The sequence below is a fragment of the Nicotiana tabacum genome, chromosome 21 (assembly GCF_000715075.1).
Source record: "Nicotiana tabacum cultivar K326 chromosome 21, ASM71507v2, whole genome shotgun sequence".
NCBI lineage: Eukaryota > Viridiplantae > Streptophyta > Magnoliopsida > Solanales > Solanaceae > Nicotiana > Nicotiana tabacum.
Window position 1 is genome coordinate 69025402 of NC_134100.1, and position 72089 is coordinate 69097490.

General features: G+C 38.7%; 1 protein-coding gene across 3 annotated transcripts; it reads right to left on the reverse strand.

The window, feature by feature from the left end:
- Nucleotides 1-2647: 2647 nt before the first annotated feature.
- On the reverse strand, nt 2648-5842 carry LOC107773059 (uncharacterized). 3 transcript variants are annotated; one of them, XR_012704613.1, is made up of 5 exons: nt 5631-5842; nt 5121-5336; nt 4725-4841; nt 4207-4623; nt 2648-2859 (listed from the first exon to the last, which is right to left on the reverse strand). XR_012704613.1 is itself a non-coding variant. In XM_075242415.1 (4 exons), the coding sequence occupies exons 3-4, from the start codon at nt 4567-4569 to the stop codon at nt 2842-2844; spliced, it is 378 nt and encodes a 125-aa protein (XP_075098516.1). In that variant the 5' UTR covers nt 4570-4623; nt 4725-4841; nt 5631-5842; the 3' UTR covers nt 2648-2841. The 3 variants fall into 3 exon arrangements, 1 of the variants encoding a protein (XP_075098516.1); XR_001645227.2 differs by lacking the exon at nt 5121-5336; XM_075242415.1 differs by lacking the exon at nt 5121-5336 and having other exon boundaries at nt 2648-2856.
- Nucleotides 5843-72089: the final 66247 nt, after the last annotated feature.

The following is a 72089-nucleotide window of genomic DNA, read 5'->3' on the forward strand; positions in this document are numbered from 1 at the left end:
CCCGGCCTCTACCACGGCCCCGGCCTCTCGCGGCCCTAACTGGTGGCACTGGTGGCTGACCATTCGATCCAATAATACGTGTCATCACCATCTGTGAGAGAATAGAATAACAGAAATTTAGTCTCTGAAATCAACAAATTCGCACGACAGAATACAAGAAAGTGATTTTTTTCCTAAGGGTTCGGCAGCCTCTCGAAGATAAGTACAGACGTCTCCGTACCGATCCGCAAAACTCTACTAAACCTGCTCAAGACTCGTGAGACCTATGTAACCTAGGATCTGATACCAACTTGTCACGACCCGAAATCTCACCCGTCGTGATGGCGTCTATCTCAAAACTAGGCAAGCCGACAACATCAATAATTTATAATTTCTTTTAAATATGAAAAACACAATAATTAAGTTTAAGAGAAAATCCCACAAATACTGGATATAAATACACTCCCAAAATTCGGTCTCACTGAGTACATGAGCATCTATATATCACTAGTCTGGAAAATAAGGTCTATAATAATCTGAGACCAAATACAGTAAACAAAAGATAAGGAAGGAGAAACAAGGTCTGCGAAACACGGCAGCTACCTTGGAATCTCCGAAAAATCAACTGTGCAAAGGAATCAACACTCACTGTGTCCGGGAACACCTGGATCTGCACACGAAGTGCAGGGTGTAGTATGAATACAACCAGTGCTACAGTGGGAATTCTTAGTTTTTTTCATTTTCGTTCCCCTTAATTTGTTTTTTTTGGAAAAATATTAAGGTGAAAAGAAAATGAAAAACATTTAAAGAAAAACAAAGAAAATAGAAACACATACCTGGGATAGCTTCATCTTACTTAGTCCAAGGAAAATGTGAATATAATATCATTACTAACTCTAAATAATTTTGTTCTCAATATTCCTCCAACAGATTCCGTATATCACCCGGAATCCAGGTTCTCACCGCAGCGTATAAAACTGTTTTTAGTACCAGATTTTCTTTTCCGTTTGTTTAATTTTGTCAATTCAATTCCCGGATTACCACAGGAAAATAGGGAATGAGTGGAAGAAAATACGGATTATTGGTTTGCTATACTAAATTATAAACTTATTTATTCCTAGTAGAGATGTTATCACACAAATTACATTTTTTATACAAATTCCCAATTTTATACAAATTATATTAAATGAGTATCCCTTAGTCATAGGCAATTAAATGAGTAATAATTGATACCCCCATTAGTTTTTCCTTCTCTCTCTGTATGTGTGTTCTTTTCTCTGCGCTATTTTTCTTCCTTTGATCTTCACAACTAATTTTCTCTTTTCTGATCTCCTTTCTCCATTCTTCTTCAAAGATTTCAACAATAAATTTCAATCGTTGGAGTTTTAAATTAGCAATTTTCTATAATGTTATACAATTATTGTTCGAATTAAAATTGCCAATCAATAAAATTTGAAGGCGTTTGACTCTCCACCATTAACAACCATTAAGAAGTTTTGAAATTTTAAATTCGAATTTGAGTTTTCTAAAAAGATTCTTTGTTGGATTGTGTGTTGTTGCAAACAGTTGTGAATATCCTTTGGAATTTATATCTCAATTTTGAGGGTGTTTGGTGAATATTAGAGTTAGTTTTGGCTAATTTTTCAGAGTGAAACTCGAAAGAAAAAAGAATACATAACATACAAAATACATACAAACGACATATAAAATACATTTGAAGATTGTATTATAATTGTATGAAAATTGTATATAAATTGTATGCTATTGCAATTGTATTATTTTTATCTGAATATTGTATGTAAGTTATAAAGAACTTGTAAATAAGGTATATACTGTATGTAGGGGTGTACATGAACCAGGTTGGTTCGGTTTTTATCAAAACCAAACCAAACCAACTATATCGGTTTGGATTGGTTCGGTTTTATCGATTTTTTCGATTTTTTTTACATGAATATTATTTCAATCTTACTTTGTTAAAGTTATAGATAAAGTTTTGATAAGTGAATATATGTTTAGTAAAAATTGAAAAAACTGATAAACATATGATCTATTCACTACAAGAAAACAACCTTATAGCGGCGACAAAAGCCGCTACAAAATCCCTCAAAGTCGCTGTTACATGTTATCAGTGGCGACATTTGTATTGCTACAAGCAAAATCGAAAATGAAAGGCATTTGTGGCGACATCAAAGGTCGCTGCTAAAAGCGCATATTTTGCGGCGACATAGTTGCCACAAAAGGTAAAAAAAACTCGCTACAAAAGTGGTTCCACAAGAATAAAAATTTAGCTGGGTCGCCACTGCTATTCATCTTTAGCAGCGACTAAGATCGCTGCTAAAATATTTTTATAGTGGCAAGTTAATGTCGCCACTATAAATGACTATTAGTAGCGACTCGTGTCGCTACAATATAATAAATTATGAAAGACATAATAACTTTTTGTAGAGACTAAAGTCGCTGCAAAAGAAATAAACCAACAGTGGCAAATTTAACATTGCAACAATTACTAATATTTTGTGACAAAATAATGTCGCCACTAAAACCTATCTTCTCAAAAACTATATAATGACCAAAATTATATATATTTTCGGTAGGAACCGAATTCTCTAAATTTAATGACTGTATATTCACATCAATTGACTACCAATATTAAAAGCAACCAATAATATTTAAAAAATACCAAAAGAATTTCTCAAACTGAATATTATAAATATTTTCATTACTAAAAAGTCAATTACATAATAATACACAACACTTCATTGTGCATTGTAATTGTACGCATATGCATATCCCAAAAAGACAAAATATTAAGTGCCTTGTAATTGCTCCTTGGTCGACACCATCCTTGAACGATACCATTGTTTATGTGCCTTGTCCCTGCTAAGAAATGTAGCAGTCGATCATCCTCTAAAAAAAATGTATGTCACGTAAATGAGGAACATATATAATGAGATTTTTTATATCAAAAAACATGCATAGAAAAACTTCAAGGATAACAAAAGGGGGTCTAAACGCTGTAGCCTGTAGGTATTGTCTAAATGCATATAATGAGAATCTTATTATGCATATCAATTTCAATATTAACCTTCTCCATGCCTGCCTTTTGCAGTTTTGCTAGATCAGCTCCGTGTTTTCCCTTTTAAACTTCTATTTTAGTCGTTGATAGAGGAAGGAAGGGGGGAGGTGAGGTAGGAGGCTGGTGGAGAGAAATGGACAGGTATAAGCGTTGTAGCCTGTAGGTATTGGAGGAGATTGAGTATAAAAGGGAGACCACTAAATTAGGCTCAATTTTCACCTGGTGGCAGGAATGCAAAAGGTGGTCACAATCGATCACTACTAACAAAATAAAAGTTGAAACTTTTCATCTATCCATAAGAACCAGATGTGCAGAGAACCATCTCAAAGGTAAGAATCTCTGGTCTAATATTTTAGTAGTCCAACTTGGTGGCACTACCAGATAGCATAGGACCCAAAACAGGGCAGAGTTATCCTTCTCCACCAGTACATTGTTCATGAAAGCGATTCAAACGACATGAATGAACCAACTATTTTTAAGGTGGCCTACTGAACAGGTATTGGTTTTGGTTCAAAATGGTAAAGCCATTGCGCAGCAATCCAGAGAAAACAACCTAAAAGACACATGGTATGTATTCATTTACTTAATGTGAATACTAAGTTAGGATAAGAAGGGGTCTTTTGCACATCTGTACTGAAACACTTCACTAGTGTGAATTTTTAGTCCGAGTCACTGAAATTTGATCTCTTTTTAATCCTAAATGTAGTAATAATTGTGTAAGAGACTCATTAACTAGTATAAATTGTCACGAATCAACACCAGGAGAAACCACACAAGTACTAACTAAACAGCAGCAGTAGCCCACACAACTAAGGTTTGCAAAGAAACAGCAGCAGCAACCCCTGAAGCAGCTAAGGTACATATTTCACATAAACTTCGGTTTGAAAAAATTCAGATTTCACATAAACAAAAAACAACCCAATAGTCTACTATCAACTAAGCCCCTGAAGCCCACACAACTAAGGTTTGCAAAAATCCAGATTTCACATAAATAAAAAACAGCCCAATAGTCTATTATCAAGAGGATGAAAGTTAAAGAAGGAGAAGTTGATAAGAAGATAGGGAGCAAGTGATAGAAGAATTGTCCAGAATGAAGGAAGAAGAAATGCCGAGAAGGAAGAAGAATTGTTAAGAAGCAGCGGAGTAAGTACCTGTTGTAGCATTCTGGTCATCAAACTAGCAAATTGTTCATGCATCCTCTTGTCCACTTTTAGATGGATCCTCTTGTCTACTTCTTCATTTGTGTGTTCACGCTCCTCTGCCAACTTCCTTTGCAACTCAAGTTCCATATTTCTTTGTAACTGAGAAGCCATTCGTTCATGTTCTTCTTGCAACTTTCTATCCATCTTGGCTTGCATCTCTTGACGCATAATTTCCATAGCAGAAGATACGTTGGACTTTATGTTTGCATGCTGCATGTTACTCTTTTTAGGAGGCTTTTTTTCGTATCCTTTTCCGCGAACATATCTTGTTCTCTCACCAAGAACGGTGGATAAAATCTCATCTTTAGTCATTGAATGCTCGATTTTTTTAGATTGTTGCTGAGCGACAATTTCTTGGAGTTGTCCCTGCATTTATGCATAATCATTTACATCAAAACATAATAAAACACATTGAATGTAACTTGCAGAAATAGAAAGATAATAAGTCTATGATTTTAGATAATTACATTAATTTATTGAGATTGTGAATCCATCCACACCAGTTCTCCTCTATTATCCTTGCGTGTATACTGGATCTCCCAAACTTTATCTGGTGTGTCTATTTCTCTAGTAATAGCATTTCTCTGCAATATAATTTCGGAAAAAAAATATATAAGCAAATACAGAAATATGTAAATAACGAAGAAACATATGTGATAGTAGGGGACTAAATATATTTTTTCCGTAGATTCCTCTACTTCTGCAAAAGATCTGGTACCACAAGTATGCTTAGTTATTTGCTTTTCTCTATTTCTTTTGTTACTCTCACTTACAACCTGTAAGTAAACAGATTAATAAATCACCTTTCAAAGATATGAATGGTGCCCTTTGGTTGGCAGAATCATCAGGTATTAAGTTAGTACCTTAAAATTCTGACGTCCGAAATATTATATTAGGTGTTTTCATTCCTCAAGTTCAACATCTTTAGGTTGACGAGACAATCTTTCTTCACTAGTTTTGTACTTAGAGTACATCTTGCTGAGTCGAGCTTTCCATGCTCTAAAAAGCCTTTGCATAGTGCTAATTGCAAAGGCTTGAAACCTATGCTCTTGCAGCCCACTGTAAACTTTAAATTTATCCTGACAATAAATGTAATATTATATTCGATATCCTAACCACATAAATAAACAACAAAAAGCCAAAAAATTTAACAAGAATCCCATGGAATGACAAGTTTAACAAGGGCACAACCCAAACAAGGACATTATTGCTAGCTGCATGTTAAAAATTTTGCCTTCTAGAATCATTATAAAGAACCCCAAATATAAAATTTTTCCTTCATTCTTGTTGTATTTGGAAAATCCTAAGAAAACCCAACAAACTTTCGTATAACCCAAAAGAAAAATGAAAGTATTAGGTATTTGAACACATACATGATTTGAGCTTTTGGGTCAGTAACTAGATGCAGAGAAATGGAGCAGCCAGCATAGTTTTTCCTTTAATTAGGATTTGAGAAATGGAGCATCTATATGAGATTCACATTTTTTGATTTTAGGGATTTTGAGCATAGGGGAATTTTGAGCAGAGAGAGCATTTCTAGTGAGAGGGGCAACAATTTTGGTCATTTAGGCCTTCTGTTCTTTTAATGATATGCGCCTCAATTCTTTGTTTCTTTTAAAAAAAATAACTAAGTAATAGAGGCGACCCTGTCGCTCCAAAATATAATTAGCGGCAATATTTTTAAAGTCGCCACAAAATCCGTGGAGCCAAAATTTTGTTCTCGCGAGAATAAAATATTTCAACCTTTAGTTGCACATATCAGAAGCGACCTAATAATGTCGCTACTAAATATTGTCATTTTGTAGCAACATTTAAAGTCGCTGCTAAAACTATAACTTTTGTTGCAACCAAATGGATTGCCACAATATGTCGCCACAATAAGTCCAGTTTCTTGTAGTGATTAAAATATTCTTATGGGAGAATTCACATGATAGTTATTTTCTCATTTGTCTAACAATAATTTTTCGTTGATGTACGATTTCAAGGTTAACCTAATTTAATAATTAAGCGTAAAATCAATTTGAAACCTAAATAATTATATGTTCTTAAACTTATTGAACTACCATTTCAAATTCGAAAAGGTATTAGAATTTAACAGATTTTGACATATGAATAAAGAGATTGACGCATTTCAATAACACTTGATAAGAAAGTGATGATACAACTCATTATTTAACGTAAATAAATATAAATGCACTTTATAGTTCTAGTAAATATTACATCCCATGAGAAAATAACGAATATTTCTAGACATTTTCTAAAGAAAATTCTATATAAAATCTTAAAAGTATATATAAAAATTATATATTTATATGTCGGGTTGGTTCAGATTTTTTACTCAATACCAAACCAAATTAAATCAAACCAAATCGGTTTTCTTTAATCGGTTTGGTTTGATTTTTTGATTTGGTGCGATTTTTCGGTTCGGTTTGAATACCTCTAACTGTATGGATAGTTGTATGAATTTTGTATTTAAATTGTATACAAATTTAATAAAAATTATATTTGAATTGTACACATACAAATCACATACAATATTAAAAAGTTCGAGCATCTCACACATTTGTCACCTTTATTATTGATTATGTTAAAGAACTATGACTTGTTTCTTTAATTTTAAACTACTAAAAAGTAGGAATTAACGACAGATAAATTCTGCAGTTAACAGAAAAATTTATTGATAATCCTATTTAGCAACGAAAAATGATAAATTAATTATGTTAGGTACCAACGATTTAGCGACAAATTAACGATGAAATTCGTAGGTTATTCCAGTTTTTTTTAGTGTTGCACACTTTCTCATAATCTTACTCTCCACTTGTTTTGGAGAATAAATTCGTCATAGTTCCAAGATAAATATGCTACCTAATACTGACAAAATTTGCAAAACCTCACAAGGTTTTTGCCTAAAAATTAGAATTATGTTGGCTATCTAACTTTTTGAATGATAAACAAGCCTCTGTCAGTTCTAGGGGAAAGAGGCATTTTTAAAACATTTTTTTGTTGCAGAACCCTGGGCTATGTGAGCCAATTATCCTTGCAAATGTGAAATAATTAGAGGTTGTAATTATGTAGTATTTGGGAAGAGTATTCCCGTATAAGTCGAAATTATGTAATATATAAAGGAGAGATAACAATAGAAGAGGGAGAGATGATGGTAGAAAAGGAGGGAGGGGGAGAGTGTTGGAATTGGACTTACCTTAATTGGTTATAGCCTGAAAGGATAGTGAAGTAGCCCAAGTGATGGATAAATAAAATGCCTAATACTAAGGACCCGTTTGGCCATGAGTTTTGCCAAAATAAATTTGGGATTTATTTGGCAAACACATGTTTGGCCATAGATTTTACCCACATTTTGGCAAAATCTCAAATCTTAAATCCAAAATCCCAAAATCACCTCAATTGCTGATTTTGGGCCAAAACTTGACCTTTACATTTTTAAATTTTTTTAAATATTATCCCAAACTTTTATAATTTATAAAAGAGCCCACATATTTTACGACCAACTAAATATTTGATGAATATGCTCCCTTATCAGTTCAATCCTTTGTGCATCTTACTTTTGCTTCTGATTTATAGGCTAAATGGCTTTCTGAACACTCATATCAGTTAACTTTTTCTTCTTAATTAGGAGTCGTAATTCTCTAATGGGATTTCACTATAATTAATGATTTATATAGTTCATTATAAAAATAATAATTTTGTACCAAACTTATTTATGTTCAGGACTATGATTGTGATAATGATACTATTGGGTATTTGTGATAGTTTTTAGAACTTGTGGGTATAAGTCATGTTTCATATTTTTTCAAATAAAAAGTGAAATATGTTTTGAAAAATCATGTCCAAACACATTTTCATCTTCAAACCAAACTTCACCCAAATCAGATTTTCAAAACAAATTTGGGAATCTATGGCCAAACGATAGCTTATTCTCCGAGTAACGAGGGGATTATCTATATACGAACGAAATCGAACCCATGGTAAATAGAGGCCAACCCCCCTTTCCCTAGCTATCAAAAAAAAAAAAACCCTAGCGTATTCTGTCTCTTGAATACGTGGTAACGGTAGACGTCTCATCAGTCAAGTTCTCCGGGCTGTGAGAGCGCGTAGCTAGTGGATTGTGGAAGTTGGTCTCAGGCTTAATCGCCGTTTGTTGTCGCTGATAAATCCATGGAGTTTAACGGTACGTTTCCTTATACTCTAACTCAAGATTATGATTCTATATCTGTATAATTGTGTCTTAATCTCTGCTATAACTGCGATTTAATAATCTAAAAATTGGTATCAGAGCCACCTTTGTTTGGGATTAAAATGACGAATTAATCTTGGGTTTCAAAAAAAAAAAATAAATAAAAATAAAATAAAAAAAATATATATATATATATATATATATATATATATATATATATATATATATATATATATATATATATATATATTGTCTATTTCGAACAGTGGTTTGGTTTGAGAACTTGCTGTCAGTGGCGTCGAAGGAGTGCGACGTTGCCTGATGAAACGATTTTAGATTTCACTGTTTGGAATTGTATGCGCGGTGGTGCTAATGGGGCTTTCATTGAAGCATTGCTTTAACGTAGTGCTTTTAAAGATGGACTTATATTTGTCCTTTAATTATAACTGATTGTCCCTTTTATTATGTGGAATCCTTAACTCACAAATCTATGCATTAAATTATAAAATTTTAAAGTTACTACCACTTTAAGGAAAAACAGAACGTGGAGTGCTTAGTCAGAATTAATCTGACGTGTTTATGAGATTCCTCAATTTCCATTTATTAGTTGATCAAATACTTTGGTTTATCTTTGATCATTATAATGGTTATGCTTGTTTATGGGCATACTGTAATATATTAATACAATAAACTATTGTTGAGACCTATTTAATTATAGTTAGAGAGTGGAATAAATTAATATTCAAAAGGTTTAAATGTATGGGCTTATAATTTATTTCACATGTTATATGATATTGTTTAAATATGAATTTATGATTAATAAATAGTTTCCATCAAAATGGTTTATTTATTTGGAGTCATTGAAAATTCTTAGAACTTTATACATGTGAAAAATATTATACATGGATTGAGATCTATGATTAATAGATAGTTTCCACCAAAGTGGTCTGTTTATTTGAGTCATTGAAATATTCTCAATGCACCATGTCTAAATTATCCTTTATAAGTGTACACTAGTGTTGGAGATTTTCCTTTTGATACTAGTGACGCTAAATTAATGCAAAGGATAAGTTGTTGTAAGAGGAGGTTTTGTGTCTCTTACTTAAAGGAAGGACACAATGTATGCCTTGTACTCTTGGATAATAAGGGGGAGGTTTTGTATCTCTTGCCTAAAGGTGACGATGCAATGAATGCCTTGGACTCCTTGATTTTTAAAAGGGGAGACAGCTGCATCTTCTACCCAAAGGAGAGGTGTAATTGTCACGACCCGAAATTTCCCACCGACGGGACCGTGATGGCGCCTAACATTTCACTTGCCAGGCAAGCCAACGTTAGAGAATTATTAAACCAATTCCTTATTTCCATTTAGTAAATAACAATAATTAACTAAGATGAAATATAATAAGTGCGAAATATCATAAAACTGTATTAATTACTATCACCCGAGATCTGAAGTCACAATTCACGAGCATTCTAGAATTTGCTACAAGTAATAGTGAGAAAGAAATACAAATGTCTGAATGAAAGAAACAGTAGAACAGAAAAGATAGACGGGGACTTCAAGGTCCGTGAGCCGACAGATCTACCTTGAATCTCCGGACAACGGACCAATAGCAAAATCTCGATCAACCCGAGCCGGTATCAAAATCTGCACAGAAAGTGCAGAGTGTAGTATCAGTACAACCGATCCCATATACTGGTAAGTGTCGAGCCTAACCTCGACGAAGTAGTGACGAGGCTAAGGCAAGACACCTACAAATCAACTTGTACAATTTAACAGTATATATGCAAATAATAGAAATGAAGAACTACACAGAAAATGTCGGGAGGGGAACATACTGAGGGAAATACAAGATAAAGAACTACAACAGAATGATCACCGGAGCAGTCAATATACCATGAATCAACAAGAATAATGAATACAGTAAGAAAAAATGCACGGCATCACCCTTCGTGCTTTTACTCTCAATCTCACCATAAAATTAATAGAAACGGTACGGCATCACCCTTCGTACATTAACTCTCATATCATGGCACATCATCACCCTTCGTGTATTAACACTCACAATATAGCACGACATCACCCTTCGTGCATTAACACTCATAATATGGCACGACATCACCCTTCGTGCATTAACACTCACAATATGGCACGGTATCACCCTTCGTGCATTAACACTCACAATATGGCACGACATCACCCTTCGTGCATTAACACTCTCCCTTACCATAATGCAATGCATAAATAATACTAGGGAAATAGAATAACAAGTACAAACCTTACTTCAACATTTGGTTCCATAATATCAATCTTAACTTTGAAATAAAAACTCAATTATCACCAGAAAATTCGTAAACATGATAAGAACGATAAATTGAACAACACTAGTATAACACGTAGCAATTTGGCATAGGGATGAGACAACGTAAGAAAAACAGAGAAATATGAAAAACAGGTAAATTGGCGGCGCATAAATACTCGTCACCTCACATATACGCCGCTCACATGGATTTTACTTATCAAATAATCTAAGGTTCCTAATTCCCTCAAGTCAGGGTTAGACACAACACTTACCTCGCTCCGAAGGCCACTTAATTCTCAATCACAGCTTTTCTTTTGGAATTCACCTCCAAACCACTCGTATCTATTCAAAAATGACTCAATAATATCAAATATTGCTAAAGGAATCAATTATATTGCATAAATTAAATTTCTCAAATTTTCCTCCAAAAAGTCGAAAAATCGACCCCGGGTCCGCTTGGTCAAAACCCGAGGTTCGGACCAAAATGAACTTACCCATTCACCCCCGAGCCCGAATATATAATTAGTTTTGGAATCCGACCTCAAATTAAGGTCTAAATCCTCAAATTCCCAAAATCCCTAATTTCTACCCTAACCCCTAATTCCACCATGAAAACTCTAGATATTTGGTTGAATTCTTGTAAAATGAAGTAAAAGATTGAAAGAAACAAGTTAAGGAAAACTTATCTATCATTTGGGGAAGAAAATATCTTTGAAAAATCGCCTTAGGCCTCCTATCCTTTTGAAACGAGAAGAAAAATGGCTGGAGTCCGAATTAAATGAACTCACTGCCCAGCGACCTTCGCACCTGCGGTGCTTTGGTCGCACCTGCGCATTCGCACGTGCGGACAGGACGCGCGCTTATGCAGAAAAGGACTGGGCCAACTGGGGCCGCACCTGCGGACAGGGTTCCGCTTATGCGGTCCCGCTCCTGCGGAGAGAAGTCCGCATCTGCGAAAAAAATGAAGTCCAGGCCTGGGTCGCACCTGCGGGGCTATCGCTCGCACCTGCGACCAAAGGCTCGCAGGTGTGGGCACACCAGATTTGGTGCACCAGCAGCCTTGTTAAGGTTTGAACTCAACTCGCGCATCGCCCGAATGGCACCCGAGCCCTCGGGGCTCCAAACCAAATATTCACGCAAGTCTAAAAACATCATACGGACTTGCTCGCGCGATCAAATCGCCAAAATAACGCCTAGAACTACGAATTTAGCACCAAATCAAATGGAATTCTCAAGAACACTTTAAAATTTTTATTTTCTCAACTGGACGTCCGAATCACGTCAAATGAACACACCAAATTTCACAGACAGGTCTTAAATATCATAATGAACCTGTACCGGGCTCCGGAATCAAAATACAGACCCAGTACTAACAATGCCAAACATCAATCAATTCTTAAAAACAATTAATTTTCAGTCTTTTAATTTTCATCAAAAATTTATAACTTGAGCTAGGGACCTCCGAATTCGATTTCGGGCATACGCCCAGGTCCCATAATTCGATACGGACCTATCGGGACCGTCAAAATATGGATCCAGGCCCGTTTACTAAAATTGTTGACCGAAGTCAACTAAAATCAACTTTTAAGACAAAAATTCTTATTTTTATTAGTTTTCAACATAAAAGCTTTCCGGAAACCTACCCGGACTGCGCACGTAAATCGAGGAGGGTAAAAAAGAGTTTTTTAAGGCTTAAGAGTACAGATTTGAGTTCTAAAACATAAGATGACCTTTTGGGTCATCAAAATCTCCACCTCTAAAACAATCGTTCGTCCTCGAACGGACATAGAAAAGTAACTGGTCTGGTGAAAAGGTGGGGATATCTACTCCGTATATCGGACTCGGACTCCCAAGTAGCTATCTCAATAGGCTGACCTCTCCACTACACTCGAACTGAAGGGTAACTCTTTGATCTCAACTGGCGAACTTGTCGGGCTAGAATTGCCACCGGCTCCTCCTCGTAAGACAAATCCTTGTCCAACTGGACAGAGCTGAAATCTAACACATGGGACGGATCGCCGTGATACTTTCGAAGCATGGACACATGGAATACCGGATGAACAACTGCTAAACTAGGTTATAACGCAAGCCTGTAAGCCACCTCTCCCACTCTCTCCAGAATCTCAAAAGGTCCGATATACCTAGGGCTCAACTTGCCCTTCTTTCCGAACCTCATTACACCCTTCATGGGTGATACCCGAAGTAACACTCTCTCTCCGACCATGAATGCAATATCACGAACTCCACGGTCGGCATAACTCTTCTTCCTGGACTGAGCTGTGCGAAGTCGATCCTGAATAATCTTGACCTTATCCAAGGCATCTTGTACTAAGTCTGTGCCCAACAACCGAGCCTCTCCCGGCTCGAACCACCCAACTGGCGACCGACACCGCCTACCGTATAATGCCTCATAGGGAGCCATCTGAATGCTCGACTGGTAGCTGTTATTATAAGCAAACTCCGCAAGTGGCAAGAAATGATCCCAAGAACCTCCAAAATCTATAACACAAGTGCGAAGCATATCCTCCTATATCTGAATAGTACGCTCTGACTGCCTGTCCGTCTGAGGATGGAATGCGGTGCTCAGCTCAACCCGAGTACCCAACTCACGCTGTACTGCCCTCTAGAAGTGCGAGGTAAACTGTGTACCTCGGTCAGATATAATGAACACGGGCACATAGTTAAGACGGACGATCTCATAAATATAAATCTATTCTAACTGCTCTGAAGAATAGGTAACTACCACAGGAATGAAGTGAGCTGACTTAGTCAGCCTATCCACAATAACCCATACGGCGTCGAACTTCCTTTGAGTTCATGGGAGTCCAACAACAAAGTCCATAGTGATACGCTCCCACTTCCACTCAGGAATCTCCATCTGCTGAAGCAAACCTCTGGGTTTCTGATGCTCATATTTTACCTGCTGACAATTTAGGCACCAAGCTATGTAAGCAACTATATCTTTCTTCATCCTTCTCCACCAATAATGCTACCGCAGGTCTTGGTACATCTTGGCAGCGCCCGGGTGAATAGAATACCGAGAATTATGAGCCTCCTCAAGGATCAACTTACGAAGCCCATCCACATTAGGCACATAAATATGACCCTGTATCCTCAAAACTCCGTCATCTCTAACAGTAACCTGCTTGGCACCACTGTGCCGCACTGTGTCTCTAAGGACAAGTAAATGAGGATCGTCATTTAGCCGATCAGTCCAGTTGGACAAGGATTTGTCTTTTGTTGAGGAGCCGGTGGCCATTTTGGATAGGCAGGTCTGAAAGTTGAGGTCAAAGAACATTTCGTCAGTGAAGGTTTAATGGAGGGGTCAACCAGTCGAGGAGGCGAATTGAAATACCAAGCATGATATGCGTAGCCATTATCCTCATCTTCTCACCACTTCAGGTATGTCTCTATACTCGATCAAGGACGAATGTTTGTTTTAAGAGGGGGAGGATGTAATGACCCAGCCAGTCATTTTATGAATATTTTAGCCTTGTTCCCTTATTTATTGCCTTCTCTATGTTGTATTGTGGTTATGTGACTTACCGGGGGTGTTTGGTTATGGTTCGGTTGAGTTTCAGAGTGAAATAGGATACATAGTCCCTAAGTTGGAGGCTTAAGTTGAAAGAGTTGACCGTAGTTTGACTTTTGTTTATATGACTCTGGAATGGATTATGGACGATTCCAATAGCTTCGTATGGTGATTTTGAACTTAGGATCATGTCCGAATGTTGATTTGGAGGTCCGTAGGTCGTTTCGGGTTGAATTGGCGAAAGTTTCGGGTTGAATTGGCGAAAGTTTGAAGGTTGAAGGTTTGAAAGGTTGAGAAGTGTAACCAGGCATTCACTATATTGATAGCGGGGTCGGATCCTGATTTCAGAAGTTAGAGCAGGTCCGTAATGTCACTTATAAATTTTGTGCAAAATTTTAGATTAATCAGAGTTTGATTGATATGAAACGACATTAGTTTTGGAAGTCGGAAGTTCATAGTTTCAATAGGCTTGAATTGGGTTGTGATTCATAGAATCGATATTGTTTGATGTGATTTTAGTCCTTGAGTAGGTCCGTTAAGTGTTATTGAACTTGTTGGTATATTCGGACGGGAGTCCCAGGGGTCCCGGGGGTGCGTCGGATTGAAATCGGGTCATTTTAGACGGGTGATGTGCTGAAGGTGTTGAGGTTCTGGTGCAATCGCACCTGCGCACTTTGGGCTGTAGGTGAAGCACCGGTGAAGCGGCCTTCGAGCCACCTAAGTGAATATTGTGCTAGCAAGCCCGTAGGCGTGGTCATTTATCCGCAGAAGCGGACTCGCTGGTGCGAGAGGAGCATCACAAAAGCGGAAAAGGCTAGCCAACCCTGGGGTCGCAGAAGCGGAGACCCTCCGCAGGTGCGATAGGGCAGGTGCACGTTTGGTCCGTAGATGTAGAATTCTCTGATCTTAGTAGGAACCTCTCCTGCTATGGATTTTCTACAGGTGCGGGGTCGCAGGTACGACAGTTTGGCTCGCAGAAGAGAAAATCGCTGGGCAACAATGTTAAAATAATTTCAAACGAGGGTTTCATCTCATTTTTATCTTTGGACCTAGAGAGCTAGGTTTGTGGCAATATTTCTAGGGAGTTTCAAGGAAATCATCGGGGTAAGTGATTCTAACTCGGATTTGGTTATGTTACATGAATCCATTGTTATTTTTATAATCTAATTAGTAATTTGAGTTGGAAAATTTAGGGAAAAATTATGTAACTTCTTAGACTAACCTTTGGGGATTTGAAAGGCGATTTGAAGTCGGATTTGAGTAATTCTTGTATGGTCAGACTCATTATCGAATGGGTGTTCGTATTTTATAAGTTTGGTCGGGTTCCAAGATGTAAGCCCAGGGTTGACCTTTTGAGTTGACTTTTTGTTTCTCTTTAAAGATTGCAACTTTATTATTCGAAATAGCTTCCTATAGTTTGTATGTATGGTATGAAGTTGTTTTAGCTAGATTCGAGCCATTCAGAGTTGGATAATCACGAAAAAGGCTTACTAGTGGATTGAATTAGTGTGTTTTGAGGTAAGTGTCTTTCCTAACTTTGTGTGGGGGAATTACCCCTTAGGATCGGTATTAGTTTGTGATAATTGTGATATGTGGAAGTCGTGTACGCAAGATGACGAGTGTGTACACAGGCTAAATATGGTAATTGACCGGTTTTGGCTATGTAGATTCCTTTCATGCCTTTAATTGAGTTGCCATAATATGTTTTACTCTTCATCATTAGTTACTTAACATCGTTAATCCTTGTCGTATCTCTTACTTGCCAATTGACTTTACATATTTAGTTGAAGTTATTGTTCTCTCTGTTCCTTATTCATTATTTAACCGCTGAATTTCCTTACTTGAAGTAGTCATTTCTTGGAAAATCTCTTGGTTAAATTTGGTGTTGAAGTTATAAAGGTCGTGATTCACGTTGATGCAAAGTTGTAATTTATTGAAATACCATTCTTGTTGAGCTATTTACTTTCGGTTGCTATTGTTGAGACTCTTGTTCTTGTTGTGGTTGGGCCACGTGCTAATTATTGTGGAAACACTATTATTGTTGACTTCTTTGGCAAGTTGTGATATTTGTTACTTGAGGTTCTATTTGTGATACGTTGTGATATTGATACACATGTAGTGGTATAAGGAACACATGCAGTGAGATAAGGTGGGCTTGATACGCGTGTTGCTAGTAGGGGAACTAATTAAAGCCACGCAGTGTGATAAGGTGGGCTAAAATGCGGGTACCTATTTCAGGAAAATAATTTTTTAAAAACTAAATGCTAGGCTCCCGCGTGATATAAGAAAAGATTGTGATTTGATTTGTGAAATGAGACTACGAGGCGGTACCTTGGTAGTGATTCTTATTGATACCTTTTATTTACAACACTTGTGTTTGTTTTCATTGTTTTCCATGGCATTCTTACTATGTGTTCACTTCCGTGATGTCTTAATTGCCTTAGTTCAGTGTAGCTATTCTTGTCTTTTTAATTCATTGTACCATTTCATTTGTTTTTCATTATCACACTGTCATATCCCTGTTCAGTTTTATTATTTATTCCAGTAGGGTCTTGACTTGACCTCGTCACAACTCTACCGAGGTTAGGCCTGACATTTACTGGGTACCGTTGTGGTATACTCATGCTACACTTCTGCACATCATTTTTGTGCATATTCAGGTACCTCTTACCAGCCTAGGAACCAGTGAGTCGAGCTCGAATTTGGAGACTTCAAGGTATACCTGCCGGTGTCCGCAGGCCTCAGAGTCACCCTCTATCTAGTTCTATTTCATTTTTCCTTGTTATAAACATTGTTGTATAGGGATATACATTATACACTTGTAGAGTTTGTGACTTGGTATCATCGAATTTTGGGAGGTTGTTATGTTGAGTTGCAGAAGCCTTTTATTGATAGTTGTTGTTTCATTTGAAGGTTTTATCATTTTCTCAATTAATTTATGCTTGTATGTTAGGCTTACCTAGTCTTAGAGAATCGGTGTCATCACGACATCCTACGGAGGGAAACTGGGGTCTTGACATTTAAATTGTGAATATCATGGTTAAATTGCTTGGTTTGGTGTAAACATCAAGTGCATGTATGTATTTTACCGGAAATATATACAATTTATAAAGAAAACCCAATTAGTTAATGCAAATAATACACTTCAATTAAAGCGGGCAAATAAGTTTGTATTATAGTATATATAGAAAAAGATTCCAAGTAAATTAGAGAAAACAATTCTAGTTGTCACGACCCGAAATTTCAACCTATCGGAGTCGTGATGACGCCTAGCAATGCTTGCTAGGCAAGCCAACACATAACAGATAAATAGGGATAGTCGCTATAAAAGACTAACAATAGATTAATAACATAACGTAAAGGCAATTCTGATATGAACTCAATAAGTCTGAAACCAACATCTAACGTGAATATCCCAAAATGTGGAGTCACAAGTACATAAGCATCTAGATTATACAAAATACAATATTTTAAAAGGAAATGCAACATTGTCCGAAACAAAATGGAAACAACACATCGGAGTTAGGAAAGTGACACTAAGGCCTACGAACGTAATGCAACTCTACCTTGAATCGCCGCCAGGTATCTGCTAAGTGCCCCTCGAGATTCTGCTGGTACCAATATGCGGATCTGCACAAGAAGTGCAGAAGTATAGTATGAGTACAACCAACCCAATATGCTTAGTAAATATCGAGCATAATACCGACGAATTAGTGACGAGGCTAAGACAAAACACCTACTATAAACCTGTGTAGTTATATATCGAGAAGCAGCAAAAATAATAGATAAAGAATTAAATATATTAACAAGATATGGACATATAAATTGGACAATAAACAAAAACAATAAGTAAAGAATCACCAAGTAAACCTCTTGCTAAAGTAAATAACGAAACCACCAAGTCAAGTTCACATTCCAAGTATCAAGATAAATCACAATGAAATCAACATATATGCACAACATCACCCTTCGTGCTTTTACTCTCATCCTCACGTAATAATATAAAAGCAAGTGCACGACATCACCCTTCGTGCTTTTACTCTCATCCTCACATGATAATAATAGTAGTAAAGCAAGTTCACGGCATCAACCTTCGTGCTTTTACTCTCATCCTCACATGCAAAATAATATAAAAGTAAGTGCACGACATCACCATTCGTGCTTTTACTCTCATCCTCACATGATATTAATAAGAAAGCAGTTGCACGGCATCACCCTTCGTGCTTTATCCTAACGTTCACTCAAGCAATGATATCAATATGAAAATAAGGCACGACGATCCCCTTCGTGCTTTTCACTCTTCCTCGCCACTCAATCACAATAACACAATACCAAGAAAGGTATGAAACAAATTCAACTTCAACAATAGTATTTGAACACAACTCATCCTATAAGGATCCTTCAACAATTAGTGCCAATAACCAATCAACAAATTCTATGACCTCAACATCCAATATTACAACAATCTTAACATGAGAAATAACATGAAAGCAAGTAATTAAAGAATTGACAATCTTTCTAAAGTATGGAAGACATGATACACAAAATAATATAATACAAGTAAGGCTAATTCCACCCGCATGCTTATCCCATTGCCAATGCATATACACTCATCATTGTGCATATACGCCGTCCCCATCACATAATTCACATAGCACACAGATTCAATTCTACCTTATTTCCCTAAAATAAAGGTTAACCATGATACTTACCTCTTTTTAAAAATAAGTCAACAATCAACCACGGCTTTTCTTTTAGAACAAGCTTTCAAACCAACTGAATCGAGCCAAATGTTGTTCTAGCAATTCAAAACAAGCTTTAGAAATTACCCACGAATGAAAAAGGTTCAATATTTAACTAAATTAAAAAAGTCAATAAAAAGCCAACCCGGTCCCACGTGGTCGAAATCCGAGATTAAGACCAAATCCCGATTACGCATTTACCCCTGAACCCGGATATATGATTTGTTTCAAAAGCCGACCTCAATTTCATAAATTTCCTAAATTCTACCCAAGACCCCCAATTTCTACTTTGAAAATGATAGATTTAATAATGAAATTCATGAAAAAGTAGTTGAAATTAATTGAAAACACGTTAAAGTTGCTTACATAGGAATTTGGGAAGAAAATCCTCTCCAAAAATCTCCTGTATGGAGTCTAGGGTTCAAAAATAATGCAAAATAAGCTAAGTCCCGAAATTTTTAACCTTTACTGAGCTGCAAATATCGCAATTGCGAACTCTTGCTCGCAAATTGCGACCATCGAAAAAGCGAACCACTGATTATAAATGCGATCAGTGTGTCAACCACTCAAATATCACAAATGCGACAAAGCCTTCGCATTTGCGAAGGCCCCCTCTCTCGAAAATGCGAACCAAGCTTCATTTTTGTGAAGCTATTCAAAATTGCCCAGTGTCACAAACGCGATACAACAGTCGCAAATGCGATCACTAAACCATTCCCAAATGCGAAGTGCCCAATCCTAATCCCCCTTCGCAAATTCGAACAATCACTCGCAAATGTGATGCTCACATTTGCGAGCAGTACCTCGCAAATGCGAAATCTACAGGTATTCCACACTAACAGGGCATCAGTCAAACCAAAACCATGCTCAACCCACCCGAAACTCACCTGAGCCTCTCGGGCTCCAATTCAAACATTCGCACATGTATAATAATATCATACAAACTCCCTCGCTATCTCAAATCCATGAAATAACATCAAATATAGTCAAACTTCTCTATAACAACTTCGTTTGTTCCGAGTATTTTTGGTTGTTATAGCGAAGTGTTGTTATAGAGGAAATTTATTATAACATAACATGAAAATTGGTTGCGAAATATCTTGGCTTTTATAGTGAAGTGTTGTTATATAGGGATGTTGTTATAGAGAGGTCTGACTGTATAAAGAATTGATCATCAAAGCCTAAATTTTTCAACTTAAAAACTCATTTTCTAAATTTTCAAATAATGAACCGAAACGGTCTCGGGTCACTCGAGACCTTAACAAAACATGCGTACAATTTCAAAAACATCATACAAACCTACCGAAATCGCCAAAATACCGATTCGAGATCGTTTACTAAAAATATTGACCGTAATCAACTCTAGTCATTTTTAAAGTTAAAAATTATATTTTCTTTAAAATTTCACATATAAGCTTTCCGAAAATCGACACGGACCACACACACAAGTTAGAAACCATCAAATTGAGCTATGAAAAGTTTCAAAATGCAGAAAAAAGAGCTAGTTATACATTTTCATAAACCAAATTGAACTCATCAATTCATTGGCTTGATTGCTATTCTTTTAGAAGAAAAACGTTATTTGTATTAATCAATCATAAGTACACTTCTGTTTATTTCTTGATTCTTCTATTTGAATTATTCTTCGTGATTTATGGGATGAAGTAGTATGTTTCTCGAACAAGATGATGCAAATGTCACACCCCAACCTTGGGAGGTATGACCGGCACACGATGCCCAAAGGACCCGTGCGAACTAATGTCCATTCTATTCCTTTCTTAATCATAAAAAATTGCGCCAACGAGGCCTCAAGGTGCTAGTGCCACATTCAATATAACAACGTGTACAACTGACTTGCAAAAGAACACGGACATGTTATATATTTTCATAACTATACCCAACAAGGTTACAACCCATTCTTTTACATACAACCAAACTCTAGTATGCAAGCCTCTAAGAGTAATAAAAGAAGTATACGCATACATAACTAGGTCAGGATAGGGGCCCACCATACCCAAAATGACTAGAACATGTGCTTCAATACCTAACGACTTCTAAATAGCTGCTCCGAAGTAGTGGAGCGCAATGACCAATCAACTAGAGCAAGCACTCTACGGGGGAGGGACGTCACCAGGTCTGTCTATACCCTTGGGCATGAACAGAATGCCCAAAAGAAAGGCCCGTCAATCTGAATAATGTACCAAGTATGTAAGACTAAGAAAATATAGTAAATCAGAGTCATAGCATAAGAGTTGTGAGTACGTGATTTTGACCTGAATGCCGAGGACAAGCCACCGAGGCGTAAACAAAATTGTGGAAACTATGAACTATGAATCATAGATGTATGAAAACTTTTGTAAAACCAAGCCACTCGTTGGGGCCATGCATTAATTTATACTAGACATATATATACACATCTTCAGCCACTCTTTGGGGCACATTTCATCACTTCATACCCGGTGTGATGACCCAAAAGGTCATCTTATATTTTAGAACTCGAATCTGCACTTTTAAGCCTTACAAATATCATTTTGACCCTCTTCGATTTGCGTGCGCAGTCCGGCAGCTTTTCGGAAAGCTTTTATGTTAAAAATTGATGAAAATAAGAATTTATGCCTCAAAAGTTGATTTTAGTTGACTTCGGTCAATATTTTTGGTAAACAGGCCCAAATCCATATTTTAATGGGTCCTGTGGGTCCGTATCGAATTATGGGACCTGTGCGTATGTCCGAAATCAAATTCGGAGGTCCCAAGCTCAAGTTATGAATTTTTTATGAAAATTAAAAGTTTGAAAATTAATTATTTTTAAGAATTGATTGATGTTTGGCATTGTTAGTGCCGGGTCTGTATTCAGGTTCTGGAGCCCGGTACAGGTTCATTATGATATTAAAGACTTGTCTGTGAAATTTTGTGAGAAACGGAGTTGATTTGACGTGATTCAGACGTCCAGTTGAGAAAATAGAAATTTTAAAGTGTTCTTGAGAATTTCATTTGATTTGGTGCTAAATTCGTAGTTCTAGGTGTTATTTTGGCGATTTGATCATGCGATCAAGTTCATATGATATTTTTAGACTTGTGTGCATGTTTGGTTTGTAGCCCCGAGGGCACGGGTGAGTTTCGGATAGGCCACGGGATGTTTTGGACTTTGAAAATCTGGTATTTTGCTGCAGCAGGTGTTCTGGCATGTCCTTCTTCGCGTTCGCGAAGGTCCTCTCATGAACGCGACGAGTAAACTGATGAGGCAGGGATTTTTTCTTTGCGAACGCGAAGGCTTGGTCGCAAATGCGAAGCGATGGGGGCGTTACCCTTCGCGAACGCGACAAGCCCATCGCGAACACGTAGTGTTAGGCATTGGGGAGGGGGAGTCAGTCGTTCCTTCATCACGAACGCGAGCAATGCCTTGCGAACGCGAAGGCCAGGGGGAGTAACTATCACGAATGCGAGCTGGGTCTCGTGAAGGCTTGGCAGCCAGTACCCTTCGCGAACGCGACAGTGCTCTCGCGAACGCAATAAACACTGTCGCCCAACACTTAACAGAATCCAAAAACGAGATTTTAGCCAAAAAATCATTTTCTGAAAAACTAAACGGTGAGAGGCGATTTTTGAAGAACCATTTCTTCCCCAAATTGTTGGTAAGTGATTCTAAAAAATTTTCTTTCAATTACCATTACATTTCGTGAATTTTCAATCTAAACTCTAGAGATTTCATGGTAGAATTAGGGGTTCAGGTAGAAACTAGGGATTTTGGGAATTTAGACCTCAATTTGAGGTCGGATTCTAAAGCCAATTATATATTTGGGCTCGGGGATGAATGGGTAAATAAATTTTGGTCCGAACCTCGGGTTTTGACCAAGCGGGCCCGGGGTCGATTTTTTGACGTTTTGGAGAAAAATTTGAGAAATTTAATTTATGTAATATATTTGATTCCTTTAGCAATATTTGATATTATTGAGTCATTTTTGAATAGATATGAGTGGTTTGGAGGTAAATTTTAAAGGAAAAGTTGTGACTGAGAATTAAGTGGCCTTCGGAGCGAGGTAAGTGTTGTGTCTAACCCTGACTTGAGGGAATTAGGAACCTTAGATTACTTGCTAAGTGAAATTCATGTGATCGGCGTATATGTGAGGTGACGAGTACTTATGCGCCGTCAGTTTACTTGTTTTCCATGTTTCTCTATTTTTCTTATATTGTTGCATTCCTATGCCTAATTGCTATGTGTTATACTAGTGTTGTTCAATTTATCGTTCTTATTATATTTACGGACTTTCTGGAGATAATTGAGTTTTTATTTCAAGTTGAGATTGATATTATGGAACCAAGTGTTGAAGTAATGTTTTTACTTGTTATTCTATCTCCCTGTTGTTATTTATGCATTTCATTATGGTAAAGGAGAGTGTTAATGCACGAAGGGTGATGCCGTGCCATATTGTGAGTGTTAATGCACGAAGGGTGATGTCGTGCCATATTGTGAGTATTAATACACGAAGGGTGATGTCGTGCCATATTGTGAGTGTTAATGCATGAAGGGTGATACCGTGCTATATTGTGAGTATTAATGCACGAAGGGTGATGCCGTGCCATGATATGAGAGTTAATACATGAAGGGTGATGCCGTGCCGTTTCTATTAATTTTATGGTGAGATTGAGAGTAAAAGCACGAAGGGTGATGCCGTGCATTTTTCCTTTACTGTATACACTATTCTTGTTGATTCATGGTATGTTGACTGCTCCGGTTATCATCCTGTTGTATTTCTTTATCTCATATTCCCCTCAGCATGTTCCCCTCCCGATGTTTCCTGTTTAGTTCTTCATTTCTATTATTTGTATATACACTGTTAAATTGTGTAGGTTGATTTGTAGGTGCCTTGCCTTAGCCTTGTCACTACCTCGTTGAGGTTACGCTCGACATTTACCAGTACATGGGATCGGTTGTACTGATACTGCACTCTGCACTTTCTGTGCAGATTTTGATACCGGCTCGGGTTGATCGAGATTTTGCTATTGGTCCGCTGACCGGAGACTCAAGGTAGATCTGTCGGCGTTCACAGACCTTGAAGTCCCCGTCTATCCTTTCTGTTATACTGTTTCTTTCGTTCAGACAATTGTATTTCTTTGAGACTATTACTTGTAGTAAATTCTAGAATGCTCGTGAATTGTGACTCCAGATCCGAGTGGTAGTAATTAATATAGTTTTATGATATTTCGCACTTATTATATTTCATCTTAGTTAATTATTTTTAATTACTAAATGGGAATAAGGAATTGGTTTAATGATTTTCTAACATTGGCTTGCCTAGCAAGTGAAATGTTAGGCGCCATCACAGTCTCGTCGGTGGGAAATTTTGGGTCGTGACAGTTGGTATTAGAGCACTAGGTTACATAGGTCTCACGAGTCATGAGAAAGCTTAGTAGAGTCTAAAGGATCGGTACGGAGACGTCTGTACTTATCTTCCAGAGGCTACAGAGTTTAGGAATAATTCTACTTCTTTCTTTTCTTATCGTGCGTCATTGATTTATCTTGAAAGATATATCTCATATTCCTTTGTATCCACTCGTGTATAACATTGTGCACTCGGTATCAGTTGTGCGTCGATGGTTCGTGATGCCGCAGGTGGACTATAAAAGAGTCATAGATGCTCAACATTGCCTCAACGTGTGGTTCCAACTGAAGATGTAGACGTATTTAGAGATCAACCAGTGAATCATGTGAGGGGTGCAACGGACCTTGGCATCTGGTTGATTTATTCGAGCGGTGAAGGTTAATATTGTGGATCATCGGACGTGGTGGGCTATGACTTCGCGCCGAGTGGGGGGAGTCCACTATCAATGGATGGATTGCGGGGTCATGTGTTATATAAGTTTTGGCCTGAAAGGTATATATGTGGTACCGAAAGGTTCTCGAAATATTTACACATGTTTATGTCCTGAGATTTTGTAGAAGATAAGGTTGGGACTTGCGGTATGTACGCCTATTTAATAATCCTATACTTCAGTACCAAAGGAGTTAGAGAAACAACTTTAAATCTATAGAATGTCTACTCAGCGTGGATGTCATGGTTGCGGATTTTGGAGTGCTTCGGAGGAAGTACAGTGATTGACAAGATTCTGGACTATGTGGTTCGGGACAAGATTTTCCTATATGGAGCTCTACTATTGTGATCGTTGTGTGTAAATAGGGGTAAGGGTTACCCCAAAGAAGATTCGAAGAATATGTTAAGAAATGGGCCAGCTCAACAGTGTTGAGTCAGCATAACAAAAGAAAAAATTGGCCTTGAAAGAGATAATTCTCCACAGGTGTCCGTGGCAAGCCTATGAAGAAGGAAGTATGACTATTACTCAGTATGAGTCTCATTTTGTGGATTTGGCCCGTCATGCTCTCCTTTTACTACCTACCGAGGGAGAGAGACTGAGGAGGTTTATGGAGGGACTCACTCACCCTATCAGGCTTCAGATAGCCAAGGAGATCGGAAGTGAGATTTCTTTTCAAGCGGCTGCTAATGTCACGAGGAGGATCGAGATGGTTCTTGCACAAGAGATAGGGTAGAGGTCTGATAAAAGGCCTCGTCAGTTCGGTGGTTTCGGTGGTGCCTCGTCTGGAGGCAAGGGTACTTATGTCAAGGGTCAGGTACCTAGAGGTGGAAGTCAAACCCTTAGAGGTGGAGGAGAGGCTGGTAGAAGGCGTCCTAGAGGTGGAGACCCAGCCGTTGTTATATTTGTTTTACGGTATGGCGGAGGTCGTTACATTAGATGGTGTTATTATGGGTACGACCTCGATTTAAAATAAAGGAATAATTTTTTTAAATCGATTCGGTTCTGAGTATCAAGATGAGTCCTCCTATTGTGCTCCACGTATGAGAAAGCTTCGTAATTCTATAATCTACTTATGTGTTTACTCCTATTGGGAGATTCTATGGAGATAACTACGCCTATTATTCAATGTTGGTCACTAATAAGAGTTGTGAGGCCAAATGTGGCTTTCTGTTACTCATTTCGGTAAGTTTTGATGTAATTTACGGATAATTAATTACAAATTATGAATTATATGCCCTACCGGTGTGGGGTTCATTGCGTGTTGTGATTTTGTGTGACCGAAATTATGTAAAAGGAGAAAATGGAAATTTTCTATTGGCACGATATGCATATTACTTATGATCCAGAACTGGGGACGAGATCCTTGCATTTTTAATATAAATCGATATGTTTAAACTGGGCTATAAGTTGCGGTGAAAGTTATATAAGGATGAGATCCTTATGAGGAAAAATTCTTGTATTTAAGTTCTCCCTTGTGAAATTAAATTTGTACTATAGTACTAATAGGGAGTCATGCCTATTAGGCTTATTTGAGAAATCTTGTATGAAATTCTCTGTGCACATTTGCCAAAATATTTAATTTTGTAATTATTGAGTTTTAACCTACGAGGTAGGTGCTCGCCCAGGTGGCGTTAAATGTTACTCGTTAATTCGGGTAAATAATTATGAGGTCTTCATGTCTCGCATCTCATTATCAGTATTGTGAAGGTTTGCAATGAGAGTTTTTATTAATATGAGGTTAGTTGGCAATTCGGTAATTGATTATGAACAACTATTAAGAACAAATATCCGTTGCCAAGAATTGATGACTTGTTTGATCAGCTTCAGGGTGCCAAGGTGTTTTCGAAGATCGATTTGAGGTTTGGTTACCATCAGTTGAAGATTAGGGCATCTGATGTCCCTAAGACAACTCTTCAGACTCGGTATGGGCATTATGAGTGATGTCATTTGGGCTGACAAATGCCCCAGCAACATTTATGGATTTGATGAACCGGGTGTCCAAACCCTACTTGGATTCCTTTGTGGCTGTTTTTATTGATGATATCTTGATCTACTCTCACAGTCGAGAGGAGCATGAGCAGCACCTTCAGATCGTTCTTCAGACTCGAAAAGACAACCAGTTATATGTTAAGTTCTCAAAATGCGAGTTTTGGTTTAGTTCAGTTGCTTTCTTGGGTCACGTTGTATCAGCAGAGGGTATTCAGGTGGATCCTAAGAAGATTGAGGCAGTCCAGAACTGGCCTAGACCCACATAAGCTACAGGGATCCGTATTTTCCTGGGTTTAGCAGGCTATTACCATCGATTTGTGGAGGGGTTTTCATCCATACCAGCCTCGTTGACCAGATTAACCCAGAAGGGTGCCTTGTTCAGATGGTCAGACGAGTATGAAGCGAGCTTTCAGAAGCACGCTTTCAGAAGCTCAAGACTGCTTTGACTACAACACCGGTATTGGTATTACCCGCAGGTTCTGGATCTTATACAGTATATTGTGACGCATCTCGTATTGGTATGGGTGCGGTATTGATGCAGGGTGGCAAGGTTATTGCATATGCTTTGCGGTAGCTGAAGGTTCACGAGAAGAATTACCATGTTCATGATCTAGAGTTGGAAACCATTGTTCACGCGCTGAAGATTTGGAGGCACTATCTTTACGGCGTGCCATGTAAGATATTCACTGATCATCAGAGCTTGCAGTATTTGTTCAAGCAGAAGGAACTCAATTTGAGGCAGAGGAGGTGGCTGGAGCTATTAAAAGACTATGATATCACCATATTGTATCATCCCGGGAAGGTCAATGTGGTGGCCGATGCTTTGAGTAGAAAGTCAGCCAGTATGGGTAGCCTTGCATTTATTCTAGTTGGTGAGAGACCGCTTGCATTGGATGTTCAGGCCTTGGCCAAAAAGTTTATGAGGTTAGATATTTCCGAGTCCAGCCGTGTTCTAGCTTGTACAGTTGCTCGGTCTTCTTTGTTTGAGCACGTCAGAGATCGGCATGATGACGATCCTCATTTACTTGTCCTTAGAGACACAGTGCGGCACGGTGATGCCAAGTAGGTTACTGTTGGAGATGGCAGAGTTTTGAGGATGCAGGGTCGTATTTGTGTGCCTAATATGGATGGACTTCGTGAGTTGATCCTTAAGGAGGCTCACAATTCTTGGTATTCTATTCACCCGGGCGCTGCCAAGATGTACCAGGACTTGAGGCACCATTATTGGTGGAGGCGAATGAAGAAGGACATAGTTGCATATGTAGCTCGGTGCCTAAATTGCCAGCAGGTAAAATATGAGCATCAGAGACCCAGTGGTTTACTTTAGAGGTTAGAAATTCCTGAGTGGAAGTGGGAGCTATCACTATGGATTTTGTTGTTGGACTCCCACGGACTCAGAGGAAGTTCGATGCAGTTAGGGTCATTGTGGATAGGCTAACTAAGTCAGCGCACTTCATTCCTGTGGCAGTTACCTATTCCTCGGAGCGGTTAGCAGAGATTTATATTCGGGAGATCGTCTGTCTTCACGGTGTGCCCGTGTATATCATTTCTAATCGAGGCACGCAGTTTACCTCGCATTTTTGGAGGGCAGTACAGCGTGAGTTGGGTACGCGGGTTGAGTTGAGCATAATATTTCATCCTCAGACGGACGGGCAGTCCGAGCATACTATTCAGATCTTGGACGATATGCTCCGCGCTTGTGTTATAGACTTCAGAGGATTGTGGGATCAGTTCTTTCCCCTTGCAGAGTTCGCCTACAACAATAGCTACTAGTCGAGCATTCAGATGGCTCTTTATGAGGCATTATATGGTAGGCGGTGTCGGTTGCCAGTTGGGTGGTTCGAGCCGGGAGAGGCTCGGTTGTTGGGCACAGACTTAGTACAGGATGCCTTGGATAAGGTCAAGATTATTCAGGATCGACTTCGCACAGCTCAGTCCAAGCAGAAGGGTTATGCTGACCGTAGAGTTCGTGATGTTGCATTCATGGTCGGAGAGAGAGTGTTACTTGGGGTGAAGGGCAAGTTGAGCCCTAGGTTTATCGGACCTTTTGAGATTCTGGAGAGAGTGGGAGAGTTGGCTTACATGCTTGCGTTGCCACCTGGTTTAGCAGCTGTTCATCTGGTATTCCATGTGTCCATACTTCGAAAGTATGACGACGATCCGTCCCATGTGTTAGATTTCAGCTCTGTCCAGTTGGACAAGGATTTGACTTACGAGGAGGAACCGGTGGCAATTCTAGCCCGGCAAGTTCGCCAGTTGAGATCAAAGAGTTACCCTTCAGTTCGAGTGCAGTGGAGAGGTCAGCCTATTGAGGCAGCTACTTGGGAGTCCGAGTTTGATATGCGGAGTAGATATCCCCACCTTTTCACCAGCCCAGGTACTTTTCTATGTCTGTTCGAGAACGAACGGTTGTTTTAGAGGTGGGGAATGTGATGACCCAAAAGGTCATTTTATGTTTTAGAACTCGAATCTACACTCTTAAGCCTTAAAAATCTCATTTTACCTCCTCGATTTATGCGCACAGTCCGAACAGGTTTCCAAAAAGCTTTTATGTTGAAAATAAGAATTTATGCCTTAAAAGTTGATTTTAATTGACTTCGATTAATATTTTTGGTAAACGGACCCGGATCTATATATTGACGGTCTCGGTAGGTCCGTATCGAATTATGGGACCTGGGCGTATGCCCGGAATCGAATTCGGAGGTCCCTAGCTCAAGTTGTGAATTTTTGATAAAAATTAAAAGTCTGAAAATTAATTGTTTTTAAGAATTGATTGATAATTGGCATTGTTAGTATCGGATCCATATTTGGTACCGGAGCCCTGTACAGGTTCATTATGATATTTAAGACTTGTCTGTGAAATTTGGTGAGAAATGGAGTTGATTTGACGTGATTCAGACGTCCAGTTGAGAAAATAGAAATTTTAAAGTGTTCTTGAGAATTTCATTTGATTTGGTACTAAATTTGTAGTTCTATGTGTTATTTTGGCGATTTGATCGTGCGAGCAAGTTCGTATGATGTTTTTAGACTTGTGTGCATGTTTGGTTTGGAGCCCCGAGGGCTCAGGTGAGTTTCGGATAGGCCACGGGATGTTTTGGACTTTGAAAATCTGGTATTTTGCTGCAGCAGGTGTTCTGGCATGTCCTTCTTCGTGTTCGCGAAGGTCCTCTCGCGAACGCAAAGAGTAAACTGATGAGGTGGGGATTTCTTCTTCGCGAAAGCGAAGGCTTGGTCGCAAACGCGAAGCGATGGGGGCGTTACCCTTTACGAACGCGACAAGCCCATCGCGAACACGTAGTGTTAGGCATTGGGGAGGGGGAGTCAGCCATTCCTTCATCACGAACGCGAGCAATGCCTCGCAAACGCGAAGGCCAGGGGGGAGTAACCATCGCGAACGCGAGCTGGGTCTCGCGAACGCGAAGGCTTGGCAGCCAGTACCCTTTGTGAACGCGACAGTGCTCTCACGAACGCGATGAACACTGTCGCCCAGCACTTAACAGAATCCAAAAACGGAATTTTAGCCAAAAATTCATTTTCTCAAAAACCAAACGGTGAGAGGTGATTTTTCAAGAGCCATTTCTTCCCCAAATTATTGGTAAGTGATTCTAAACCATTTTATTTCAATTACCCATTACATTTCGTGAATTTTCAACCTAAAATCTAGAGTTTTCATGGTAGAATTAGGGGTTAGGGTAGAAACTAGGGATTTCGGAAATTTGGGGATTTAGACATCAATTTGAGGTCGGATTCCAAAACCAATTATATATTCGGGCTCGGGGATGAATGGGTAAATAGATTTTGGTCCGAATATCGGGTTTTGACCAAGCGGGCCCGGGGTCGATTTTTTGTAGAAAAAATTGGGAAATTTAATTTATGCAATATATTTGATTCGTTTAGCAATATTTGATATTATTGAGTCATTTTTGAATAGATATGAGTGGTTTGGAGGTGAATTCCAAAGAAAAAGTTGTGATTAAGAATTAAGTGGCCTTCGGAGCGAGGTAAGTGTTGTGTCTAACCCTGACTTGAGGGAATTAGGAACCTTAGATTACTTGCTAAGTGAAATTCATGTGAGCGGCGTATATGTGAGGTGACGAGTACTTATGCCGTGCCATATTGTGAGTGTTAATGCACGAAGGGTGATGTCGTGCCATATTGTGAGTGTTAATACACGAAGGGTGATGTCATGCCATATTGTGAGTGTTAATGCATGAAGGGTGATACCGTGCCATATTGTGAGTATTAATGCACGAAGGGTGATGCCGTGCCATGATATGAGAGTTAATACATGAAGGGTGATGCCGTGCCGTTTCTATGAATTTTATGGTGAGATTGAGAGTAAAAGCACGAAGAGTGATGCCGTGCATTTTTCCTTTACTGTATACACTATTCTTGTTGATTCATGGTATGTTGACTGCTCCGGTTATCATCCTGTTGTATTTCTTTATCTCATATTCCCCTCAGCCTGTTCCCCTCCTGATGTTTCCTGTTTAGTTCTTCATTTCTGTTATTTGTATATACACTGTTAAATTGTGCAGGTTGATTTGTAGGTACCTTGCCTTAGCCTCGGCACTACCTAGTTGAGGTTAGGCTCGATATTTACCAGTACATGGGATCGGTTGTACTGATACTGCACTCTGCACTTTCTGTGTAGATTTTGATACCGGCTTGGGTTGATCGAGATTTTGCTATTGGTCCGCTGTCCGGAGACTCAAGGTAGATCTGTCGGCGTTCACGGACCTTGAAGTCCCCGTCTATCCTTTCTGTTATACTGTTTCTTTCGTTCAGACAATTGTATTTCTTTGAGACTATTACTTGCAGTAAATTCTAGAATGCTCGTGAATTGTAACTCTAGATCCGAGTGGTAGTAATTAATACAGTTTTATGATATTCCGCACTTATTATATTTTATCTTAGTTAATTATTATTAATTACTGAATGGGAATAAGGAATTGGTTTAATGATTCTCTAAAGTTGGTTTGCCTAGCAAGTGAAATGTTAGGCGCCATCACGGCCTCGTCGGTAGAAAATTTCGGTTCGTGACACCCGGCCTCATAGAGGACTCGGTCGTACCCGACCACAGGAGGGCTCGGTAACCTTACAACACACATCATCATACTCGGTCACACAAGGGCTCGATAATGTTGTATATCTTGCTTCATCGCACCCAACTGATAAGTCTATGCACAATAGGTGCCGTACCCGGCCAACTGTAGCGCGACTCGGTAAAGTAAAATAGATACATATATATAAGTATATTGTAATGTCAATTTCAAGAGAAATTAACTTTAAACTCGGAATGAATCAAGTACTCCAACCTCAGGATACTAACTGGAATATTTTAGACTTTAAAAGAAATGCTATCAGCAATAATGTACAAGGACATAACAACATCATTGAAAGAGGCTTAAAACTACAAAACCTTACGGTGCGAGATTCATTTAGAAGGAAGGTAAGACTTACACTAACTCATGCCAAGAAAGAAGGTTGCCCTACATACAATGTTGAAGATCTAACTATACTTCTTTGATGGTTAACTTTCCTTTAATGAATGTTCAGAATGAATGCCACCGGACGATAGATGTTACAATAATGATTCCACGTTTATTCAAGCTAAATACAAATAGAACCATTTACCAATTCAGGTTAGGATATTTTGAAACTTCAAAGGAGATGTGAGAGTATTTTTGGTGAATTATGGTGAGTGGTACTCCATGAATGAAAGAGAATGAGCCTTACTTCCTTTATATATGTATACCAAGCATTGGAAATTCCGCCACTACACATTTAAAATGGGTCGCCCCGCCCCGGTTGTCACACTGGTGACAGCTGGCGCAAGTCTAATAAAACATGTTGCCACCTTCTACCCTCAAACGCGTCACCGGATGATTGGCCGCACTAGAGGCCACACTTACCAAGATTAATTTAGGTGTGGGGTGTTACATAATCCCCCTTTTGGAACATTCGTCCTAGAATATTAAATCGCAGCCCACCATGGTGACCTCATTTTTGCTTTCCGTAGTGTAAAATAAATGGGGGTACCCAGATTTCATATCTTCTTCAGTTTCATATGTTATTTCTTCCTTACTCCTGTTCCTCCAAAGTACCTTAATAGAAGTTACTTCTATAGATCGCAGCTTGCAGACTTGATGATCTAATATGGCCACCAGAATTTATTCGTAAGATAGGCCTTCTGTAACTTAGATATCTTCAACAGGGTTAACACGGGATGGATCACTCAAGCACTTTCAGAGCATAGACACGTGGAATACCGGATGCACTGCTTCTAATTCCAGGGGCAACTCAAGCTTATAAGTCACTTAACCGACCTTCTGTATGATTCGATATGGTTCGATGTACCAGGGGCTGAGTTTGCCTCTTTTGCCAAATCTCATCACACCTTTCATATGTGACACCTTCAAGAACACCCGGTCTCATACAATTAACTCCACATCTCGTCGCCAATTTTTCGAGTAAGATTTTTGCCTACTTTGGGCGGCCAACAATCAGCTTCGAATTAACTTCACCTTTTTTACAGCCTGTTGTACCAACTCTGGCCCCAATAACTTTGTTTCACCCACTTCGAACCAGCCGATAGGAGATCTAAAGTTTCGTCCATATATGGACTCAAATGGTGCCATTTGAATACTGGCATGGTAGCTGTTGTTGTAAGAAAATTCGATGAGTGGTAGATGATCCTCCCAATTTCCCTTGAAGTCCAAAACACAGGCCTGTAACATATCCTTGAGCATTTGAATAGTGCGCTTTGCCTGGCCATCGGTTTGTTGATGGAAAGGTGTACTAAGGTTGATCTTTGTACCTAACCTTTTGTGGAATTATCTCTAAAAGTTAGCCGTAAACTGGGCACCTTGGTCTGATATAATAGCGACCGAAACCCCATGGAGCCAAACTATCTCCTTAATGTATAGCTTAGCATAATCCTCGGCGGAGAAGGTAGTCCTTGCTGGTTGGAAATGAGCTGAATTGGTGAGTCGATCCATGATAACCCATATGGAATCAAACCTTCGATGTTATCATGGCAATCCGGTAAAGAAATCCATGTTAACCACCTCCCATTTCCTGGTTGAAATTTCCATATTCTGCAGCAATCCTCCCGGGTTATGATGTTTAACCTTGACTTGTTGAAAATTTGGACACCGAGCGACGTATTCAACAATGTTCCTCATCATGCCGTTCCACCAGTATAGGTGTCAAAAATCGTGGTACATCTTGATTAATACCGGATGAACATAATACATTGACCAATGAATCTCTGCCATGATCTGCTCTCGGAGTCTCATGACATCGGGCACACACAGTCGGTCCTTGTATCTAAGGATTCTGTCCGCGGATAGTTCAGACTCGCTTCTTTTGAATGGGAGCACTTTCTCTTATTTTCACCAAGGATGGATCTTCAAATTGCCGTGCTTTCACTTAGGCTATTGGTAAGAATTCAACAATAATTTGAACTGTGGCTCCTTCGCTACTGGTATCAAGCAATCGTACACTTAATATAGCCATCCACTACAAGTCTTTAGTCATTTTCAACTTATGCTTTTCCACGTGTTGTAGATTGCCCATGGATTTCCGACTTAATGCACTAGCCACAACGTTTTCTTTTCCGGGGTGATACAAAATATCAACATTGTAATCTTTTAACAACTCAAGCCATCTCCGCTGCCTCAGATTTAATTCTTTTTGCTTGAATATATACTGCAAATTCTTGTGATTGGTGAATATGTCAACATGAACTCCATACAGGTAGTGACACTGTATCTTCAAGGCGAATACAATAGATGCTAGCTCCAAGTTGTGAGTTGGGTAATTCTACTCATGTTTCCTTAGTTGCCTTGAAGCATAAGAGACAACTTTCCCGTGTTGCATTAGAACACTGCCAATCCCACTCTAGAGGCATCGCAATATACAACGTACCCCGCAGGTCCTTCAAAAAGCATGAGGATTGGTGCCGAGGTTAACTTGTCTGTTAAATCTTGGAAGCTCTTCTCTCAAACATCGATCCACCATAATTTTGCTGCCTTATGCATCAATTTTGTTAAAGGAGCAGCTATAGATAAAAAAAGTCTCCACAAACCTTCAGTAGTAACCGGCTAGGCCCAAGAAGATGCGTACTTCGATAGGAGTTGTGGGCCTTGGCCAATTTTTAACCTCTTAAATCTTTTTACTATCAACTTTGATTCGCTCACTTGATAAAATATGCTTGAGGAAAGCCACTGAGTTCAACCAGAACTCACACTTGGAAAACTTAGCGTATAACTTGTGCTCCCGGACTGTGCGTAAAACTATTCGTAAATGCTTTGTCTTCTCTGCTTCTGATCGAGAATAAACCAGGATATCATCTATGAACACGATCACAAAAATATCCAAATACGGCTTGAACACTCGATTTATCACATTCATGAAGGCCGCTGGTGCATTGGTTAGGCCAAAGGACATGACAAGAAACTCATAATGGCAATATTGGGTCCGAAAGGCTATCTTCAGAACATCTTCTTTTTTTATCCTTAACTGATGATACCCAGATCAGAGATCGATCTTTAAAAAACACTTAGCGCCTTGAAACTAATCAAACAAATCATCGATCCTTGGAAGCGGATACTTGTTCTTGATGGTTACCTTTTTCAATTTTCAGTAATCAATACACATCCTTAATGATCCATATTTCTTGCGAACAAATAGCACTAAGGCTCTCCACGGTGAAGTACTGGGTTGAATAAAGCCCTTATCGAGAAGGTCCTTCAGTTGGTCTTTCAATCCTTCAACTCGGTAGGAGCCATCCTATACGGGGGAATGGATATTAGTTATGTATCGGGTGGCACATCGATAGAAAACTCAATATCCCTCTCGGGAATCTCGGGAGCTCGTCAGGGAACACATCGCGAAATTCATTGGCTACCAGAACCAACTAGAGGGTAGGAGGCTTTGCCTCCGTATCTTTCACCCGCACCAAATGGTAGAAACATCCTTTCATGATCATCTTTCAAGCCTTAAGGTAAGAAATGAACTTGCCTTTTGGTGCTGCATCATCGCCCTTCCATTCAATAACAGGTTCTCCCGTAAAGTTAAAGCGAACAACTTTCTTCCAATAATCCACTGTAGCATAACAAGAAGCCATCCTATCCATGCCCCTATTAACATCGAATTCCACCATTTCTAACTCATTCAAATCAGACATGGTATGGCAATCTTAAAGCATCACATCACAACCTCGATATACTCACCTAACTATCACGAACTCGCCCGCGGGCGTGGACACTTGGATTGGTTGTCATATAAATTCAAGTTCCTTACCATGTTTACTAGAAACTAATGGGGAAATTCAGAGCATACATATTAAGGGAGAATACGGATAGTATACTTGTGACCACATCTGGTGACAACTTTAAATTATGACGACTTGACAATGCATAGATGTAATTCTTATGTTGCCCACCCTTGGCGAGACATTCCACCTACACCTCTACCCTTTTCCATCGGCAGTTGCATACCTTGCTCACGTGGATGTGCTGTCATAGAAGAAGTTGTTGCATATCCCATTGGAGGTATTACACCACCCACATTTCTCATTAAGCAAAAGCGCATGATATGACCGGGCTGCCCACAAGAATAACACAAATCTGAACCGTGGCTTCAATGCCCAAAATGATTCCTACTACCTCAACCACAATGCGACACCGGGGGAATCATCTTACTTGGGTCTCCACTATGTTGTGAGATTCGTCCTTGGGGATTCTGACCCTGATCGAAGTAGGTGATCTGATCACGGTGCTGACTTTGGAACTGTGATGTTTCACTAGCCGCCGAATGAGATGGATGTCTGGTAAATGAGGGTCTAAACTAACCTCGTGACTCTCCCATATCACCTGTAGATTGGGCTCTTTTATGTTAGCCCCGATCATGCACTCAAACAGCTCGCTGTTGCCTTTTTTGATCCTCCAAGCTCTACGCATAGGCTTGTATACGAGCAATGTCCATATTCGACTTAGAGAAGCAATGGTGCATTCATTGATCAAATGTGGTCCCAGACAATCCACAAATCGATGTGCTCTATCACTCATCTCCGCTACAATCAAAGGAGCATACTTGTCCAAGGAGTTATATGGCATATTGTACTCCCGAACACTCATGTTACCCTGCTCCAACCGTAAGAATATATCTTCTTAGCTTTGCGGAGCTCGATAGGTAAATACTGCTTTAGAAAGGCTTCAGAAAACTCCTTCCATCCTACAGGTGAGGCAAGAGGTCACGTAGATCATTCCCACATTTCATACCAAGTCACCGCAATATCCCGCAATTTGTATGAGCCAAGCTCAACGGACTCTATATCAGTGGCATGCATAACTCGTAAGGTCCGCTGTATTTGCTCTAGAAAATTCTGGGGGATCTTCGTTAGGCTCTGTTCTTGTAAATACCCAGGGGTCCAAATTTATAAAATCTCGAACTCTCATGCCGACTGCTCTATCTGATGTGGCAGGGGCCTGACGTTAGGCATAAGAGTCCACTAATTGAGTCAAGAGTTGTACTGCACTTCTCATATCTAAATCATGTCCGGGAACAACCAGGGGAGGAATAGGGGGTACATTAGTTCCTCAATGTTGTTTCGGGGGTGGTGGTGTTGTCCCCGAAATTTGAGTTCCAACCTCATCATAGGGTCCATGTTGACATATCGAGGTAGGCAACACATGGCTGGTACCTTCTCCTGCTTCTTCGTTTCGTCCATGAACAATAATTGGTTGTCTCGTGGTAGGCATTGCTATAAACATAAACAATATAAGGATTAGAAGCGAATTCTTATGTCTCAGCTCTATCACACGATCTAGGTAAGAAAGAAGGATATTCATCCTAGATATCATGTAGCCTCATGATTATACGTATGGTGGACAACATACCAATAAACAAGACTTTACTAGACACAGCTTGCAAGCTTCCTAGGACACGACTTGCTCTGATACCAAGTTTGTCACATGCCAACCTTGGGAGGTGAGACCGGCACACGACGTCCGAAGGCCCGTGCGAACCGACGTCCATTCTATTCCTTTCTTAATCAGAAAAATCTGGCACAACGAGGCCTCAAAGTGCTACTTCCACAGTCAAAATAAAAACATGTACAATTGACTTGCAAAAGAACATGGACATGTTATACATTTTCATAACTGTACCCAACAAGGTTACAACCCATTCTTTTACATACAACCAAACTCTAGTCTGCAAGCCTCTAAGAGTACCAAAAGATGTATATACACAACTAGGTCAGGACAGGGCCCATTGTACCCAAAATGACTAGAACATGTGCTTTGATACCTAACAACTTCTGAAAAGCTTCTCCGAAGTGGTGGAGTGCAACAACTATTCAACTGGAGCAATCACTCTACGGGAAGGAAAATCAATGGCTCTGTCTATTCCTGTGGGCATGAACACCGCACCCAAAAGAAAAAGGGCGTCAGTATGGATAATGTACTGAGTATGTAATACTAAGAAAATCAAGTAGATCAGAGTCATAGCATAAGAGTTGTAAGTACGTGATTCCGACCTGTATACCGAGGACAAGCCACCGGGGGATTAAACCATACTATGGAAACTATGAACTATGAATCATAAATGTATGAAAACTTTTGTAAAACCAAGCCACCCATTTGGGCCATGCATTAATTTATACTGTACATATAAATACACATCTTCAGCCACTCTTTGGGGCACATTTCATCACTCCATACCCGGCCTCACAGAGGACTCGGTCGTACCCGGCCATAGGGGGTTCAGTAACCTCACATCATACATCATCGTACCCGGCCACACAAGGGCTCGGTAATATTGCATATCTTGCTTCTTCGCACCGAACTGATCAGTGGTTGCATAATAGGTGCCGTACCTGACCGACTATAGCGTGGCTCGGTAAAGTAAAATATATACATATATATAAGTATAATGTAATGTCAATTTCAAGGGATATTAGCTTTAAACTCGGAATGAATTAAGCACTCCAACCTCAGGCTATTAACTGGAACATTTTAGGCTTTACAAGAAATGCTACCAACAATAATATATAAGGATAGAACAATATCATTGAAAGGGGCTTAGAACTACCAAACCTTGTAGTGCAGGATTAATTTAGAAGAAAGGAAAGACTTACACTAACTCATGCCAAGAAAGAAGGTTGCCCTACATCCCTTGTTGAAGATCTAACTACACTTCTATGATGGTTAACTTTGCCTTTAATGAATCTTCAGAATCAGTGCCACCAGACAATAGATGTTACAGTAACGATTCCACGTTTCTTCAAGCTAAATCCTAATAGAACCATCTTCTGATTCAGGTTAGGCTATTTTAAAACTTCAAAGGAGATGTGAGAGCGTTTTTGGTGAATTATAGTGAGTGGTACTCCTCGAATGAAAGAGAATGAGCCTTATTGCCTTTATATATGTATACCAAGCATTGAAAATTCTGCCATTCCACATTTAAAATGGGTCGCCGCGCCCCGATTGCAGCACCCGATGACAGCTGGCACAAGTCTAATGAAACGTGTTGCCACCTTCTGCCCTCAAACGCGTCGCCGACTGATTGGCTGAAACTAGAGGCCACACTTACCAAGCTTAATTTAGATGTGGGGGTGTAACAACAAGCCTCCTGTTGAATGTATTTGAACGTCGGACAGTACTTCGTATCTGCCTTGAGGAACAACTTCTTTTAATCTTTTCTGCGTGTTTGTTCAATCAAGGGCCAAAGTGGCATATCTCTCTAGCAAAGGATGTTGTTGATCTTCATAAATTATTTTGATTGTCTAAAAGTGTCCGACCATATTTTGAGTTGATCTTAAGGAAGGAAGTCTCTTGATTAATTTGATTTTGAGAAAGAAAGTATTTGATGTCTTAATATTTTTGTGAATTTTGCATGAGTTACATAATTTTTGAGATGGCTTGATAACTATTGCATCGACGGATTAAACTCGTGAAGATATAAAGTTTGAATAAGTTATGTTTTCACGCCATTGAATGGGCGGGTTACACATTTTTTCGGCACGTTAACCACCTATCATATTTTTTATCAAAGGTCAGGATTAATGAATTAGGGGTGACAATGGGGCGGGGCGGGTGCGGGGCGGGTTGAGCTTAACCTGTAAAATTTTTGACCCGTCCTGCCCCGCCCCGCATAGTATATTTCAGTTTTTTGAACCCGCTCAGCCCCGCCCCGCCCCGCCCCGCATAAGTTTTCTGTTCTTTTATATATATTTTTTTCTTTTTTCACTTTGTTATTTATCAAAAACATGCAAATTTAACATGTTTCAAATTTAGTATCTCGGTTGGATTTTTCTGTTTCAAGTGTAAAAAACAAAAAATGAAATACCTATGAATTTAAGATTTATCATTTTTAAAAACCTCTTGTCCAAATCCTTTAGACTTATCAAGCAAATTATTCAAGGTAATATTTAATTTACAATAACATACCCAGTATAATCTCATATAATAGGGTCTGGAGAAGGTAGTGTGTACGCAGTAATATACAAGAATATAATAATTTTTACATTCTTCAGAGAAAATAATAATTTGAAACGACCAATCAAAACCAATTAAAATGCCAACAGTTAAACTGAAAACTAAGAAAACAAACTAATAGAAAAATAGGACAACAGATTCCACTCATGTACATGATTGATTCTTTAAAGTTAATAAACCAAAGCAATTTTCTTTCGTATTCGCTGCATAGATTGGGATACCGATTTCATTAAGGGTGATTATGATCAAGAGATTATGCAACAATATTATATTATACAAAGTGTAAGGAACTAGAGATAAAATCAGTTTAATGGAGATAATATATGGCTGACTTCATTAGATACGAAAAACCAGCGAGCTCCCTGAATACCGAAAAAAGATTAAAATCTTTGACCCGCCCCGCCCCGCTCCATTGCCATCCCTAACCCTATAGTAGGGTGTATGAAGTATTATTAGATAGTACATGGTGCCAGATTGCCTCAAGCTAGGGCTGGCAAGTGGGCCGGTCCAAATGGTCCTGGGCCCGGTCCAGACTTAAACGGGCCAAACAGACTTTTTGTAGGGACGGGCCCGGGACCGGGCCCGGGACCAAACGGTCCCGGGCTAAACGGTCCCGGCCCGCGGGCTAAACGGGCTAAGTGGGTCCCAACATATTTGTTTTTAAAAAAAAAAAAATTAAATAGATATTAGAGACAAAAGGATGTTAAAAAAAATATCTAAGACAATGCTTTGTAAATTTTATTATAGAATTGTGACCTAAATTTTAATATTCAATATTTAATATCGAATATATATAGTATATAAGATGTATATATAGTATATCGATATAAGATGTATATATAGTATACATGGCATGCTAAAACTTGATCTTCTATCATTCCATATTTATACTAGCTAAAAAGTACCATACTTTGGTCATTTCATGTTACTACTAAAAAGTATATATATACTAAGTGTATAGTATATAAGCTATATAAGATGTACATATAGAAAACTATTTATAGAAAACAATTCAGAATTTTTTAGATTTATTTTTTATTATTTTTAAATTAAACAATTTTCACTTCCCATTTTTCTTCATTCACCAACTTCACAATTGTTTCACAAATTGTAACAATAAAGTAAGCAATAGTAGAAGTAAATTAGAGAGAGATTGTGATAGATTGATGATTTTGTAAGAAAAAATGAAAGAATGATGGGGTATTTATAGTTGAAAATAGGGAAAAAATGTAATTATAAAAAGTTTGGGATTAAAACAAAGTTGAGGGGTTAAATGGCTATTTCATAAATAGCCAACGGCTATTTTTGACAGCCCAACGGCTATTTTTGACAGTCCAACGTTTTTTTTTTAAAAATAAAATAAAATAAAATAAATTTTTTTAAAAAAAAATAGCTGTTGGGCCCGCTAGGCCCGCTATATAAGATGTATATATAGCTTATTATATATATATATATATATATATATATATATATATATATATATATATATATATCGATATAAGATGTATATATAGTATATATATATATATAAGTAATAAGCTATATTCGATAAGTTATATATACATCTTATATAAGATGTATATATAGTATAGTATAGTGATTATTTAACTACAACTAATCTAGAGTAACAAACTAAGAGATTAAAGGAAACAATCTGGCGAATATTAGAGACGATATTCTAGAGCTATGGGTTGACTAACAATCTCGTTGAGTTTTTTACTTAAATTGTCTAATTAATTTATCTAGTTTATTGATTGGCAGGGTTAATATTACTCGTAGCCTTCTCCCGAAGTACTACTCGTCTATTCAAGCTAACCTAACGCCTATATTCCTATGGAATTAGAATTAATAAGAAAGCATTAATAATTCATGTATAGTAACCAAGCAAGGCGATTAGATATATTCCTATCCTAACCGCAAATCCGTTCCCGATGCTCGAGTTCAAGATCTTGCTCTATTCAATCTTATATGCAATCTAAAATTCCTTCTCCCGAGTTCAATCCTAGATTCGTAGATAGTATTCAATTGATGATCATACAATCAAATAATTAAGCGCAAGATTAAATAAATTAACCCATATTATACAATAATAAGAACAATTTAAGTTTCAAACTACAACGGTCATGTAGCACCCAAAACTCTAGAACTAATAAACTATGAGATTAAAGGAAGGGAAGAGAAGAAAAGCTAGTTAGAAGCCTCCTCCAAAGTGTGATGTGAGTTCCTCCATGTGCATTCTCCTTCAAAGTATGTTAGATATACTCCAAATTAGGTTTAGGACCCCTTTTATATGAGTTGAAACCGTGTAGTCCTGAAGTTAGAGTTGCAAATTCAAAAATTAAGGACAGGTAGTCCTTATCATACAGTTATAAGTTCAAAAGATAAGGACACTTGGTCCTGAACTTAGACTTACAAGCTCATAAATTAAAGTCCGGAACTTAGAGTAACGAGCTCATAAGTTAAGGACAATTGATCTTGTACTTAGAGTGGAAGTTCAAAAATTAAGGACACTTGGTCCTGAAGTTAGAGTTGTAAATTCAAAAATTAAGGACAGGTAGTCCTTAACTTATAGTTACAAGTTAAAAAGTTAAGGACAATTAATCTTGAACTTAGACTTACAATCTCAAAACTTATGTGTGATGGCATGGAGAACCAAAACTAGCTTCAGTCTACTACAGAATATTCCATAAGAACTGCAGGCTTCACTCCATGTCACCTTCTGGTCACCATTATTGGATAAGTAAAGAATTTCCCCAATTGCAGCCAATGATGTAACCATTAAGTATGCTACAATCTGTGCAAAACATAAACTAACAAATGCCTTGTGAATTATCAAACCTTATCATCAAGTACAAAGCTACTATCTGCAAGCTCAAGGAAGAACATTTTTCTACTGATTTTTTGATGGTACAATTTATATGGATTCTTTCTCACACCATTATCCTCAACATATATATCAGTTTGTCCCCTGAAAATTTTGAAAATATCAAAGTTAGAAAGTTTATAAGTTAGTTCTCAATTCCTAATTAAGGACACTTGGTTCTGAACTTACAGTAACAAGGTCATAAGTTTAGGACACTTGGTCCTGAAGTTAGAGTTACAAATTCAAAATTTAGGGACAGGATGTCCTTAACTTACAGTTACAAGTTCAAAAGTTAAGGACACTTGGTCCTGAACTTAGACTTACTAGCTCATAAATTAAAGGACAATTAGTCATGAACTTAGAGTAACAAGCGCATAAGTTAAGGACAATTGGTCCTGAACTTAGAGTGGAAGTTCAAAAATTAAGGACACTTGGTCCTGAAGTTAGAGTTACAAGCTCAAAAGTTAAGGACACTTGGTCCTGAATTTAGACTTACTAGCTCATAAATTAAAGGACAATTAGTCATGAACTTAGAGTAACAAGCGCATAAGTTAAGGACAATTGGTCCTCAACTTAGAGTGGAAGTTCAAAAATTAAGGACATTTGGTCCTGAAGTTAGAGTTGCAAATTCAAAAGTTAAGGACATGTAGTCCTTAACTTACAGTTACAAGTTCAAAAGTTAAGGACACTTGGTCCTGAACTTAGACTTACTAGCTCATAAATTAAAGGACAATTAGTCATGAACTTAGAGTAACAAGCTCATAAGTTAAGGACAATTGGTCCTGAACTTAGAGTGGAAGTTCAAAAATTAAGGACACTTGGTCCTGAAGTTAGAGTTGCAAATTCAAAAATTAAGGACAGGTAGTCCTTAACTTACAGTTACAAGTTCAAAAGTTAAGGACACTTGGTCCTGAACTTAGACTTACAAGCTCATAAATTAAAGTCCTGAACTTAGAGTAATAAGCTCATAAGTTAAGGACAATTGGTCTTGAACTTAGAGTGGAAGTTCAAAAATTAAGGACACTTGGTCCTGAAGTTAGAGTTGTAAATTCAAAAATTAAGGACAGGTAGTCCTTAACTTACAGTTACAAGTTAAAAAGTTAAGGACAGTTAGTCCTGAACTTAGACTTACAATCTCAAAAGTTAAGGACACTTAATCCTTAACTTAGAGTTACAAGCTCAAAAATTTAGGACATTTAGTCATGAAGTTAGAGTTGGAAGCTGAATACACTTAGTCCTGAATTTAAAATTACAAGTTCAAGACACAAATGTAAGCAATTAAGAAATAATGAATACATTTAGGGACTTACACTTTTTTGCGACCTATCCATTTCTCCTTGCCCAACCACCCAATGAATTTCTTTAATAAGTTTTCATCATCTTTGGCATAATGAAAAATACATGTACGAGTATATTTTGATTTTATCCAGCCTGTATACTTAGGAGTATTTTCATTGTGCGCCATCGATGTTCCTCTTTTTCTTTTCTGTTCAAAAGGAGATTTCAATTGCCAACTAAGCTTCTTATTCCTTTTCCCTCGATCAAGATCTTCTTCAATATTTCCTTCAACCTCAATAGACCAACCCTCATCAATGCTCATTTGTGTAGTTGGAGGAGTAGGAGTAAGAATAGCAAATAATGGACCATCAAAACCAATACTATCTCTCTTCCTTTTCCTAGTATATTGGTTAACGGCTTTATTTTTGTTTTGGTCTGCAAGCAACACTACATATACATTAGTTTGCTGCAAGTCGTCAATTCTATGAATTGTCAAATGAAGAGACAAAAACTAAGGACATAATTTTTGAATTGTCCTGACAATTTGAATTATGAATACAATATTAAGGACACAATCAATACATGTTTTGGCCACGCTGCCTTCTTATATTTCTTTAACAGACAATAGTGCTAACATATTGCTTGCATTTTCTTTATCTTGCATCTGTTCTCCATGTTCTTCGATTGCAAGTTCAAAAGATTCTGCAAAATATTTACAGGAGCTAATACAATTAGTACTTGTTACTAATCTTTGATTAAAACAAACATGTATAAGATGAAAAAAAACTCCGTATAACCTTTTGCAACTGTCAAGATCATGCCAGCTAAATCATTATCTTGACTAGCATTGTTTTGGCTTCCAATATTATCTATAAGAGAGAGAGATGTAGAGATATCATATGTTCCTTCTATACATTTGCAAACAATCTCACTTATGCTTGTTCCTTGGGTATTTTCTATGTCTTGAGATTGTCCTTTACTTCTCTCTTTTGAAATTTCATCATCTTGATAGTCCACTCCATCTTCTTTCCTTGCAGTTTCAAAAGATTCTGTAACATTTACAATTAATACTTATTACTAATAGTTTACTAAAACTAACATTCAACATGTCATAAAAATTCCATCTAACCTTGATTGGCATCATTTTGATTTCCAAATTTCTCTTTAAGTGAGAGAGGTGTAGATAGATTATATATTTTTTTAACACATTTTCATACAATCTCACTTATACTTGTTCCCAATGGATTTACTAAATCCTGAGATTGCACTCCAGATTTACAAATTATGTCTGTTACACTTCTCTCTTTTGGATTTTTCTGGTCTTGACATTCCATTCTATCTTGAACTAGCACTGCATCAAAAGATTCTACATACATTTGTAATCACAAAAAAGTTTATATGTATTATGCTATTGAATATAAATTTCAATGATAATAAATTCAAAAACTGTATCTAACCTTTTCCAATTTCGATGCCAATATCAGTTTCATCTTCTAGATGCGCATCTCTATAATCGCTTTCATAATGATCTTCTACATGCACATCGATATCATCACATTGATCATCAACTGCATCTTTGCTAATTGGAATACTAAGTTCTCTCTCTATGGTCCTTTCATGAGGTTTGTCAAGAAGCTTCAATAAAGTATCAATCTTTGATCCTAGGTTTTTCTTTAAAGCCTGTGAGATAGTATTTAAAATAAGAATCAGAATGTTAGCTGCTTATAAGTTATGGACATTGGTCCTTAACATAGAGGTACAAGCTCACAAATTAAGGACAAGTGTTCCTTAACTTAGAGTTACAAGAACAGAAATTAAGGACATGTAGTCCTGAACTTAGAGTTACAAGTTAAAAAGTTAAGGACAAGAAGTCCTAAACTTCAAGTTACAAGCTCACAAATTAAGGACACTTGGTCTTTAACTTAGAGTTACAAGCACAAAAATTAAGGACAGTTAGTCTTGAACTTAGAGTTCCAAGTTCAAAAATAAGGACATGTAGTCCTGAACTTAGAGTTACAAGTTAAAAAGTTAAGGACAAATAGTCCTAAACTTCAAGTTACAAGCACATAAATTAAGGACAGGTAGTCCTGAACTTAGAGTTCCAACTTAAAAAAAAATAAGGACATGTAGTCCTGAACTTAGAGTTACAAGTTAAAAAGTTAAGGACATGTAGTCCTGAACTTAGAGCTACAAGTTAAAAAGTTAAGGACATGTAGTCCTGAACTTAGAGTTACAAGTTAAAAAGTTAAGGATAGGTAGTCCTAAACTTCAAGTTACAAGCTCACAAATTAAGGACACTTGGTCCTTAACTTAGAGTTACAAGCACAGAAATTAAGGACATGTAGTCCTGAACTTAGAGTTACAAGTTAAAAAGTTAAGGACATGTAGTCATGAACTTAGAGTTACAAGTTAAAAAGTTAAGGACAGACAGTCATGAACTTAGAGTTCCAAGTTAAAAAAATAAGGACATGTAGTCCTGAATTTAGAGTTACAAGTTATAAAGTTAAGGACACATAGTTCTGAACTTAGAGTTACAAGTTAAAAAGTCAAGGACAGGTAGTCCTGAACTTAGAATTACAAGCTAAAAAGTTAAGGACATGTAGTCCTGAACTTAGAGCTATAAGTTAAAAAGTTAAGGACATTTAGTCCTGAACTTAGAGTTACAAGTTAAGAAGTTAAGGACAGGTAGTCCTAAACTTCAAGTTACAAGATCACAAATTAAGGACACTTGGTCCTTAACTTAGAGTTACAAGCACAGAAATTAAGGACATGTAGTCCTGAACTTAGAGTTACAAGTTAAAAAGTTAAGGACATGTAGTCATGAACTTAGAGTTACAAGTTAAAAAGTTAAGGACAGATAGTCATGAACTTCAAGTTACAAGCTCACAAATTAAGGACACTTGGTCCTTAACTTATAGTTATAAGCACAGAAATTAAGGACATGTAGTCCTTAACTTAGAGTTCCAAGTTCAAAAAATAAGGACATGTAGTCCTGAACTTAGAGTTACAAGTTAAAAAGTTAAGGACCTGTAGTCCTTAACTTAGAGTTCCAAGTTCAAAAGTTAAGAATAGGAAGTCCTAAACTGAGAGTTACAAGCTCAAAAATTAAGGACATGGTGTCCTTAACTTAGAGTTACAAGCACAGAAATTAAGGATATTACCTTGATATCATTTTGAATCCTTTTTTCTGATAAAGCTATTTTTTGATGTATTCTAGTACATTCTACCTCCATATCCTTTTTGAACTTCTCCGATAATCTCTGAATCAAAAACCATAAAAATAAAAAAGTCTCTTAAGCAAAAATAAGCAAATAAAAAACTAATGGTATTCAAAGACAGAAAACCTACGTTAACAATTTCCTTAAGCAAGACTTCATCAAATTGTGTTGAAGGCATTGAACTTTGATCTTGAGACAATGGCACATGCACACTAGTGGGCTCCGCATCTACTTCAGAAGAAAGAAATGGTACCATCTCGAGCAACTGATACAACTATTATATAAGAAAAAAAACGTAAGTATTCAGAACTAAAACACATAAACAAAAAAATAGCTAGTAATCCTGTTAACTTACTTTTTCATTATGGAAGTACTTTTTACATATGGTGTCATAATGTGGAGATTTCATATCTGAATAACATAGCATCCGGGGAAACTCACATTCTCTGAAGTTCACAAATTATTTTTCCTGAAAAATTGGGAATACTTCCATAATCCAAACATAGAAGGCGAAAAGGAAGCCAAGTATAGTATAACTGTCCTTCTCTTTATCTTTCTCTTTCTCTTTCTCATTCTCATTCTCTTTGTCTGAAGTATTTTGTTTGGTCTTCAAGCAGCTCTTCAATGATTTTAGTAACTTTTCATAACAAAGAGAGCCCCAATTGAAAGAAGAGCAGAGTTCATCGTCATCTACGATTTTCATTACCCGCTCAGACACAATCCGATTCTTGCGCTTCCCCATCAACACAGATTCAACAAAATAAATTATTGCCAACTTCACCGTGTCGTTATGGCTGCCTATAAATGATGCAGTTGTACCATATGGGTGACTAGTAATAAAATGCCACAAATTGCCTAACTCGATTCTATCCTTTCCAGGGAAGTAGACTTTCAAAAGCCTATTCTCTCTTTCACGTAAAACTTTGAAGTACACTGAAGAAGAACATTTCAACCCAGTAATTATCTGGAACGTTTCACGTGTAAACTTTACTTCATGATCAAAAACCTTGAATGTCATTGAATGCGAGTCATTGCTTATAATTTTTGAAAGCAACACACAATGAATAAGTTTACCACAGAACTTCACACCTTGTAATCGGAAAAAGTTTCCGAAAACACCATCCCTCAACTTCTTCCATTGCGTGTTCGACAAGAAACATTTTATTGTTTCCTTATACTGAAAATCTCCTTTCCAATAGCTCATCGAATTACGCCAATCATCAAACTCGAAAATATGATCTCCTTCCATTAGCACACTACAAAGAAGGAAATAGAACGTAAACATTAGGACTACTTTTCTGAAATGTTCTTAATATTTAAACTACAAAATTAAAATCCAGGACCTAAGTAGATGCATCTTTAATAGAAGAACAGTAAACTAAAATTAGCTTACAAATTCTTAGGACTATTTTTCTGAAATGTCCTTAATAATTAAACTACAAAACTAAAATTCAGAACCTAAGTAGATGCATCTTTAATAGAAGAACAATAAACTAAAATTAGCTTACAAATTCTTACGACTATTTTTCTGAAATGTCCTTAATATTTAAACTAAAAAACTAAAATCTAGGACCTAATTAGATGCATCTTTAATAGAAGAACAATTAACTAAAATTAGCTTACAAATTCTTAGGACTATTTTTCTAAAATATCCTTAATATTTAAACTAAAAAACTAAAATCCAGGACTTAATTAGATGCATCTTTAATAGAAGCAAAATTAACTAAACTTAGCTTACAAATTCTTAAGACTATTTTTCTGAAATGTCCTTAATATTTAAACTAAAAAACTAAAATCCAGGACCTAATTAGATGCATCTTTAATAGAAGCACAATTAACTAAAATTAGCTTACAAATTCTTAGGACTATTTTTCTAAAATGTCCTTAATATTTAAACTAAAAAACTAAAATTCAGGACCTAATTAGATGCATCTTTAATAGAAGCACAATTAACTAAAATTAGCTTACAAATTCGTAGGACTATTTTTCTGAAATGTCCTTAATATTTAAATTAAAAAACTAAAATCCAGGACCTAATTAGATGAATCTTTAATAGAAGCACAGTTAACTAAAATTCCTAAATACAGTTAGCTTACAAATTCTTAGGACTATTTTCTGAAATGTCCTTACATAATCAATATATTGATTGAACCACAAACACATTTCAATACCAAAAAGGTTCTCAATAACTTTCTCACAAAAATCTGCACCTTATTCCTCAGCGAATCAAGTTATAATCATTATTTTGGACATTTCACACATACTTGATGACAAATACAACATTGATCACGATTAGAGATATACAAAAAGAAAAATGCATAAAAGCAAAATCGAAAACATACCAGTACGTTGGTTCGCTGCAGAGAAAATGACAAATGAGAAGAGATTAAGTTGGACAAAGTATACGCAGAAAATTATTGTGGGCTGGGCAGGAGCGATATTGAGGGAGCGAAATTTTGCTTATGAAATTTTGGCTCTGAACTTCAATCGAGAGAAGAGAGTTGCATGCAGGAACAATATTGAGGGAGCGAAATTTTGCCTATAAAATTTTGGCTCTGAACTTAAATGAGAGAAGCGTATAAAGGAAGGGTTTGGGAATAAAAGAAATAGAAAAAAGGGTAAAAATATCTTTTCATATTAATTTTAATAGAGTAGTGGCTATTTTTGCTCAACATTAGAATTGGTGGATAAAAAATAAATACCACCTTATTTAGTGGCTACCACACGCCATTTTTATCACTAATTTTCACTTAAACACTTTAACTTAGACTTGTTCCTATTAGACACTTAGGCCTCATTTATTTTTATTTTTTTAAGATAAAGACGTCTGAATCTGAATACACGTCTGAATTTCAAAATGAGGATAAAGATTAAGACATCAGAATCTGAATACACATCTGAATGTCAAGATGTGTATTAAGATCTGAATACTAAATGATTAAGACTGTTTGATTTTTAATATCTAAATGTATAAAATTTACGTTTATTTGAAATTTAATAAACATAAAATTCAAATAAAATACCAATTAATCTAATATTCCATCACTAAAATATATAGCTTTTTAAAATATGATGGTTGTTGGTGGTGATGGCTAACGGCAATGCTTGTGAATGCCGACTAAAAGTGGTGGTTGGTGGTAGTTTAGGGTAGTATCTAGTGGTGATTGGTAGTGGTAGTTATTATGATTGAGGATGGTGGTGGTGGGTGGTGATATTTAATAATGGCGGGTGGTAGTGGTGGTAGTTGTGATTGAGGAAGATGGTGGTGGGTGGTGGTAGTTTATAATGATGGACAGTGCCAGCTATGGTTGTTAATGGTGATGGGTGGTTAGTTGTGGTAGTTGAGGTGGATGAGTGTTGGCTGTCGTTAATGATGGTGGTGGGAGTGGTGTGGATGGTGGGTAGTGGTAGTCGACAATGGTGGCGGCTATGATTGAGAATGATGGTGGTGGTTGAGTATGGTGGTGGTGGGTGACATAGTGGTAGTTGATAATGGTAGGCGGTGGCGATAGTTAATAATAAATATGGATGATAGCATCTTAATGAAATTAAGTCTCTGTTATAGATCTTAATGATACAGACCTATTCAGACTCATTAAGTGGTTGTGAAGTTAAAAAAACAAACACACTTAACGATTAAGATCTGAATAATTAAGATTCAGACTTTGAAAACAAACACACTTAATGTCTGAGATATGAATGATTAAGATTCAGACCTCCATTAAGTGTAAACAAACGTGGCCTTAATCTATCTTCAAACTAACCTATTAGACACATTCAGCTTACGTGGCACAATGAGTGTACCACACTTCATATTCGAGTGTGAACAATCAGAATTTTTGCTTTTAGTGTTTTTACCTATTTTTTTCTTCGCTCTCCTCCACCGATCTCTCAACCTTCCCCAATTTTACAGACACAACCTCCATAAACAACCATGAACCTTTTTTCCCTTCAATCTTACTCCAACGCACAAGTGCCATGGTCCCTTTCTTCTCAACCTTATGTCTCTGTCTCCCTAAATTTTTCACTGCAAAATACAAATTCCTTTCTTTCTGTTTAACTCTCTCTACAGATATTTGAGGACCTCATATAATTACAAAAAAAGAAAAACTTATAGACGTCTATTTTCCAATAATTTACTCTTTGTGTAATATGATGGACTTTGGAATAGAGAGCTACACCAATCCCACCGCCACCACTGCAACTGCCGACGATAATTCCGATTATGATATTCCTCAGACATTGTCGTCTTCCGGTGTTTATCAAACCCTTCTTCTCATTAAATTTGATGACTCACTTTGAAAATTCAGGCGGCTAGGGAAATTGGACAACTCACATAAATTTCTAATTATTATCGCCGTTATTTCTCCAACACCGTCAAACTCCTCTGTGACATGCTTTGTTTCAGTTCCATCGTTATTTGTTTCATTTGCTCAAAATCGTTTTTAACTGAAAAGACACTTGATATTTTTTATTCCTTATTCTATCATGTAAGAGCGTGTGAATTTCATGCAATGTATTTTGTGTACGGGCAAGTCACAAAGTATTTAATAGGTATAGATTGACTTAAGTTAAAATGTCTAATAGGAACAAGTCTAAGTTTAGGTGTTTAAGTAGAAATTGGTACCAAGTTTAGGTGGTTGTGCATGTATTTGGCCTTGAAAAAATTTGCACAATAACACATATGCTATATTTATTGATTTGATACTAATAATATTATGTAAATAAGATTTTTCTCACTACTCACTTTTTTTTGCTTGAGCGAACTTCCATCATCTACTCTATTGATAGTTTTATTGCGCCTCATTGTCATATTTCATATTTAAATGTACCCATTACTACTAATGGGACACATACAAATGTAGAACTTTAATTTATCAATCTGAAAGAGAAAGGGAGTGAAGAGGATAGAACTATTGGTGCGCATCATCTCTCCCTCCCCTCTCTGTATATAGGATTTTCTAATCCGTAGATCAGTGTTATACGCATTTTTGCTTTTTCTTAAATATCCTTAACGAGACATTAATAACATTTCAATGAAAAGCACTATTTTGTCTTTCCACAAAAAACCTACAAACACAATTCCTGCCGCCCTTTCCATCAAGTTCATCTCTCTCATTCTCTTTTATTAGTATTTCCTTTCTCTCAACAAATTCAATCAAAAAATAAAGCTTAATTTTCTCATAAATTGGGTGGCCTTTCAATTCTCCATTTCGGCAACAAAGGGATCGAAAATTAGGGTAGCAATCTTGATATCTAGTTGTTTGCACAAGCCGTGAGGGCTGTAATATGCATCGTGTTTGGTTATGAATATTTCAGCAAATAGTAAGAGAAAGACGAAGGCATTATGGTGAAAACCATATTTTCGGAGTTGAAGTTTTTGAGAATTTAGGTGAAATGATTCGAATGGAAGTCTTTTTTGTTATCACCAAAAGATTTGGTGTAGCGGATGAGGCTGCTCTTCCCTTAACCAAAGGTCTCGGCTTCGAGCCCTGGGTATGAAAAAATTATTGGTGGGTAGCGCTTTCCCCTGAAAACGACCCTACGTGGCGCGAATCCGAATATAGTCGGGCTCTAATGCAGATACCGGTACGGGAAACCAAAAAAAGGAAAATCTTTTTGTTAAGAGAATATTTCACTTAGTTCTAAATGAACCCCACAACTGTTTAACTCAAAAAACTGGTTTTAGTATAACACAATTGGATTCATATTTTAAGACCACTAGCAAACAAATTTATCCAAAATACTTTCAATGAAACAAAGAAATAATATTAATAATCAGGACAAAATCAAAATATGTAATAAAGAGATTCTTATTGAACGTCGGCCTTCAATATGGCTACGCAGTATAATCCTTCGTTGATATCTCTTAGAAAACAATTTCAAAGAAGGCTATATATAGTCTAGTATGAGTAATCCAATGTGTTTGTTACAAATAAACTAAGTAAAGCATGTATGACCTAAGTTGGACGTCACTGTTCAGAGTAACCTGCATGCACATTGCGTACTTGGTTAATAGATGGAGAGATTCTCGTTGGCCATAACCATGTTGGCATAACGGATTGAGGCCGTGATCTCGGGAAGATCTCAGGCATATCAGAGTTTGGCACAGAAGATATCTGGTCTATTTCGGATGTATGCTTGGCGAATTCCATTCGGTCACTCTCGTTCCAGATTCAAATGGACGACCCTGATCGTGGTTCTTTAGCTCTCATGACTTTGGCTTCCATGCTTCTAGGTACCGAACCATTCTTGCTACTTGTCACTATACTAACGAGCAAGCGGTGAGATCAGATTTTATTAATGCAGATAGTCCCCTCACTTGTCGACAGTTCTTGGGAAATGTCCGAGAACTGGAAAATCTTTGATATGGAGAATATTGTATGAGATGTTTTATTGTTGGAAAAGAAACCTTATTTACTATTAATATCCTACTATTGAAGTGATGTGATCTGAGACTGATACGGCGTGTGCAACATTCATTTAATACTCGGGACACAAGGTGAATTTTAATTTGTTCTGCTATTGATCGCAGTTCTCAAGATTATGATGACTGATTTTGTAATTGATATCCCTTCCGGGTTTGATGGCTTTGAAATACTAGTTTCCTATCTATACATATGTAGGACTCCTTCAATCTTCCAATTACTTTGAACCAAGCGGGCTCTTGTGAATACGAAGGACGATCATGAGAGGGGATGGTATGATTAGTTTGTTGGTGTCCTAACCCGACAACTAGTCCATTCCGAGGGTCAATCTTTTCTAGAAAGATCAAACGACAAGTGTAAGTATATTATCTTTGTTTTGGGTTGATATATGTCGTATATTTTATTACTTGTGATTTTTTAATTGCAGTTGTTGTGGAGGCGCCCGACAAAGATCCCGATACTAAAAAGTAGTTCAGAAAATATTATCATCTTCCCTGATAGCCTAGAGGTCCTGGAAGTATATCTCTAAAATCTTATGATGGAGGGCTAAGAATCATGGTAAGCCTTTGTGTTGATTGCCTTTCTGTTTTGATGTTTCATGTTTTTATGTTACCTTTTATATGGTAGGCATTGCACCAAGAAAAATCCTTCCCCAAGTGTTGGTTGATCTTCCCGTGACCACTGATGTCGCACAAGATAAGATCCTATAGTTATCTGCACTGAATCGGAAAGAAAGTTCATCGAAGACTGCTCTGGTGAGTTCTGTTGGTTTTTCGAGAAAGAGAACCAGGTCCATTTACAAGATAGAGTCTGAGAATATTTAGGGTAGTCCGCGAGTTAATTTCTGGTCTTCACATCTTCAGGACAAGGAACCCATTTTGATTGATATCGAAAAAAATATAGTCCTCCGGTTAAGGAGCCAACAGATTTACGATGGCCAAGACTTCTAAATCAGTTCCTCAACAGGCTGTCACTTCATTTTCTCACCCGGCCACAGGTACCGAGGCAGCCATCCCTGAAGTGGTTGTTCTCGAGACGATCGCTCCCGAGGCGGTTGCTCTCGAAGTGGCTGCCGTCGAAGCAGTCCCAGAGCCCCCCATGAAGAGTTTTATTCCCGGGGATGTTCAATTGCAGACGACTTCAAAGTCGAGAAGGCCTCGTCCAAACAAGACCGAAGTGAAGGGGCATCGAGATATATATGCTCTATCACCGAAGATACCCTTCTCATTATCCGAGAGGACTGTAACTGGGGAGTAAGGATGTGATTGTCCCCAGGCCTGGGGACGATATCACCACTCATGTGGAGGGGTATTTAAGTGTTTACACTTAACCCTTCACACTAGGCCTGGTAGACCCAGTTGTTTTGGTCTTTTGCAAGAGATACGAGGTGTGCCTTGGGCAAATCCACCTGTCTTTTTGGAGGATAGTGATCCTCCTTCGTTATTTTGTGAATAACACCGAGTTTTCTCGGTCTCCCTCGACCACCTACTCCGTCTATACAGTCCCCAAATTTTCTAAGGGAGACTAATTAAGCTCACTCGCAGGGCTAGCAATGTTACACCCCATATTTTAGTACGTGGAAGTACACCATAAGTAAATTGATATAAGCTCGGAAATGAGATGTTACATCCCACATTTTCGGACGTTAAAGTTTTGTCGTAAGTTATTCGACGTAAGCTCGGGAATGAGATTATTTTTGAGGTTATAAGTATTATACTATTTCAAACAAGTGATAAGTAAATTCGTGAAGGAGAGAGGGTAAACGAATCGAAGAAAGTGAGTTTCGTTAAAGTTTGTCAATTTGGGATAAAATACGGTCCGAGCTAAAATACCCGATATTTATGGACTAGTACCATACAAGGTACCACATGGCCATGATAGTAAGGTGTATAAAGTGCATTAAAAGTGAGTGGTATTTTAAGTATATTGAGATAATTCTTAATTATGTGGATAATTAGTTAATTATTGGATTTGTGGATAAATATTTAAGTAAAACTTATTGGATAATTATAGGGGGACAACTATACACGTGGGGTATGCAAATGTGACAACAAATTGCCAACAATCTTATGCCTAAGAAGGTGGTGGCACTACTACATCCATATCTCATTTTGGGTGTAAAGATCTAATTAAGAAGGCATTTCTTAGTTCACAAAGTAAAAAAGGCATAATTCCAAACTTTGAAATTACAAAGATACGGATGAAAGCTTCAGCAAAATTCACAATAAGATTATGATCAAATTCATTTTTTAGGCAAGGAATATACAGAAAGGAAAAATAAGGAATATAGGCAAGGAAAGTTTTGAAGTTTATATGAGAACTCATGCTACTATAGTGACGGCAGTCGTAGATTTGCAAAGAAATTCATATGAAATTGCACTGCATAATAACAACGGGATTTTGCAACTCTAGAGGAGTACTGTGCAATCCTTCTCAAGAATACCATACGGATTTTTTCCTACTCCAGGTATGTTAAGGCTATCCCTTCTTTCTTTTGGCATGATCTATACGACACAAATGAAACGAGCAAATGCACAACTTTCATAAATGACTCTATTCATAGAAATACTATGGGTGTCTATATTCTTGATTCGCCATGTGAATTATTATCATATCTTCTGTTCATGGGTCTCAGAAAAATACGTATTTGATAAAGTTTATCCGAAAGGCATATTGATTTTTTTATGACATTCCGAGAAATCTTATTAACGTAATTCTTATGCATTTCATGCATTTATACATACACATTGACCCATGACCAGATGGTGTTATATACACGTATATATGTATATTATACGTATATGGGATATGAAAAAAAGGTTACGGCATTATATACGCACCACCACCTGATCAGCTGGTATACGTTAATGATTTGCCCACAGTGGCCGAGATGATATGATGGGATGCCCTCAGAGGCTTGATGATATTATGAACACATATAACCATGCATGGTATGACATTTATACGCATATGCATGACATTATAATATTAAATGATTCACAGAGATATTCAGATATACATGTCGAGTCTTTTACTCTATGTCTCTCTCATATCTATTGTCAATTATTTACTGATTTTTATTCCTTACATACTCGGTACATTATTTGTACTGACATCCCTTTTGCTTGGGGATGCTGCGTTTCATGCCCGCAGGTCCCGATAGACAGGTCGAGAATCCTCCAGGTAGGCTATCAGCTCAGCGGAAGATATTTGTGCGCTCCATTTGCTTCGGAGTTGCTATTGGTCAGTATGATTAGGCATGTATCGATTGGTATGTCGGGGCCTTATCCCGGACTTATGACGTTTATATACTCTTAGAGGCTTGTAGACATATGTCATGTATATGTAAGATTGTATGGCCTTGTCGGCCTATGTTCAGTATACGAGTGATTATTTTGGCCTTATAGGCCCGTACGTCATACGTATAAGTTTGGACTACATGTTGGGTCGACCAAGGTCGAGTATTTTCCCCATGTTTTATTCTATTTATCTTACGACAACCTCTCTGGCTCATTTACCTATGATAGTATGATACGAAAGATACGTTTCGTAGGTACTCGGCTGAGTAAGGTACCGAGTACCCGTTGCGGCCCATCGGTTTGGGTTGTGACAAAAGTGGTATCAGAGCAGTTTTGCCCTAGGGAATTTACAAGCCGTGTCTAGTATAGTCTTGTTTATGGGTGTGTTGTGCACCACACTTATAAGTAGGAGGCTACAGGGCATTTAGTACTGTTATTCTTTCTTCTTACTCTAGATCGTGTGGTAGAGCTCAGCTGTAGGAACTCAATGTCCTAAACTCTATCTTATTCATAATACGATGATGTCTACATCTAGAAAGATGGTTGGTAAGAGATTGCATGTGGCTGTGAAAGAGTTGAGTCAGAGGAACTCGATCTTGCATAATGCTTATGATGAGTAAATGTAAGGTCTTCAGTAGATCATGTGTGTACTAAGACGTGTAAGCCTTTTGATAAGGAGCCTTAAGGTAGGAATATCTATCCACCCCTATGGTGAAAGGCAATGAGAGATTCAGAAGATAAATACAAGTTACAACAAGTAAAAGAAGCAAGATGAAGAAGGGTACGAGGCACCCAGATGGTGCACTCTAGAATATTACAATTAGAGGTGAATACTAGCATGAAAAAAAAATCAGAAGATAGGCACTGAAAGCCTGGAAGGGATAAATATTACTCTAGTGTGGCTCGCGTCCCTAGTAGAGCGAGAACGTTAAGCAACCCGAAGAGCCAATAGATGGAGCAAGGGGAGCTAAAAAGAAAAAGAATGTCTTGTTCGAGTTTTCAGAATAAAGTGATAGGCAGAGATGTTGGCAGGGAAATAAGAAGAGAGGTAATGAAGCATTATGAGTAAGATGTGATACATGAATGACAACGGTAGATCAAAAAGATGACAGTATTACAGAGTCTATAGTCAAGTGAAGGAAAAGACAAGATGTGACAGGCCTTAAGACGACAAAAGAGCATAGGCCATAAAGTCGTATCCTTATTTCGAAAAATAAGTTCATGACGCTAACGTGATTACCAGAAGAAAAAAATTAGACCCCTAAGTAATAGAAATCAATATGGACTAGTGAACAAGATAAACTAACATGAATTAAGGACTGAGTGATTTGATAATGGTCGGCATCATGAGAATTTCAGATTGCGTTCCAGCGATAATAGAATGGAAAACAGAAGAAGATTCATAAGAAATTCAGAGAAAGGTCATTCAAGAAGACGCTTTCCTAAAACAAGCAATGTGAGCAAAGTTAAGCTTAAGGGATTGTATGTGCCAGTTACACTAAGTATCACCATCGCTAGTAAGGAATTTTGTTATCCTTGGTACAGAAAGATTACCGCAAGGCGAGTAAGGGCCATCGATGATGTGAAAGGACGCCAAAGATGAAGAGGTAAAACATCTATAGGTAGGTCGTCGTAGCTCCAACTCTTAGTACTCCCCCCAAAGGGGAGAATATGGAGTGATGTGGTATTAAGTCAGAATTAAGTGATTCCAGTAATTATGGAATGGTAAAGGAAGAATACAACAAAAAAAATGAAAAAGGGATGAGATTGCACTTATTCAAAGCCTACAGATATGCTACGATTCCAGAACATTATGCAAGCATGACGTCAAAGAGAGGAAGTAAGAGTTTCGACCCGGGATGTTTTTGATAAATAAGGAGCCAGTGCGAGAGGTAAGTTTAGACAAAAGGAATAACCCAAGAAAGATTATATGGAATATTAACATGAGAATGGGCTAACGAGTAATTAGTAGTGGATTCAGGAAGAGCCTAGTTATGGCTAGACAGGTGGTTACCGACGAGTCAGGAGATCGTACAAGATAAACATAGTAAAACCCAATATAGTGAATTCAGCCTCACAGTAATATCATTATAATACTTGAGATATATTCATATAGGAGTCGGGGTAGTTAAAGGTACCGTATGAATGTTACGGGAATAAAAGAGAGTGCCACTGGGAAGACAGTCAAAATATCAGTTCAGAAGCAGCCCTACAAGCATAAGGGTGTGGAGGTAAATAAATACGGATAATTATCGGCAAGGAATGACATCAAAAGGTCCGTTGAGTATATGATGTAATAAGCTCATAGCTTTACAAGAGTCAGAGGGTCCTCCCTAAGTACTAAAATAAAAGACTAGTTGAGGGAATAAGGAAGAAGGTTTTAGCCTAAGCACAGTAACCTATAGAGGGAATGGTCTTGTAACAACAGTCTCACAACAACATTGTATGCACTCCATAAGAAAGTGGAACCTACCGTGGCTAATGAATGGGAAGAAAAATCAGAAGTGATATTTAAGATCACATGAGTTGTATGGAATTCAATATGTGTTGGCTCTGAGGTAAGCTAAGTATGCATGCAACAAAGGGGTTGGAAGACCAGAAAAAGTAATTGCTTACATTTAAAGAAAGCTGAGAAGGGACGAAAAGAATCATTCGATTGATAATCCAGAGTTAGTTACGTTATGAAAGCACTTAAGAGTTCAGAGTTTTTATACATGCAACATGTATGTTGACAATCATACAGACATAGAAGACTCTGGTATAAGTTAAAGGAAGGAATTGAGCCCAGGGCATAGACAAAGGATTGAGTTGTTAGAAGATTGTATCATGGATACTCCATAACGCCCATGAAAGGCTAAAGTAATAACTAATACCAAGACCCACAGATCGGAAGATAGCTTAAGCCTACATAAAGGCTGATCAGAAAGAAGAGGAAACTAAAGAGTTACATCAACCAAGTAAATCAGGAGTCTGATTATTGGACCCAAAAAATTATAGAAATCGTGATTGAGAACATGGCAGGATCACTCTTAATATCAGAGGTATAAGAGAGAAAGTACAATAACCATGTTCTATAACGGACCTACGGTAAAGCAGTTAGAAAAGTGCCAGCCTCATAAGAAGTCAGTACGAAGCTCTCACCGGATTGTGTATGCACCAGAGGTGCAAGTATTATAATAGAGCTTCAAGTTATGGACATGAATTACACCTATGTGGAAGGGAGGTCATGAAAGAGATAGAAGATACGATGCAAGATTTTAAGGTAGTAAGGTAAAGGTGAACAACATACGAAATACTCAAATGCAGAAGGTTGTAAATAGTCCATACTTGGATAAAAGGCTAGAAGCGCGGGGATTCAGTATCCAGGAATGATAGCGGCATCGTCAGTAGCATATCTTCCAGCCTATGGTTTCTAGGTATCGAGAGGTCTAGTTAAGAGAGTAAAAGAAGAGTTTGAGATGATGTGATGTCTCACTTGATATTCCAGAATAACATAAGGAAATCTATGGTGCAAGCAAGTTGAAAAAAAGTTGCGAGTAGTATAAATGAATATGTGTAGGTCGCAAGTTGAAGTATGGTAAAGAGATAAGGTTTTAGGAAAATAGGAGTAAGGATAAGAAAGGGCGAGTGAGAAGGTGATGAGAATGGATAAGTCCTCAGGATTAAGCCCATGAAAACAAGAGAGCTGATGGTTTCTCTAAGTTATTGAAAGCTCAGTATTGCGTGAATGAACTTAAAAGAGTCTAAGACTAGTAGCATTTAGAGGAGATGGAATGCTACCCCGGTAGTAGAATGAAGGTGTAATTAAGATAGATGAAGGATGACGTTTGGGCCTTCGATGGAGTAATGATTTCATAAATTGTATAGGATTAAAATACCTGCGTAGGGTAAATCACATTGGGATGCCATGAAATACGATTATGGAAGTATAATGTCGTATCGTCCCTAGGTGGATCAAGAAAATCACTTCAAATGTTCCACGATGAGACATGAGCCCTAGAGGCAGAGTTACATAAGAGATCAAGTTATCAGTGATAAAGGATAGATCAATATTAAGGTGAATCAACAATGGTTGGACAAAAGTCACAAAGTATGAGGTGAGATTAGGCCGTCATTCTTAAGATGAACTGTAATGAAGAAACATTAAAGGACATAGATTTATACATATAGGATAAGCAACGAGAGTAACCTGGAGTTTGGTAGCAGACCTTAGTAATGATAAATCAAAGTAAGAGTTATGGCAGTAAAGTCATACGGATGGATAAACGGATCTATGAAATACGGTATAACAATATTTGTAAGTTCAACAAAGCACCGAGCGAAGAACTTCAGGATACCTATAGATGCCCAGAGGGACATCTTGTCAAGCTCTGTATATGTTTACAAAGTGAGGCCTAGAGATTGGAAAAAAGCTGGAGGAAAAAGGGGAGAAGAGTCGCATAGGCACACTTACAAGGTCAAAGTCGTACAGGCTAAATGATAGAAGGTAACAACAATTACGAGATTAGAAGGATTCCGACCATAAGTCATAGTGTGAGAAAGAGGCCTAAAGAGGGGAATGATGTTACACCCCATGTTTTAGTACGTGGAAGTACGCCATAAGTAAATTGATATAAGCTCAGAAATTAGATGTTACATCCCACATTTTCGGACGTTAAAGTTTCGTCATAAGTTATTCGACGTAAACTCGGAAATGAGATTATTTTTGAGGTTATAAGTATTATGCTATTTCAAGTGATAAATAAATTCGTGAAGGAGAGAGGGTAAGCGAATCGAAGAAAGTGAGTTTCATCGAAGTTTGTCAATTTGAGATAAAATACGGTCCGAGCTAAAATACACGATATTTATGGACTAGTACCATACAAGGTACCACATGGTCATGATAATAAGGTGTATAAAGTGTATTAAAAGTGAGTAGTATTTTAAGTAAAATTAGATAATTCTTAATTATGTGGATAATTAGTTAATTATTAGATTTGTGGATAAATATTTAAGTAAAACTTGTTGGATAATAATAAGGGGGCAACTATACACGTGGGGGTATGTAAGTGTGGCAACAAATTGCCAACAATCTTATGCCTAAGGAGGTGGTGGCACTACTACATCCATATCTTATTTTGGGTGTAAAGTTCTAATTAAGAAGGCATTTCTTAGTTCACAAAGTAAAAAAGGCATAATTCCAATCTTTGAAATTACAAAGATACGGATGAAAGCTTCAGCAAAAGTCACAACAAGATTATGATCAAATTCATTTTTTTGGCAAGGAATATACAGAAAGGAAAAACAAGGAATATAGGTAAGGAAATTTTTTAAGTTCATATGAGACCTCATGCTACTATAGTGACGGCAGTCTTAGATTTGCAAAGAAATTCATACGAAATTACACTGCTTAATAACAACGGGATTTTGCAACTCTAGGGGAGTACAGTGCAATCCTTCTCAAGAATACCATACGGATTTTTCCCTACTCCATGTATGTTAAGGCTATCCCTTCTTTCTTTTGGCATGATCTATACGATACAAATAAAACGAGCAAATGCACAACTTTTATAAATGACTCTATTCATAGAAATACTCGGGGTGCCTATATTCTTTATTTCCCATGTGAATTATTATTATATCTTCTGTTCATGGGTCTTAGAAAAAAACGTATTTGATAAAGTTTATCCGAAAGGCATATTGATATTTTTATGACATTCCGAGAAATCTTAATAACGTAATTCTTATGCATTTCATGCATTTATACATGCACATTTACCCATGACCATATGACATTATATACGCGTATATATGTATATTATATGTACATGGGAAATGAAAAAAGGTTACGGCGTTATATACGCACCAATACCTGATCAGCTGGTATACATTGATAATTTTCCCACAGTGGCCGAGATGATATGATGGGATGCCCTCAGAGGCTTGATGATGTTATGAACGCATATAACTATGCATGGTATGATATTTATACGTATATGCATGACATTATAATATTAAATAATTCACAGAGATATTCAGATATACATGTCAAGTCTTTTACTCCATGTCTCCCTCATGTCTATTGTCTATTATAACTGATTTTTATTTCTTACATACTAGGTACATTATTTGTACTGACGTCCCTTTTGCCTGGGGATGCTGCGTTTCATGCCCGCAGGTCTCGATAGACAGATCGAGAGTCCTCCAGGTAGGCTATCAGCTCAGCGGAAGATGTTGTTGCGCTCCATTTGCTCCGGAGTTGCTATTGGTCAGTATGATTAGGCATATATTGATTGGTATGTCGGGGCCCTATCACAGGCTTATGACATTTATGTACTCTTAGAGGCTTGTAGACATATGTCATGTATATGTAAGATTGTATGGCCTTGTCGGCCTATGTTCAGTGTACGAGTGATTATTTTGGCCATATAGGCCCATACATTATACGTATAAGTTTGGACTACATGTTGGGTCGACCAAGGTCGAGTATTTTCCCCATGTTTTACTCTACTTATCTTACGGCAGCCTCTCTGGCTCATTTACCTATGATACTATGATACGAAAGATACGTTACGTAGGTACTCGACTGAGTAAGGTACCGGGTGCCCGTTGCGGCCCATCGGTTTGGGTCGTGACAAGCAAGGCCCCCTTTTTGAGCATCGACGAGGATCAAGATCGAGGCTGGCAGGGGCGCTTCGTTCGGCTGAAGACTGAAGATTTGATCCCTTCTGAGTTTCTTCCGTTCCCCGAGAAGTGGAATGCATCTTGTAAGTGTAATCTTCCCTTAAGCGTCGACTCTTGTTTGTTCCCTTTCTCACCATCAATATTTATGATCGTGCAGCTATTGCTCGGTTTCCCAATGCGGTCCCCCAGCTCAAAGAGTGGATCAAGGCATCTACAAGTAAATGTTGTATTTTGAGCGCTCGTGGCGCAAGCTTTCGAAGGGCCGATGGGAGGCCCATTCACATGGTAAGGCTCTTCTTAGAATAGTTCTATTACGCCCCGAACTTACATAACGCTGACCCTTTCTCTTTCCTTCACAGGTTTTGCGTAATACCACCGAAGTTAGGTCGCTGAAAGGGGGTGAGGATGCATCCCTATCCGTTGATCCCTCCATTATGGGACAACCCGAGGTTGTCGCAGAGGAGAAGAAGAAGTGAAAAATAAATTCTTCGGGATCCCCGGGTCCCGAGGTGAAGCCAAAGAAGAGGGCGGGTTCCCGGGCTCGTAAGCCCAAGAAGAGCACCAACTCTCGGGTGCCGGATTCTGACTCACTTCTGCGGCTCAGGGATGAGTCAGAAGAAGATGACATTTTTGTTGCTCATAGATCGACCCTTGCTGGGGAGCAGGCGGTAGCCGAGGGGGAGAGCCATAAGGCCGACCTCTCTCTGACTCGAGAGGCCGAGATGGAGAGGGGGGCTGAGACCTCCCGAGAAGCCGCTTCTGCTCCGAAGGAGGCAACTGGTGTAATAGACATCATGAAGACGCCCTCCTAGACCGAGTCCATGCTTGAGGAGGCCCAATCAGGAAAAGATAAGTCAAGTGAAGGAGTTCACAATGCGGACGACCCTCTTCACTCCTTCTACGATGGCGTAGAGTCGTCCTCTTTGGAAGATTTTTCCGGGTTGGGCAACCTGGAGGTCCTGAAGTAGGACATGTCTTTTGAAGCTGGTGGGCCGAGCTCGAGCCCAAAATTGGTGAAACAGTTTCTTGCTCCGAGTATGGACACCGGCCGCAAGAGAACAATTATCCTTACGGTCCCGGAGGATGCTCGAGTTCTGTCTTCTCCCATGGGCATAGCCAGCTACCTCTATGCCTGGTGGCCGAGGAGTACCAGGAAAAGATGAATGAGGTGTGCGCGTTGTGTCTCTTCAACGAGGCACAATAGGCGCTGAAACGGGTAAGGCATCTATACTCCCTCTTGAATTCTACTTAGGTTCCTATATCTCTTACTATTTTTATTTTTTTTTGCAAGACTCGGTACTTCACCATGAGAGCTTCCTCCGGTACAGCTTCAAAATTAGCCAGCTCGAGTTCGAGCTTAAGGAGCAGGCGCGTAAAAAGGACATGTTCAAGCTCCTCACTTTGCAACAGGACGGGGCCCTCAAGGACCTTTAGGACGAGTTGGACAGGACCTAGAATGAAGCTTCGACCCTGAGGCGGGAACATGCTAACCTGGTTGAAAAGGTAAAGGTCTTTGAAGCTATAAACGAGGAGCTAGTCATGGTGACTAACAACACAACCATGCAGGTCCAACAGAAGATCGACCTAATCGACCAACTCTGAGTCGAGATGAACGAGGTCCAAGCCTTGGCCGATTAGTGGAAAAGCAAAATGGACCTACTGGATTCGGAGAAGGAAACCACCAAGGTGAAGCGGGCATTGATAGAGGTCCAACACCAGGTGGCGAAGGAGAAAGCTGACAAGTGGTCTCAGCTTAATGACGATCTACGAGCACAGCTGAGCTCGGCTGTCACAGAGCGGGATGCCCTCAGTAGAGAATACGAGGCAGTGAATTCCAAGTTGGATACAACCTCCGCCGATGCCGATGAAATGGTGGCCCAATACAAGGCCGATGTGGAGGCAGCCAAAGTTCGCCTGAAGGCAAAGGCCGAATATATGAAACGGCTATCCTGAAAAGAGACCCTCGAAGAGATCCACGCCCGAGGTTTTGACCTGTCAACTGAGATCGAGGAAACCAAAAAATCTGAGGCCGAGGCTAAGAAACTTTTTGAGCCTGAAGGTGCCGAAGGCTCTGAGGGTTTCGAGGGCTCGGAGGTATCCGAAGGTTCTGACGGCTCCGGAAACGAGTTGGGCCCTGGTGAAGATTAGGCGTAGATGCCTTGGTACTTTTTTAGTTTTTGTCTTATGTACATCTTTTGTTTATTTTGAGGCCGTTTTTATTGGGTCTTTGTAAGTATATTTCAGAATATATATAAAGTTTTCCCTTTCTGGCAATTTCGAGTCTTTACTATTTCAGTATTTTTTCATAATTTCTATTGTTGCAATGTTTCTAATGCCTTAGCATATAATCAAATGTAGTTATAGGGCGTTTGATTTTCAGAGGTCAGAACGGAGCTTGACTTCGATACAACTTTGTTTGCTCGAGGCTTTGAAAACTCGATGTGACCGAAAGTTTTTTCAAGATGCTTAAGTGATTTTAAATGATGTTTTTGCTGAGGGTAACCTTTTAGCAAGTTTTGAATTTTTATGAAAGGCCTTACTTTCTGATTACGAGCTTTAGACGTCTTCGAGCCGTTTTTAGGGCGGCCGTAGCCTTTTGTATTTAGGCATCCCTAATAGGTTTGCTGCCTCCGGGATTTAGTATCCCGAATTGTCCGAACTTTTTCCCCCGAGTGAGGGGAGCCCTTGGGCTCAATAGTCCCCGAATAGGGGTAGCCCATGGGCTCTTAGGATCCGGAATTTAAGAGGCAAGAAAATGTGTAATAGGAAGGCGGAACTTTCTTTCATTTCTGTGTGTAAAGTACATGATCGAAAACGCGTAAAAGCTTGTGTCATGGCTAAAATAGGCTATGTGGGCACGGTTCACACGACCGTTTGGCCCTTACAATAAATCCTAACCATCGAGCCTTAGCTTCTAGCATACAAGGTTTTCTTTTTTCCTTGATAAAGTTTCCCTTGCTAAAAACCTTAATCCGAGGGTAATGGCCCCCCAGTATTCGAGGTCGAGCTTGAGAGGGCTTGGATATTGTTGATGCTAAGTGAACGCCCATTGAATCCGGTTTGAGACCAGCCTTCAAATCTAAGTTAGTACATTTTACCGTTGCCTCGTTAAAAACCTTGCAAAAAACCCATTTTGGGACAAAACCGGTTCAAGAGAAAAAGAGTGCAACGCGTGCTTTCAGACCTAATAGCCACATCTGTTCTTAAGCGTTGCCTGCAAGTGTTAGTCCGATTCATAACATGATTAAAGAGTAGTTGAGATCGTACCTTAGCAGTTGTACCGTTTTAAGTGTGTCACGTTCCAATTGTTCGGTAGTTGCACACTGTTTCCCGCTTCGAGTTCTTATGAGCCTTTGTCGGTAATTCCGATCACTCGATACGGTCCTTCCCAGTTCGATCCTTGCTTTCCCTCATTCGGGTTCCGGGTGTGTAATGTCACTTTACTCAACACCAAGTCCCCAACCTTAAAGTGTCGGAGGTTGGCTCTTCGGTTGTAGTATCTTTTTATCCCCTGTTTCTAGGCGGCCAACCGGACTATAGCTGCCTCACACCTTTCATCCAATAGTTCTAAGCTTGTGACCATGGCCTTGCCATTTGAATCTTCGGTTGCATATTGGAATATGAGGCTTGGCTCTCCCACCTCGACTGGTATCAAGGCTTCGGCCCAGTAGACCAACGAAAATGGAGTGGCCCCGGTACTTAGATTTCGAGGTTGTACGATATGCCCATAGGACATCGGGCAAGATTTAGGTTTTGATGTATGGTCTTGTTTGTTGACTCCGCCTGTCCGTTCCCACTAGGGTGGTAAGGTGTTGATAGTATCATTTTAATCTTGTGATCTTCAAAAAATTTGTTTACCTTGTTACCGATGAATTGCTTCCCATTATCACATACGTCTTCGGCCGGTATCCCAAATCGACATATTATGTGGTCCCCGATGAAGTCAATGACTTCTTTATCCTGGACCTTTTCGAATGCTTGGGCCTTGACCCATTTGGAAAAATATTCAGTCATAAATAGTATGAATTGAGCTTTACCGGGTGCCCATGGCAGGGGACCGACAATGTCCATCCACCATTTCATAAACGACCATGGGGAGAGGACCGAGTGTAGTAGCTCCCCTAGTTGATGGATCATCGGAGCGTGTCTCTGGCAGCCATCACATTTTCATACGAAGTCTTTCACATCCTTCTCCATTTCGGTCCAATAATAGCTAGCCCTGATTAATTTCCAAACCAAAGATTCTTCCCCCGAATGGTTTTTGCATGTGCCTTCGTGAACTTCTCTCAAGGCGTACTCGGTATCTCTCGGCCCTAGGTATATGGCTAACGGGTCGTCAAACATTCTTATGAACAATGCCCCTTCGACCAAGCTAAATCTTGCAGCCTTGGTACGCATGGCTCTCGATTCTTTGGCATCCGAGGGCAATTTCCCAGTTTTCAAGTAGTCTATGTACTTGTTCCTCTAATCCCAAGTTAAACTCGTTGAGTTTACTTCGGCATGGCCTTTTACTACCACCGACTTCATGAGCTATATGACCGTTACCGAACTGAATTCATCGTCATCAACCGATGACCCTGAGTTAGCCAGAGCATCGGCCTCGCTATTTTGATCTCGGGGCACATGTTGTAGGGTCCATTCCTTGAATTGATGTTACCTGTAACTTGTCTAAATACCTTCGCATTCATTCCTCTTTCACTTCGAACGTCCCATTGACTTGATTTACCACAAGGAGGGAATCACACTTAGCTTCGACTACCTCGGCCCCAAGGCTTTTAGCCAATTAGAGACCTGCAATCATGGCCTCATACTCGGCTAATTACATTTCTCGTAGGGGGCTTCAACACGATATCGAGCCCAAACACTTTTACGTTCGAGACACCGCCCGTAAAAAGGGTCCAAATTCCCGAGGTAGTCCCCGAGGCTAACAATAATTCTCTTTCGACTTCGGGCACTAAGGCCGGTGTAAAGTCGGCCAAAATTTGAGATTTTATGGCAGTTCGGGGTAGATACTCGATATCGTACCCGCTAATTTTTATAGCACATTTGGCCAACCGACCCGATAACTCGGGCTTGTGCATGATGTTCCTCAATGGGTAAGAGGTTATGACATATATGGGGTGACATTGAAAGTACGGTTTCAACTTTCTGGAGGCGCTTAGCAAAGTGAGCGCCAATTTTTCCAGGTAAGGATACCTTGTTTCGGCCTCGCCTATAGTCCTACTGACATAGTAAATAAGAAATTACATACCTTCCTCTTCCCGGACTAAGACTCCACTTACCGCCACCTCTGAAACTGCCAAGTATAAAGGTACAACTGTTCATCCGCCTTTGGAGTGTGGAGCAGGGGGACTCGAGAGGTACCGCTTCAGTTCATCCAAAGCTTGTTGGCATTCCGGGGTCCGGGAAAAGTTTTTCTTCTTCTTTAATAGTGAGAAGAGTCGATGGCTCTTGTCCAAGGACCTCGATATGAACCGGCCCAAGGCGGCTATACGCCCGGTCAACCTCTGAACGACCTTGACGTTGTCCACCACGGTGATGTCTTCTATAAATTTGATTTTGTTGGGATTGATCTCGATCCCTCGATAGGATACCATGAACCCGAGGAATATTCTGTATTCGACCCCAAATATGCACTTTTCCGGGTTCAGTTTCATATTGTATTTATTCAATATGTTGAAGGTTTCCTGCAAATGTTTTAAATGGTCCTCTGCTCGCAGGGACTTGACTAACATGTTGTTGATATAAACTTCCGTTGATTTTTCCTATCTGTTCTTCAAACATTCGATTTACTAGGCACTGATAAGTGGCACCAACATTCTTTAATCAGAATGGCATTACGTTATAACAATAGGTGCCAAACTTAGTGATAAAGGAAGTTTTTTCTTGATCACCCGGGTCCATACGAATTTGGTTATACCAATAGGTATCGAGAAAACTGAGTATCTCGTGCCCGGCCATCGCGTCGATCATCCGATCGATGTTAGGCAAAGAAAAAGAATCCTTAGGGCATGCCTTGTTCAGATCTTTATAATCTACACACTCTTAGATTATTTCCTTTCTTAGGTACTACCACTATGTTGGCTAACCAGTCCGGGTACTTAACTTCCCGAATGAATCCTATTTTAAGGAGTTTAGATACCTCCTCCTTGATGAAAGCATACTTGACTTTCCGGTGGATCCCTGTCATGTCAAGATGGGACCACGCGAAATAATCTATGCTAGCTATAAGGAATTCAATGATTTATTTCCTGAGCTCGGGAGTTAACCCTGTGCCCAGTACACCTTGCGGTCGGGCAGGTGTTCGATCAATATGACTTGCTCCAGCTCTTCGACCATCGATTTGGTGGCATCGGAACCATCAGGAGCAATAAATGACCTAGGAAATCTGTAATTATCCTCCTCACCTACTCCTCGGTCTTCTGGTTCGGTTGGGGTCGGTATCGGTGATTGATATTTAATTTCTTCCTTCCTGGTGGGCTCTATGTTCTTTGATGTCGAGATCACGGGTACTGGGATCACCTCGTCAACTGCAAACATTTCTTTTGCGGCTGGCTGATCTCCGTTGACTATCTTAATTCCTCTCGATGTAGGGAACTTTAGAGCCTGGTGCAGTGTTGACGGTACTGCCCTCATGTTGTGAACCCATGGCCTTCAGAATAAGGCTTTATACCTCATGTCGCCTTCGATCACGTAGAATTTCGTATCTTGAATTGTCCCGGCGGTATTCACTGGCAAGGTTATTTCTCCCTTAGTAGTTTCACATGCCATATTAAATCCATTCAACACCCAGACCGCCGATACTATTTGATCTTGTAACATTAACTGCTCGACGACCCTCAATCTAATGATGTTGGCCGAGATATGTGGATCAATCAACACACGTTTAACCCGAGATTTATTGATAAGTACAAATATCACCAGTGTATCATTATGAGCCTGTACGATTCCTTCGACATCCTCGTCGCTGAACGAAATGGTTCCCTCCGGTATGTAATCTCGGGTGCGTTTTTCCCTTGTGATGGATACTTTAATATGCTTTATCATTAGTCCTTGGGGGACATCAACCCCTCCAATGATCATGTTGATGACGTGATGAGGTTCTTGTTATTCGGTCTGTTTATTGGAGACCCTGTTCCTAAAATGGTTTTTGGCTCGATCACTTAGAAATTCTCGGAGATGCCTGTTGTTGAATAGTCGGGCGACCTCTTCTCTCAACTGTCGGCAGTCCTCGGTCCTGTGGCCATGAGTGCCATGATATTTACACATCAGGTTAGGATCCCTCTAAGTAGGGTTGGACTGCAATGGTCGAGGCCACTTAGTTTTCTTGATGCGCCCAATAGCCGATACGATGCTGGATGCATCGACGTTGAACTTATACTCTTATAATCTTGGTGCTTCCCTTCCCCCGAGTGGCCTGTCAAAACCATTTTTTCTCATCAAACCCCGGCTATTAGGACCTCGATCTCCTCTCATTTAGTTCCTTGTAGAGTTGCACTCAAACCCATTTCCCATTCGATCTGCACTGTATGGTTGGTACCGATCTCGGACCGGCCTCGGTTCATGATCGACGACTCTCTTAGGCCTGTCGTCGGTTCTGTTGGGATAAATGGACCCATAAGGGGCTCCGAGTTGGTCGTCCTCAACTCTGATTTTTGGCTGGTACCTGTTATGGACGTCGTCCCAAGTTACTGCCGGGTACTCTACCAAGTTTTGTTTCAGCTGCGGCGAAGCCAAGGAGCTTCGGGGTTAAGTCCCTGAGTGAATCCTGAACGGCCCAATCGTCTGCGACCGGAGGTAAGTCCATCCATTCTATTTGAAATATTGACACGAACTCCCTGAGCATCTCGTTGTCCCTTTTCTTAACCTTGAAAAGATTCGATGTTTTGGTCTCGACCTTGATGGATCTGGCATGAGCCTTCACAAAGGCATCTGCAAGCATAATGAATGAATCAATGTAATTTGGGGGCAGGTTTTGGTACTATATCATTGCTCCTTTTTACAGA

Coding starts and splice junctions, on each gene's coding strand:
- LOC107773059 (XM_075242415.1), bottom strand. CDS start 4,569: ATGACTAAAGATGAGATTTTATCCACCGTTCTTGGTGAGAGAACAAGA.